This window comes from Callospermophilus lateralis, chromosome 1, assembly GCF_048772815.1.
Source record: "Callospermophilus lateralis isolate mCalLat2 chromosome 1, mCalLat2.hap1, whole genome shotgun sequence".
Taxonomy (NCBI): Eukaryota; Metazoa; Chordata; class Mammalia; order Rodentia; family Sciuridae; genus Callospermophilus; species Callospermophilus lateralis.
The window spans coordinates 38,772,589-38,844,677 of record NC_135305.1 but is presented as its reverse complement, the minus strand read 5'-3'; the positions used below and the strand labels follow the sequence as shown (position 1 = coordinate 38,844,677).

General features: G+C 34.0%; 2 non-coding genes across 2 annotated transcripts; both read right to left on the bottom strand.

The window, feature by feature from the left end:
- Positions 1–9,698: 9,698 nt before the first annotated feature.
- Positions 9,699–9,830, bottom strand: LOC143384227 (small nucleolar RNA SNORA18). Its single transcript, XR_013089279.1, has one exon. It is a non-coding gene; the product is annotated as a small nucleolar RNA SNORA18 (small nucleolar RNA).
- A 45,553-nt stretch (positions 9,831–55,383) lies between these two features.
- Positions 55,384–55,487, bottom strand: LOC143384373 (small nucleolar RNA U13). The gene has a single exon (XR_013089306.1). It is a non-coding gene; the product is annotated as a small nucleolar RNA U13 (small nucleolar RNA).
- Between the last annotated feature and the right edge of the window lie 16,602 nt (positions 55,488–72,089).

Below are 72,089 nucleotides of genomic sequence, written 5' to 3'. Positions count from 1 at the left end.
AATATGGGCAAGAATCCATCTTAAGTAAAGTATAGTTGAAGGATTTTTCAGAGTCACACTTACATCAAAATTATGTGAAACATTAACTCGTCTTGCTTTATAGACTTTAAGCTCTTTTGAATAGGGGCTACTAAAATGCCTGCATATCACTAACTTTTTTAATATATTTTTTGAGACAATAAAATAATTCTAAGCCCATGGATTAGTAATTAAGGTTTGAACTAATATTGCTTAGACAAAGAAAGGCTGTAACTTGCTTTTGGTAGGGACAGAGCCAGAGCTTGGACTAGAAGGTGGATTGCATGACTCCCCGGTTCCAGTACATTCCTGTCTTCTCCACAACAGTACTCCCTTAACCCCAGAGAATGTTAAACTAAAAAAGTAAAATAGTTAAGGGTGATATAGTGGTCTACAAATATTTGAATGGAAAACTAATTAGAGTTGTTGTATGTAATTAAGGGTGATAACCATAGGAACCAGAGTGGGACTCAGTGTAAACATGAGAGCATTACAACACTGTGAAATGCCCTACCACAGAACAGGAATCAACGCTCAGGCAGAGGCTGGGCAAGCATCTATCAGAGACTTTGCAGAGAGAATTTGTATATTGTTGTTTTTAAAGTCCTTCCTAACTGCAGGATGGTTTTCACACACACACACACACAAAATCACCAGTACCATCTTCCAATTATTCTGATGAAGAACTAGCTTTGCCTCAACTGCCTCTCTCACCAGCACTGGTGATGTGAAGAGGGTACAAAGAATTGGTCTTTAGTTCTTTCTGGATTCAACCTTGTGAGCAGAACATTTCTTTACCTATCAAAATGATTTGGACAATAAAGATGATTATGGAAGCAAACAACCTTTTCAGCTTTATCACTCTCACTCTGATTCTTATTATACATTGTCTAATTACTAAAACAACTTCTTGACTGGTTTCCCTCTGTTCTTTCAATGTGCTGCTTAAATGTTCGGCTATATTTCTCTTATTTTTTAATGTACTGATTCAGTGTATTATTTTGCCTTAAATTGCTGGGCATCTCCTTTCTTTATGATTCATATCAGGTTTTTATTGTTCAATTTTTAAGGCCTCCTAAGACTGACCACTTAATTAGTAAACAAATGTCTTCCCTTTCCACATCACGGATGATGCATCTCCTATAAGGAATGGCATATACTCCAAGGCAGACAGCTTTAGGCAGCATGTGTGATCTTAAATAATTCCCTTACCCTCTTTGAAACTTTTTATTGGTATCTCTAAAAATGAGAATAATAAAATTTAACTTACAGAATTATTAGTAATAAATAAAACACCTTACAAAATGGCATGAAGTAAAGTTTTTAACTAATGTAAATTCCATTCTCTCCCTTCATCCCCATAGTTTCTTCTATTCTACCCACAGTTATTTTAATTGAGCATGACATTCACTTTGTGCCTAAAATAAATTCTACATACAGTTTGATTTTCTTTTTTATAAATGTTCAATGGCAAAGCAAATGAATCAGGCTGAAACTAGTAATACTCTCTATTATATATATTGTGACTTGTAAAAACAAAAACCAAAAACCTGTGCTGAAAGTCTGGGAAAGTCAGAAAAACTGAATCCCTGCCTTCCCTTTAAAATGACTGAGTAGAAAAGAGAAATTTTTACATAAAGGAAGGTCATTGTTCTCCACATTGTACAGATCTTCCACATGACTATGATTAACCCAGCATTTGGACACTGCTCTTTGTCCGGACAGAGGTGAAACTGCTTTCCAGTGGCATCCTTAGTAATTTTCTCAAATTCAAATGCAAAAACCCACACTTCATTCTTTTCCCATAGCACCTGCTTCGGTGTTCCTGCCTCTGCTCCTGCTGTTCCTTGTTGCTTATGGTGTCACCCTTTAAGAGTAAACTGGGATTAAACAAGTCTCACACAAAAAGGAGCCATCACTAGGTGATATATGCCAGGTAGTGTTTCCTAGCAACAAACAGACTTTGTGGGCATTTAAAACAATCCAAAGTAGATAAAGTCATCTCTTCATCCTAGGTTTAAAAACTCTAGGAAATGAAGTTATCTGAGACCACAGCATGAGAACTTCAGTGTTGCTTCTTTGTTTGCCGCTGACTCTTCCCCATCATCTCGCAGTTCTTGTCCTTTAGTGTTTACTTGGGGAGATTGTATGCTTTCTGGTGGAGCAAAGTTAATTTCATTTCATTGTCATAGACAACCATTCATTTAGACCCCAAGCTGCTCAATGAGGTTTCATATAAATATTTGATTAAAATAATGTTTCTGGCTCTCAAGAGAAGGGTCATAAAAATCATAGCCCCAGTTATAAACCACACTGACTCAGTCTAATAAAACAGCAGTATCTGTCAGAGTCTGACAAGTTAAAAGCAAACTCAGTAACTTTGACTTTTACTGTAAATTCATGTTTAGTTCTTATTCATATTTAGTTCTTATCTCATAATTTAGATATAAACTTTCATGCATTTGCCTAATTTGTAGATGCCTATAGTATCATAACACTAGGCTAATTGCTTTAGAAAACAAAATTATTTTGTATTAGGTTGTGAACTAAAGAATTTGCAGTCAGGTTAGGGAAGAATAAATCAAACATAAATGTTAGATACTGAAATTAAAATGAGTCTATAACTAGCAATAAAACTTCTTCACCTTCTCCACTATCTCATTAAAGGATTTATGAAGACAAAAATAAAAAGGGAATGAAAATAGCTACTAATAGATTTTAGACAAAATTTCTACTAAGTGATTGGCTGCTGTAACTAGTTTGAGAACATAGTCTAAGACTTGTCATAGTGCACAGCTGTAAACAAACCTTATCACTTATTTTAAGGGAAGGTCAGATGGACTTTCCCTCTTCAGTTTAGAAGTACAAATTTTGACTGAAGAGAATGACAGAAAACCATTCCTCTGTTTCAGTGGTGCTGGTTTTGAAGATAGAGTGTTACTCCTGCTATTCTGCCCCTTCCCCCTTTCCATAATTTATAATCATCTGTAATTAAAGTTTCAGAGATTGCTAAGAGCTAATAAGCAGGAAATGAGATGGAACTTACATGACTACCACATTCTTAGGTATAGTAGAAATAGACTAAAAAAATAGCAGTTTATAGAAGGGCTATTTTTAAAAAATGTATTCAATATGGTCAAATAAATTTGTTTCAGTCCCATTTGAGGCTAACAAAGACATCTCCCAAGATCTCTGGAAACTTTTGTCTAGGAAAGTAGATCCTAATACTTGAAAGGAAAAAAATGTAGGACTACAGGCAAGCAGAATTCTGTATTAATTAATGACTAAGCATAGTTGGAGCTCTCTTCATTTGTTGAAGGAAAAAAAATAGAAAAATTCAGCTATAGATCACCTTTGAACAAGGAGCTTGAAATTTCAGTTTGAAAATTATTTTTGACAGAAATTCAGAGAAAAATTAGAACTTTTAGAAAGTTCTCTTAATAGCATGCAAGTAGAAAAAAGCCTCTTTGGGCTGTGAGATTAAAAGATGAAAGAAGCAGCCACTCCCTGACAATCACAATAATGGTGGAAAAGCCAGAGATATAAACAGAGTTGGAATCATCACAGAAATATTAAATCTCAACCTGTAGGGGGCGGGGGTGGGGGTAAGAATTTGCGGATTCCTGGTAGAGGAGAAAGAGTAGTCAAGACTAGATGACCAAGTGTTACCAGCAGTCTACTTACTAGGAGTGTGCTGGGGAGGAGAGTTAACTCTTATTCCCCACCCACACACATTAAACAGGAAAAATTACCACCCCTCCCTTACCACCACAAGAGGTGTGCATTGCTGGGGCCAGGAAATGGTAACTTTAGGATATAGCCTGAGCCACTATATTTTGGGGGGCATACAGCTATAGGAAAACAGATATAGCCTTCCCCCATAAAGTTTCCCTCTTTAAAAAGGTGTATATAATCTTGCTATTGAAGACATTTTTTCAGTCTCATTTCTTGCATAGTAGTTAGCAGTAGCATTGAGCCCATCAAACTGTACAGAGATCAACTGCCTGGACTTTTTTTCTTTGTCTATTTCTGTCTTCAACATTTTGATCCCTACGGGGAATTTTTCTCTTTCTTGTAAACCTTGCTAAGACCTGAAAGGAAAAGCTAACGATGCTGTCACTTCATGTAATATTCTTCAAGTTACCTCACATTGCTGTTTACTTGAAGTATTTTTTTTTCTGTATACTTTTCTTCCTCTTATCAGACTACAGTATTCTTTTCTACTCCTTATATGATCATTAAGATGTACTTTTTCTTGAGCGTAAAATTCTTTCTTTTTATTGAATTACATATCAGCTACTAAAATAAAGCCAAATTTTTGAATAAAACATGCAAAATCAGCTACATCAGAATTTTTAGTCCACACTTTCAGATCCGACTGAAAAAAATATCTAGTAATATCACCTATATTTTTCCACCCTCCTAATGTCAAGGTCTTTGAAGACTTTTCCTTCAACATAAACATTGCCCAAGCTCATCCTACTAAGAAACAGCTCTGAAGAAACCTGCAGCTGCCCTAGTCTTGCAACTGACTCCACTTGTTAATGGCAGCTGTTATTTGTGAAGCCACCCACATGTTTTTGCCAAGGTCTAAAGGGACCTATAGAAATAGAAGTCAGCTGTAGACAAAGCCATCTTTAGTTCCTGGCATTCACAAAGTTTAAAATGCTGTGTGGCCAGTTCCTATACATGGTTAATGCTGTCACAGAACATTAAAATCCTGCCCAGACAGCCTAAGCCTCTAGAAATCACCCAAAGAAAAGCACCTTGGCAACATGTTAAAGGTCCAGATAATCTGCTCCCACCCAAAGGCTCCCTTGTGTTGCTTCTGCCTGAAATTCCACATCCCGTTTCATTTGTCAATGTTCTCTGAGACTGTACCCAAAATTACTTGTTTTGAAAGAAACTCAATAAATAGCAAACTCTCCTTCAATCATGTTCTGAGAAAAAAGTCGGTGGATGGAGGCCAACAATGCTGAAGGCATCCATCTTCTTAATGTAGGGCCTGTTTCAGTGTGGAGGAGTGGATCCCCTGCTCTCTTTAGGCTTTCTCCTAAGGAAAAAGGGGAGGAACTATGTCAACACTACCCTTTGTTATTCCCCACCCCCAATAAGATAAAATCACCTTTTATCTTCTAGGGGATTAAGAAACTAAAAGGCCAGGAGCAGCACAAGAGAATTGCTGTTTCTACCCCATAAATGTCAGGAGAAAGAGCTGTGTTCTAATAAGAAAGGCAGGCTCATTTTCAAGTTGTTTTGCAAGCTAAATGCAGATCAAGGAAGTACTATCAAGTTTTATTGAAGAACCTGAGAAACTCATTCTAAAGTGTACATGAACATTCAGATTTTGATCAAAGATGAACATAGGGGTAATTGATTGAACCAGATATTAAGACATACTACAAAGCTATTTAGTATAAACCAAATGGTTGCTTGTGCAGATATAAAAATGTACAAGTTAATGGGAGAGAATAGGGAACACAAACATATCCAGATACAGATAGGGGTTCGATATGCAACACGGATGGCCAAATACATCCCCAGGGTACAGATGGGTAGTTCATTAGATGTAATTGAAAACATGGCTCACAATAAGAAAAAAAGTTTCAAGCATACTCTGCTTCACCCTAGATAAAGGTGATCTCCAGATGGATTTAAAAAAACTTTAAGTTTTGAAAATATAACTCAAAATGAAGTATAGATTGTATAAATGACTTTGGAGTGAGGAAGCTCTTCTTCAGAAAAAATGTGGAAGCACAAATTATTATATGAAAAAGTATTTGACCACCTCAAAATCATGGATTTTTTTCCTAGCACAAAATAGTTAACATTCAAACCAATAAATAAATGTCAAGAGAAAAATATCACCAATGAAAAATGACCCAACCCCCAATGAACAAAATATATAAACAGGCAATACACACACACAGTTAGGAAATAGCAAATATATAGATGAGTTAATGCAACAGCAGTGAAAGAATTGCAAGTTAAAATAACCAATAGATTTATACTGAATAGGTTTATACAGAACACATTTTTAAAAATTGAAAACATTAGATTATAAAGTCATTTAGGAAATAGGGAATACAGGAGTCCTTATAAGGAGACCAATTGGTATATAACTAGATTAGGCTCTCTGGAATGTAATCTGGCAGCATTTAGCGAAATTAAATGCTATTGCCCAGCAGTCTTAGTGTGTAGGGAGAAGGGAACTTCCCAACAGGCTCATGCAGGAGGCCCAAGTTCATTGTGCACTAAGCTTGTACACTATCTCACACTGTTTAGATGTAATAGGTATCTATCATTAAGAGAACAGATATGTAATAAAAGATAGAAATAAACTTGCAGAAGGAAGTTGTAAAGAACTTGATGTGCCCTGGTTATTTGGATTGATTTTTAAAACTCTTTCCTTTCCAGGGGCAAAAAGATCTTAAGAACCTAGAGCACAATAGCATTTTTAATAAATATAAAATACATGCATCAAATAATGTGTTTTTCAAAGTCACATGCTTGTCAAAATACACATAATAAAGCAAAGTGATTGTGTATGGTGAATGGGCAAAAGAATGGGATCTGGAATTATGAACTGAAGGGAAAAATGTGAGGGACTTTGTACCAACTAATGATATAGCAAAAAGCGAACTATTATTATTTATTCAACTATCTACTTCTGAAATTCAAAACATAAGTCACAAGAGATGGATAATGTGCATCGTGCTGGAATGCAAATAGCAAAAGGCTAAATTACCATTAAAGTCCAAGTAAGATAATCAGTACTGTTGATTATGAGTAACATTAAAATGCCTTTCCAGAATGACGAGTAAAATAACACAAGGAATATTATGCAAAGGACATAGAATTCCTAAAACACTCTAGAGTAATTGCAAATAGAAGCAATAATAAATGACTTGAGTGGTGAGGGGGATATAGAGTTCTAATTCTTCAGCTCAAAAGAGCCTACCATATTTCATCAAATTAATAGTCAATAAAGTCAAGCATTTTAAGACATATGTGGCCACAATCTGTGAAGGATATTTTTTTTAAAATCACAAAAATATGGGAGAATGGAGAGAATTTGTAATATTGTTGGGGAAACATATTTATAAAGAATATGCAGCAACCTAGCAAAATGCATAGTGATGAACAGTACCAAAAGTACAATACAACCTGCCAAACAAAAAAGGAAGCAGAAGCTAGAACTGAACATAAAAGAAAGTTTGATTCTGATCTCAACTATGTACAGTCGTTTGCTAATTAAGTAGCTTTACTTCATACTGTAGTCACTAATCATGATATCACATGCAAGAGTAATTTGTTAACCATAATATATGTGATCACAATTTGTTAACTTACAATTTTAAATAAGAAACTATAAAGGCTTTAAAAGAGTATGCTGAACTGTAGACAGTCAATTTCTCTAGTTATTTGAAATTTTCCTTTTTGTATATCTTTGTTTTCCCAAATTCCCACAGTATACACATATTTATTTGGAAACAAGGAAAATATATCTAATTTTAAATATTAATTACTAATCATAACAAGTAACAGCTTAAAGATGTGATTGCTCATCAGGTTAGATTAATATGGGTAGTAGAGAAAGATAACACATGCAAATGGACCCAGGCCCGGGACTGACATTTTGAGAAAGACTTTTCTAATTATACAGCCTAAGCTAACTATGGCATTAATAGCCCAAATGATAAGAATTTAGAATTTAGGACAGTGGTTTTCTCTTAGAGAACTAGCTTAACCAAGGATTTTTTCCCCTCTGTTCCAGCACATTTGGGAATTAGTAATTCTTATGCACAGATTGTTTGTTAGTCTATTAAAGCTTGTATTTCGATACAGCAAATCAATGGAATATCAAATTATGCATTAATTCTCAGCCCCAGATCCCTTAAAGGATTTTCTTGAGAGTTGTAATGTACTGTTATTAAAGTTTTTAATTTTGTTATATTTTGAAGATAATGGCACTATGCCTATTAATGTGAAATTTATAATTTGAACACTCAAGTATGCTTTACCACCTCCATATATTATATTTTCTATATAACACAAAGTGTACACTTTACATTTAAACTATAGCTAAAATGGAGATATTCTTCATTTGTGTTACTGCAGCTGGGACAGCTGGCATTAGTAGCAACCCCCAAGGATGGGGACTTTTCTGACTTCCCTGAAGGTGCCTTAGGGCTATGCGAAAGACTGAGGTGTCCCTGAGGAGACCTACTGTGGATGAATATATCTGCCCCAACAAACTGTTTATATCTCTGTTTAGAAACACCGTCCTTCTAAATGTCCTTCCTATGTTGTTCCCTTATAATTTGCATTTCTAACTTGAAGAAAATCAGAGGTATTTGAAGAAAACTATAATGATGTTGTTTATTAAGGAGAAAAATGAGCTTTGGAGCCCACGTGCAAGAAAATAAAAGGACCAAGTATAATGTAGTCAGGGCCAATGAGGATTATCAAATGACAAAGTTGTAGATTTTTAATATTAATCACATGGAGGCCTAATATTAAACAGGAAAAGAATGAACTGTGAAAAATAGGCAGCTGCTACTAATATCTCTCACCCAGTGATCTGGCATTCTTTTCCCTAAGTTCAATGGTTGGGGTTTTTATAATGGCTTCACCAGGTGCTTTTATTTTTTTTTCCTCCCACATTCTGCATTTATTTGGATCCTTTGCTATGTTTGGTCTATCTCCACCTGGTATGTGAAAATCTATCTAGTATAAGAGTTTTGCTTCATAGGTGCTGGACACAAGAAGGGTACATGAAGAAAGAGTAATGCACTGGCTGGTGATTGACAGTGAGTTGTTACCAGTTCACAGTGGGATAAAGACACAAATTGATAGTGTCTAGAAACTTATATAGCAATTTGACATTGTCAGGATGACTAGTCTGGTTGAAAAGGCTGTAAACTATTTCAGGTATTGGTGAGGTGAGCTGCAGAGAGCACAAATTATGTTCCAGTCAAATTACAATGAATATTTTAAGATTATTTTGATGACTGGACTTCTTCAATTGAAACATGTAAATTTAATTGTAAATTCAGGATAAATACTTGAAACTGGCTACATATGACATTTTAAAGATTAATTTTGAGAATATAGCATTTCTTCATTTTGGATACAAATTAAATATCTTAACTTGATGAAATTGTCCATCCTTTCCCATCAGCATTCTTGTGTGAGAATGGTTCTCTTTTGTGAGTTTTATATTAAATGTTGCTTAACAAAAAATTGTTTGAATATTGTTATCAATCAAATAAAAATTATGTTAACAGATAAAAACTAAGGTTATTTGTCACATAAAAATTTGAATGTTCTTAGCCAGTAGTGGTGGCTCATGCCTGTAACCCCATTGATTTGAAAGGTCAGCCCCAGCAACTAAGCAAGACCCTGTCTCAAAATTACAAAGGCCTTGGGTGTTGCTTAGTGATAAAATATGCCTGGGTTCAATCCCCAGTAACAAAAAATAAAATATTTTTATATATGGTGTTAGCTTGAATTGTATGTATAGGTATTTGATATGGGAAATTAGTATTTTGCTCCTAACATTTTATTATGATTGTCAAAAGGAAAATTTTAAGAGTCATTGTGATTGTCTCTATTAATCAAACATCCATGTTTTCTATGTTTTAACCTAACTGTTATAACTTCTTTTAAAAAAAATTAATTATCTTGTAGTTACTTCCCACAAGTCTAACAAATAGTCCTATGAGTAAAGCAAAACCACAGAGTTACTCTATGAGGGATTTCCAATGATGTGTGGCAACAGAAGAAGCCCCATTGGTATAGACCTAAATTATAAAAAAATCTTAACCTACATATTGTGATTATATTTGATGAAATATAATTTTGAATGTAATGAAAATCAGGGATTACATTTTTCATTTCTTTTTTAAAAACTGCTTTCTGTTTTTATAACATAGTAGTCTATACCTGTTTATAAATAAATTAAAACTAGGTTGTTGTATCAGATACCTTGACAAGCGATGCCCTGTGATCTAATATATAATAAGGTATTAGAAGAAATGGAAGAAGTCATCTAAAACTAGTGATATTTTTTGAGGATGTGGGGATAGGAAAGACAGAATGAAACAAACATTATTACTGTATGTATATATATGACTGCATGACCAATATGATTCTGCAACATGTACATCAGAAAAATGAGAAATTATATTCCATCTATTATATATTTGTATATATACATTATTATATTTGTATGATATATCAAAGTGCACAAGTGCATTCTACTATCTTATATAACTAATTAAAACAAATTGAATTTTTTTTTTTTTTAAAGGTGATGACACACATACAGTGTTCTGGGCTCTTTTCTTTTTTTTTCATTTTTCCTCTGCCTAGTAACTACTACTTCTTGGAATATCTTCCCCACCCCACAACACACCTAAGCAGATTCTATGGTTTCCATGTCTGCCTTTGTAGACATGTGATCTATATAGTTACATAGATCCCTTCTCTTTAGAAGGGCCCTAAGTCTGCTGCTCTAATACCCTGATGTAGCTCTTTTAAAATTCTTAATAGTTTTTGAACAAGGGAACCCACATTTTCAAATTGAACTGAACTTCACAAAATTAGATAACAATCCTGAGTAGCAGCTATGTTAGTATGATATAACCACACCTCCTAGCCACCTTGATTAATTCAGGCTGTATGCCATACTGAAGTCAATAATAAGGCTTTCCAGAGAATTTGAAACTTGGTCATGAGAGATTCAGGGACAGATTTATATTATGTCTCAGTAATGACTAAGATACAAACTTCTACCCAGCCAATCTTATTCTTATGATGCTTGGTGATTCAATAACTCCTGGGACCATGACAAAAGAACTATTATACTATATTCCCTTTTTTAAATTCTGGAATAAGGTTGTTCTTGCAACTAAAAAATGTAACTGAAATGTGTACCTATTTTATAGTTGAAGAAAGAATAAGAAGATTGAAAATTATATTGAAATTTTGTTTTCAGTCTTAAATATTAAGTTTCAATATTTTAATGCAATGGACATAGTTGCATGAAAATATGTTGGTGAATCATAATCTAGAGGTTGGAGATCATAATCTAGAGTTTGCATTATTATATTAATAATTATTTGCTTGTAATTACATTTTATATAATTGTATTACATATAATAACGATTTCAGTTTTTATATATGTTCCACATCTGGGATGATGGGACAAAATGGATTAAAGAGCCTGTCTCTCCTTTCCTTTACCCTTGGAGAAAATGGAAAACAATGGATATAGGAAAGTCAACAATTAGGAAGACTCTATGGCCACACCCTGAATTTGGGAAAAGCCATCTGGATGTTGGAGGTCTCTCCTGTGAAAATGGATAACCAGCCAAGTGTGCCCTGGTACAGTGTTTTTCATTAAAAATTTTTTGAATGGTAAACTAAATTCAAACATTACAATATTTGACGCTGAATTTGCAATTATCCTTTGTCCTCAGCCACCTCTTACTACTTACTCTCTCAAGCCACAGAAAAGGGGTAAGAAAAAACACATACCAAGTTCTCCAACCTGAAAACACACATTAGCAGGAAAGAATTCCTGTCTCAGATGTAACAGAAAGGAAGTCAGTTGGTTATCCTTCACTGTTGCTGAAAATGAAAGGTGGCGAAAAGAGCTGCCTTGACAGGGCAAAGGTAGAAAGAAAAACTAGAGTAATCATTCAAACACAAAAAAGCAAAATTCAAACTACATAAGGCAATAATCTGACCACGTGAATGACTGTGAATAACCAGAAACCCAAACCTCGGAAACAATAACACAATAGAGCAAAGCTTTCCAAAGTTACTTCTAGCTATAGGAAAGCATTGAACATGATTTAAATGATCTATGAGTTCAAATCTGAGATATTAAAATAATAGGGTGAGATGAGCATAAAATACTAATGGACACTAGTGACATCAGATGACAGTTGAGGATCGCAGTAGTTATATTATTTATATTGTTACAATAATAGTTACGGTGATATAAATCTGCCTCTTTTTTTTCCATCTACATAGATTTTATGGCAACATCACTCGTCTTTTCCATCATGGGAGAATGGCCAAATAATTTGTGGTAAATTATTTCTATGAATTTATCCCAAAATAGAGTGTGATTTTCAGTCTGGTGACTTGTGCATGGCATCATCTTAAATGAAAAAACTTTTCAATAATACATCTAGGAAAAAAAAAATACATCTAGGATAATTTTGCTTTTCTAATACAGAAAAAATTCCCTTTATATGTGAATGTTGGAATGAGCATGTAGATTTATGTAAGAAAAGAGAAAATTCCATTGTGTATATATACCACAGTTTCTTTATCTATTCATCTAGGGCATGAAGGGCATCTAGGTTAGTTCCACAACTTAGCTATTGTGAATTGTGCTCCTATAAACATTGATGTGGCTGCATCAGTGTAGTATGCTGTTTTTAAGTCCTTTGGGTATAAAACAAGGAGTGGGGGAAGCTGGGTCTAGATGAATGGATAAAGAAACTGTGGTATATATACACAATGGAATATTACTCAGCATTAAAAGAGAATAAAATCATGGCATTTGCAGGTAAATGGATGTAGTGTAGAATATCCTGCTTAGCAAAGTAAGCCAATCCCCCCAATCCAAAGGCTAAATATTTTCTCTGATATGTGAACGCTGACTTATAATGGGGTGGATGGGGAGGAATTTAGGAACTTTAGATAGGTTGGAGGGGGGGGAGGGAAAAGGAGGGGGCATGGGATAGGAAAGATGGTGGAATGAGATGGACATCATTACCCTAAGTTCATGTATGAAGATACAAATGGTGTGTCTCTACTTTGTGTACAACCAGAGACATGAAAAATTGTGCTCTACGTGTGTATTATGAATTGAAATGCATTCTGACATGTATAACAAATTAGAATAAATACATTATAAAAAATAGATAAAAGAAACCATAACTTTCCACACATTATTATACATGATTTAACTAATGACTTGAATCACATAGTGTCATTTTAACCCTAATCTTTTTTTTTTCCTGTAAAACCCTGTTTGTTACATATTACATTTCAAACTTGAAATTCATAAAGAAAATGTAACCCAAGGACTTCTTTTTAAGGTCACTTACTCTTATTCTAACAAAATTAACTGGTTCTTCTAATTACAACTGAAAGGACCTTGGTGACATGGAGGATTTGGTTCTTTATGGAAAGATGACAATAATCAGCAGATGGTATCTTAAATGAGCTGCCTTTCACAGGGAATGCACCCAGCTCTCTGCAGATTTTGGTGAGGTCTCAGTCCTGGAGCACACATTCTATGGGGCATAACTACATGGTCAGAGCACAACAGGGAGATGCAGGATGAGTCAACCCAAAGATGAACAAAGTAGATGTATTAGGGTTCTCCAGAGGAACAGAATCAACAGGAAGTATGATTATAAAGACAGGATTTATTAGATTAGCTTATACAACCAGAAGATGGCTAATCTAAAATGGCCATCTGCAAGCTGGAGAGCTGGAGGAACCAGTAGCTGTGCAGTCCAAAAAGCTAAAGCTGCAGAAAAGAGGGATCAACAGTGCTACCTTAGTCAGAAACCAAAGGCTTCTGGAAACTCCTTGGAGAATCTCTGGCAGAGCCCACATTGGAAGACTGAAGAAATAAGAATCCAATATCCTCAGGTGACTGCAGCAGGAATCAAGAGCCTGTTCAAGAAGAATGGGGCTTGCATCTGCTGAAGCCTCTTTGTTATTCCAACTTTTATTCCATCCAAGCCATCATCCTATTGGACAGTGCTGCCCATGCTTAGGGAGGGTCTCCACTTCAGTTAGCTATCCACAAGCCAATCATTCCTAGACATGTCCTCATGAATACACCAGAGCCTCTTAATCATTAGCATCTCTTAATCTAATCAAGTTGACAATTCAAATTAACCATTACAGTAGAGAACCATTATTATACAAAGAAGCCAGTGTTACAAGAAAATTAGTTTCATAAACTTAAGACTAAGCCAAGAACAAAAACATGAGTGACAGTAATCCAGAGCAGCATGATCATTTTGATATATAATGCAAGCCTCAAATGTAAGCCATAAAACATGATTTTAAATTTCCTAGTATCTAATTTAAAATATAAAATACAGATGAAATTAATAAACATTTTATTTAATCTTATATATCCCAAATATTAATGTCAACATGTAATCAATACAGAAAGCATGAGACATTTATTTTCTTCTAAGTCTTCAAAACCCAATGATAATTTCCTTATTTCAAAGTAGTAGCAACTAAGTGCCACACATGGTTACTGGTTATTGTCCCGGATGGTGCAGGCCTAGAATCATGGAAGTGACCAATGGGTTAAAGTGACAGACTCTAAGATTAATCCATCAAATCCAGCAAATGATGTCAGGTACTCTTTATCTTCAGTGCACATGTAAATTTTAAGTATTCTGAATCCTCAATTTTCTTCTGTCTTCCCTTCAAAACCCTCAGATTTGTTGGTTATGTCAATGAGAAAGATATTACATCGTATCCTCTCTTCATAGGCCTGAGATATCCTATGAACTAGCACTGTGGCTGATTTCAATGTTGCTGAAAATACAATGGAATCGTATTGCTTATTAAATTGAGAGAAAAAGAGGACATAAAAATTGACAGTACCCATATAGCTAACATCAACCATATTTGGATTTTGATTGTTTCCACTGTTTGTGCTAAATGGGGATACCTACATTCCGATACAACCTAGATTTTATGTTTTTCTTTCAATTAGCTTTTGAATTATATGAATCAAATAAATTAAACAAGTATATTTGGTTCTGATGTAATTTAAAGCAAAAACAAAAGGCTTAAAAATCCTAAAATATTATCCATAGTACTTATAATTAGGATTTATTACTTTAAACATAAAAGGAAGAACTACCATCCAAGGGAAAGTTCAATTAACAGAGCACTTTGTGGAATCATCCAAGGGCCCAAAAGACTCCTAAAGCACAGTGGAAAAGTTTGGTTCACAAACTAAATGTGAGAACACCTAGCCTCATTGAATCAGCTTTCATATTTGTATAAGCTCCTTAATTTCAATATGCTGTAGTTCAAGTTATCAATTTGTTACTTTACACTCAATGTTTCCTCTTTCCCCTATTTAACAAGTTTTCTCAGATCTGAAACAATGACAATATTATCAAAGTTTACTTTGGGGCTGGGGATGTGGCTCAAGCTGTAGCGTGCTCGCCTGGCATGCATGCGGCCTGGGTTTGATCCTCAGCTCCACATACAAACAAAGATGTTGTATCTGCGGAAAAACTAAAAAAATAAATGTTAAAAATTCTCTCTCTCTCTCTCTCTCTCTCTCTCTCTCTCTCTCTCTTTCTCTCAAAAAAAGTTTATTTGCTTTGTTTTCCATATTGAGATTTTATAATCCAAAAGTAAGATTGTTCTGTTCAGGAGTCAAGTTTTATATATATGTGTGTGTGTGTGTGTGTGTGTTTGTGTGTGTATTATTCAATTAATCCAGTAGTGATATTGCAGTCTGTTCTTTGCTTGCTGTTCTATAGTTCCATTAATCAAAAATGTTTCAATATGCTACCATGGAATACCTGAGATTGAATGATTTATAAAGATAAGGGGCTTATTTTAACTCATAGTTCTGGAAGTCAAAGAGCATGGCACCACCACGTATTATTCTCTTGTGATTAGAGATTAGATTGTATATTTCAGTACAGTGAAATCCACTGAGTCTTGTTCTATGTTCACCATATAGTGAATATGAATTTTCTATATGCCTTGAAGATGAGGTACACTTATTTTTTGTTACTATTCTGCCATTTCTGTGTATGTAGTGACCTCTCCCAACACACGCACACATAGTCAACTAGACCAAATTGCTAAAAGCCTAGCTCAATCTTCTGTACATTTATTACATTTTGTCTTCTAGTTTATCAGTATCTAAGAGACTTGTGGATTTGTTCTTTTCTTGTATTTCTGTCAATGTTTGTTTTACATTGTGGATATAACTTTGGGGAAATGCAAAATGGAGAATTGTTGTACATTTGTGTATTGATCCTTTTATCATTAGGAAACATGTTTTTATCTCTGAGTTTTCTTAAACAGCATATAATTGTTCTATCGTGTTTTTAAACAGTAATCTTTGGTAATCTGGTAATCTTTTTCTGTTAATGGAAATATTTAGTGCACTTAAATAATGATTTAATTTTATTTCATTTTTTAACTGTTCTATATGCTTTGTAAATAGTCTACTTATTCTATATTCCCTTTTCTTTCCTTTTTTCATATTATTTTCTTCCATATATCCACTTAGAAATTATGTACTTTAATCATTTAGTGGATTTCCTCAATATTCAAATACTCTTGATTTATCAAAATCAAATGTTGTCACCATTAAAATCTTTTGTACAAAGAATAATTTGTACTAAGAATAACGTATTTATTCCTTCCAATATAAAGACCATCATGTTCATTAGTATAATTTCTTTTTATATATTTTTCTTGGGTTTTTACAGGGATGGTTTAAACCTCTCTTGATGGCTGTAATATGTTTTATAAAGTACTATCATTGAAGCATAAAATTCTGCTTCATATCTTCCCTCTTTCTGATGGTCTCCAATGAAACCTAATTTAGTACTTATAATTATATCACCTATGTTTCTAACCCCCCTTTTTTTCCTTTTACCTCTGTTTATTCTAGTTATTTATCAAACCTGTCTTCTCTTTAATTCATTCTCTCTCAGCTTTGTCTAATTACAGTTGAACACATCCATTCAATTTTTCTGAAAACTTGTTTGATCTTCTCTTTTAGGAACTGCCAGCATTTATTTACTTTGCGTCATATCAATTTTTCTAGACATAAACCTCCACTGAGAAAAGATTTTCCCATTATAGGAAAACTGAACCTTTGTGAGTGGTAGTGGATTGATACAGATATACTGACAATAAATGAAAGACGGAGGATTGGCTCAGGCCAAGCCAACTCTATATCCACTGTACCCATGTAAGCCCATAAGCCAGAGATCATGAGGAGCCTCTCCATGCTTAAACAAATTAAGCAAATTAAGCCTATTCCTTCTTGCAAAAGTATACAAATCCACAGGAAATTATGGGATGTTTGAGAAAGAGAATTTTAGAACCTATTATAGGACTTGGGCTTTGCTTGGGTGATTTCCTAGAAGCTTGTAAAAAAAGGCTTTCCTCTAGACTGCTCTTAAATTCTGCTGGAATTGTCTGTTGAACATAGTCTATAGTTTCTCCAGGGTGTGTGTGTGTGTGTATGTGTGTGTGTGTGTCTGTGTGTTTTAGAATGAATTGTTGAATAATGTGAAACATTATGCTGGACAGGACATATTGGTCAATTATAATCAAAACAATTATCAGATCAGAAACAAATGACTATTGATTGGTCCTTTAAATAGGTCTGAAATTAAGCATCTAGTTTATGAGAACTGGGTCGTGGTAAACTGTACCAAAATCTAATTGGTTCTGCTTTAGACATTGAGGTCAATATTTTGTTCTGCTTTTAATGTAGACTTTCATTTACCTTATATGATAGTTGTAATAAGAAGTATTTGCTACAACACTTAACTTTCCTTTGGCAAACTAAGGAGAAATTAAGATTATACAATTGCTTATAACAACTTTAGTAAAAGAATTTAGGCTAGCATTTTGACTTTCAGAGAAGAAGTGATTTTTCTTATTAATTTGTTAAGAACAAGACAGAAGTTTCTAAGTATCTTCTCTAGTTTTATTCTCCTTAAGCAAATTGTAGTTTGAAGAATATTCATGAAAAGGCATTGATTTTCTCTTTTGGAAGTTATTTTAAGAAACATGTATTATACTTTGGAGGCTTCTGGGTGTTATATTTAAGGAAATATGACTTACTAATGAAATGGTAGTTTTTAATATTGGAAAATATCTTAATGATTACTCCAAATACCCAGAGTAAATGAGGTTATGTATAGAATATAGGAAAAGGTCCAATGTCCATGTAAGATGTAGTATCCTTGTTGAGCATATATTGTATTGGAAAGATAAGCATTTTTTATTGTAATAGAAGTTACTTTGTATGTTCTGAGTTGAACAAATGCCTTGAGTGAAATCTAATAGTTTATATAAAGTTAGCTGGAATATCTTTGAAGAAAACAACCAATTGTGGCTTAGTCCTAATGTAAATGCTTATTATTTGTTGACTGGGCTTTGTTGATAGGATTATAATGACACACGGGCAGAAGCATTTAGTTAATATGAAGTCAAGATCCAATTTTGCAAGATTGAAGGTGAAAGTGTTTGAAACATTCTGTTAAAGAGAATTTGTCTTTTGAAGCATTTCAGGGAAGAGCTATTAAATATTATCAGCAAGTCTAAGAAGAGAGTGACAAATCCAGGAATCCATTAAATTCAGAGCAATATCTATAGTCTGGGAAAAATGTGTAAGAGGTTTGCTTTTCTGTAAGTGGTGGAAGGTAACCATGGAGGTCAGGCAGGATAAAATTAATAGCATAGGGAGCAGAGTAGGGGGACAGGAAATGATGTTGATGAATCAGAAGTCAGAGGCTTTTAAATGCTTCCTAAAAATCCTCAGTTTAAGATTTCCAAATGAAATAGATGCCCAGAAGGGAAAAGAAAGCACTATGGAGTGAATCATGTCCGACCCAAAATACACCATGCTTGGAGCTTTAGGAGGTTATTAAGTTAAACGAAGTCTTAAGGGTAAGGATTTAACCTTATAGAACTGGTGGCCTTATCAGAATAAGGGGGAAAAAAAGAGATTTCTTTTTATATGTGCACAAGGAAAGGTTATATGGAGACACAGAGAAAAGGTGGCCATCTGCAAACCAGGAAGAGCACACTCTTACCAGAACTTAATTGTGCTGGCACCCTGATCTCTGGCTTCTTAGTTTTCAGACTGAGAGAAAATCAATTTCTGTTGTTAACACAACCCAGTCAATGGTATTTTTATGGCAACCCAAACAGATAAATATATGAAATAATGAGTATCTTTGGCGGGAGGAAATGTGAATATGAAAATCAATACTTCCAACTTTACTTTTGTGTCGGTCATTAACAGCATCCAATAGAATCCTGTTTATCAAGTTTTAAGGGAAGTTTTTCTGATGTGTTTGCCAGAAAAATAACTTGTCTGATCATCATGAAGAGATGGGTGTTTGAAAATATTGTTCAGATCCATTGAACTCAAGATGGAGATATCATAAGAGTCCTTGTAGTTATTAATTGTATCTGTCATATCTGTTTGTAATCAAGTAGAATCTAGAATTGGTGATGAGATTTCTAAATGGCTGTGATAATCTGTTATTAGTTCATAAGGAGATGACATAGAGGTCCCTGTGAATTTGAGCTTATAGACATTAAACCTAATGATTATACTTTAGTTATGGGGAATTGAGGGTTTCTGAAAGCTTTGATAATTTTAGTTTTATAATTCCATAGTTCTGTTTTTCTTCAGGACATTGATAGTGACAGTGAAGGAAGGCAAAACTTTCTTTTCAATATTTCTTGATGTGAGTGCAAGTAAAATAAGTGCCTATATCAATGGAATAGTAAGCAGAAATTCCTGAGATTGAAAAGCAAAACAAGAACTGTTTTTAGCCATAAGTTACAGCTAAATAACAGTCCACTGTAGGAATATACCCCACATTGTTTATTCACCAGTTGATGGACCTATGAGTTGTTTTGACTTTGAGGGTATTTTAAATAATACTGCTAGGAAAATTGTGTACAAGTTGCTTTTAAAAACATGTTTTTATATATGATAATATATCTTTGGGTGGGATAGTTAGATCATATAGTTAAATCTGTTTTTTGAAATTCTTTTCAGATACACATGACAGTTGGGTGTTTTTTTTAACATATATACATAGAGTATAACTTATTCTAATTAGGATTCCATTCTTGTGGTTCTACATGATGTAGAGTTTCACTGGTCGTGTATTCATATATGAACTTAAATGTGTTTTTAACATATTCATGAGCTGTAAATATGTTTTCCAAAGTGTCTATACTATTTTACAATCATATAATAACATAAAAATTCTAATTTTCCCATGTACTTTTTAATTCTTCTGTCTGCCTTTTGATTCATTTATTGTAGTAAATGTAAGGTGATATTTTATCTCTCTGTGATCTTGAGTTGTATTCCTCTAGAAAAATTATTTTTTCTATTTTTAATTGGGCTATTTGTCTTTTGGGTTTTTTTGTTTGGCCAGGTTTTTTTGTTTTGATCTTTATTCTGGCATAAATTTCTTATCAAATACATGATTTGGAATATCTTCTCCCATTGTTTTGAATTGCCTTTACTTTGTTGATGGTGTACTTTGAAGCTCAAAAGTGTTTTTAAAACTTGATAATATCCTAAGTAGTCAATTTTTTTTCTTTTGTTACTTGCAGTGTGTCATATCAAAGAAAACCCTACTGAATGAATGTTAAGATTTACTCCTTCATTTTTTTCTGAGAATCTTATTACAGTTTTAACTCTTACATTTGGGTCTCTGAACCACAAAGGAGTTCTTTTTGTGTGTTACCAAAAACTAGTCTAACTTCAGTCTTTTGTGTGAGGCTATTCAGTTGTGTTAGCACCATTTGTTACAAAGCCCAATCTTTCCCCAATCTTGGTACATTTTTGGAAAATTATTGGCCATGAGTATAATGATTTATATTTGTACTCTCAGTCCTGTTACATTGTGGGGTTTTTTTTGTTTGATTGTTTGTTTGTTTGTTTTATCTATTCCTGGACTAAATATCACAGTATTTTGGTTACTATAGCTTTGTAATAAATATTGAAACTGGAAAGTATGAGTTATCCAACCTCGTTTTTCAAGATTGTTTTGGCTATTCTTGGTTATCAATTGCTGCAAAAAAAAAAAAAAAAGTAGCAGAAGTTTTAATAAGAATTGTTCTGAATCTGTAGACCAATTCATACACTATTACCATCCTAATATTAAGTTTTTCATTGTATGGAAAAAAGATGACTTTCCTATTTAGCTCTCTAATTTCTTCCAAGAATATTTCATAGTTTTAAGTATAAAGTCCTGTACTTCTTTTGTTAAAAGTATTCCTATTTCTGCCAGGAATGGTGGTATACACCTGAAATCCCTGAAACTCAAGAGGCTGAGGCAGGAAGATTGCAAGTTCAAGATCAATCTTGACAACTTAGAGAGACACTGAAAATCAAATATAAAAAGGGTGTTAAAACACCTCTGGGTTTAATCTCCAGGTCCAGAAAAATATATATATATTCCTACTTTTTAGATTCTTTTTGATACTGTAGTATATGATATTTCTTTGTGAGATTTCATTGTTAGAGTACAGAAATACAATCAATTTTTGTATATTGATCTTGTATCTTGCCACCTCGATGAGTTAATTTATTACTTCCAATAGTCTTTTGACTATAGATTTCTTAGGATTTTCCATATTTCATATCATGTGTTCAGTGAATATGGATAGTTTTAATAAAATAATTTGAATCTTTTTTCTTCATCAGCTTTAAACAGTTACTTAATTTCATTAATCTTTTCAAAGAATCAACTTTTACTTATTTTCTATATTTTTTCAATTTTATATTTCAGTTATTTTTACTTTTATCATTTTTTTTTCTTCAGCTTGCAGTCAGTTTGCTCTTTTTTTTGTATTTTGCTAAGGTAAAAAGTTAGGCTATTAATTTTTAAATATACGGTTGTTTTAGTCAGCTTTGTTGCTGCTGTGACTAAAAAACATGATCAGAACAATTATAGAAGAGGAGGAGTTTATTTAGGGGCTCACATTTTCAGAGGTCTCAGTTCATAGAGAGCCAACTCCATTCCTTGTGGCTTGAGATGAAACAGAACATCATGGCAGAAGAGTGTGCCTGAGGGAAGAGATTCACTTGATGATCAGAAAACAGAGATACTCCACTGGACAGATACAAAATATATAACCCAATACCTTGCCCCCAATGATCCACCTCCTTCAGCCACACCCTGCCTGCTTCAGTTTCCACATGGTTGGGTTAAGGTTCTCATAACTCAATCATTTTTCCTCTAAACTTCTTGCATTGTCTCATACATGAAATTTTGGGGGACACCTCATATCCAAACCACAACAAGAATTTATACCTATGAATTTTCCTCTAAACCCTGCTGTAGCTGAATTTTCATTTTTATATGTTTAATCTTCATTTTCATTCATTTCCAAGTATTTTCTAGTTTCCATTTTGATTTATTCTTTAATTATATTATTTATGGATGTGTTGTCCAATTTCCTTGCATTTGTGAATTTCTCCCATTTTTTTTTCTTGATATTAATTTCTAAATTCAGAGAACACACTTTAAATGCTATTTCCTTAGGTCCACCATAACAAACTGTAGCAAACTTAGTGGCTTCAATAACACAAATTTTATTCCCCACAGTTTCAGAGATTACAAACCCAAGATCTAGGTGGTGGCTGGATTGGTTTCTTCCAAAGCTCTCTCTGGCTTGCTGATGGTTACCCTCTATGGCCTCTTCTATGGATGTCCTTCTGTGCATGTGTGCTTCTGGTGTCTCTCTGTCCTAATTATCCCTTCTTATGAGCAAACCTGTCATATTGGATTAGGGCCCACTGAAACTGCCTAATTTTAAATTAATTACCTTTTAAAGGTCCTATCTTCAAATACACTTTCTGAGATGCTGGGGGTTAATGCTTCAACATAGGAGTTTAAGGGGACAAAATTCAGTCTATAACATTTGACACTTAAATCTTTTATATAACTTAAATTTTTTAATGTCTTTAGGCTTTTTTTTTTTATTGGTGTGATGGATTCTATCTTTATTCTGTTCTTCTTATATGGAGTGTCCTATAGATGTCTTTTCTAATATTGTTCTAGTATTCTATATCTTTGTTGATCTTTTGCCTAGCTCTTCTATTTAGTGTTGAAAATGATATATTGAAATGTTCAATTACTCTTGAAATATCTATATCCTCTTTCAACTCTATCAGTTTTTTATTTCATGTCTTTCAGGGCTCTGTTATACAGTACTTTTACATTTATTATTATGATTTCCTGAAGGTTTGATTTTTATCATTATCAAATGTCCTTCTTTGCCTGTAGTGATCATTTTTTTCTCAAAATCTATTTCCCCTGATATTACTATACACAGTGAAGTGTGATTACTTTGCATGATATTTATATTTCCATCTTTTTACTTTCAACCTATCTGTGGTTTTCAATCAGAAGTATGTCTCTTATAGACAATATATAATTTAATATTTTTGTTGTCCATTTACTCTTTGATTTTAACTATTTAGTCAAGTTATGTTTAATGTAATTACTAGTGGAATTTTTCTGTCGTTTTTCAATTTTTTCCATGTGTCTTAGGTTGTTTTTGTTCTACAATAATGTTTTGCTGTATTGAACAGGTATTTTGTCATATATCATTTTAACTCTTTTATTTGTTTCTCCTACAATTTTGAGATATTGTCTTAGTCTCAAGGATTATAATTAACATCATAATTAAGAAAAAGCTAGTTTAGATTAATATCAAATTAAGTTGGGGCTGGGGTTATAGCTCAGCGGTAGAGCACTTGCCTTGCACATGTGAGGCACTGGGTTTGATCCTCAGCATCACATAAAAATAAATAAAATAAATAAAGTAAAGATATTGCGTCCATCTTTAAAAAATTTTAAAAATTAAATTAAAGTTATACATTCTTCTCTAACACAGTTTCATTTCTTCCCCTTTCTTCGCATTCTTCCCATACAAATTCTATTTTCTTTGGTATAAGCTACCAACAGAAAAATTATATCTGTCTTCATTGTCAGCTACTAACAGTTTTATTTACACATTACTTATACAGTTGTCTTTTAAATTGGATAGAGAAAACATTTATAAAAATATATTTATACTATTTTTTGTATTGATGTACTTACTTTTACCAATGCTCATTCACCTTGTGTTTTTTATTTTGATTAGAGAATTCCTGTTGTTAATGGAAGGAAGATTTGCCAGTAATGAATTCTTTCGCTTTTGTTTGTCCTAATTTCTCCTTTGCTTTAAAAGAGTATAGCTCTTTTGGTTGATAGCCTTTTTCTTTATGCATTTTTGAGTGTCCATCCCAAGGCCTTTTGGACACCATATTTTCTGTTGAGACATCAGTTGTGAATTTATTACAGACCTCTTATATGTGATAAGTTGTTTTTCAATCCATTCAAGTTTTGTTCTTTTAATAATTTGACAATAGTATTTCAAGGTGTGGATAACTGAATTTATCCTACTTGGATTTATGTTTATTAAATGCATAGATCAATGATTTTTCTCTTTATATATAAATATATGTGCATATATACATATGTGTATGTATGTATTCCATATATGCATATACATACATATCTATACATATAATTTTTTTTTCTCTTTTAAAGTTCCAGTCAAAACAGGGTTTTCACGTTAACATGGATCCTGATATGGGTACTGGACTCCAATTCCTTTCACCCAGATCAATAGGACTTTGAAAAGCACTTCTTAGTCCCTCAGTTAACCACTTTGAAATCCATAGGAAACTTGGCTCACCAAATGGCCTTCACCCACCTTTAGGTTCTAGCCTGATCATCCTTCAGTATTTTCTCTCTGATTCCTTCAAGCAGAAAATTTGTTTCCCAAATTTTCTTATTGTCCTGAATATGAGGTTTGTCCCAATTACTTAATCACTAACAGATATAGAAATCAAGTTTTTCTTTATCTTTATTCAAACTTACCGTGATAAAGTCTAGAATTGCATCAATTCTAGTAATTTAAATGGTGCATTCACTAGAAATTTAGCTTCTCTCAGATCTCTTTTTCCTTATTTGGTGAATGACAGTTTGGCTTTAGTTTATCTCCACAAATTCTACCTTGTTTAATACCTTGTCCTTTTGATCACATTCAGTATTTTTTGTTACCATTGAAAGTTAATACAGAATTAATTAAAAAACATTATATTAACATAATTGTAAGCTTCCCTCAAACACCCAGAGGCAGTCACTCCACACTCTATGTTCTCATACAATGTTGTTCTACTTCCATTTACCTCACACTGCTTTGGTATTTGCTTTTAAGGATATCTTCTTTAATTGTATTTGTCCTTTGTATTTAAGAAAAATGTAGCAGGGGACCTAAATACTTCAGAAATTATGTCTCATTTAAAATTGTTCTGCTTAGTTAACTATTAACAAGTGAAAAGGCAAATTAGAATTTAATGTATCTGACCAGTGTTTTGTTAATAAAGAGAAACTGTATGGATATTCTTATATTTTGTATGAGTGCACAAGTGATGTTGAATGATACATAGAAAATAGATTTTCTCAGCCAGGTGCAGTGGTACTTGCCTGTAATCCCAGTTACCAGTAGACTAGGTAAGAGAATAATAAATTCAAGTCCACCATGGGCAATTTAGCAAGACTGCTTCTCAAAATAAAAAGGTCTGGGTATGTACTTCAGTGATAGACCATTTTAATCTAGCATAGGCGAGGCCATAGGCTCACTCTCTAGCACAAGGTGGAGAAACTAAAAAAGAGGAGAAAAAAATGATTTCCAAAGAGCCAAGGTTTTCTATGTACCAGGATATGGTGAATATTTTTCTTTGTACATTTTTTAGTTATTTGCAGTAGTAATAACTAATATATTTGAGTATTTAAAGAGATCAAACACTTTTCTAAATTCTTATTTCATTTTCAAAATTTATTTATTTTCTTTTGTGTGTGGTGCTAGGGATCAAATCTCAGGTCTTGTGCATAGCTAGGCAAGTGCTATCCTGTGGAGTTATACCTGAAGCTCTCTAAATTTGTAGCATAGTGACAAAGAGTCTGCCTTGCATTCGCAAAGCCCTGGGTTTGACCCCCCAGTTCCAAAAAAGAGAAAAAGAAGAAGAACCCCACCCCCAAAAAATAAGATTAAAAAAAATAAATACTTTAAACCTCATAACAAGCATGAGGCAGGTTCTATCATTTATTTTATACATAAAAAAATTTTAGCACAAATGTTAGGGACTTTCTCAAGGGTGTGCAATACTTGATAGAAGTGAGATTCTAAATTATGTTTTCCTTGTCATTTTTTATAAAGACATTGAATAAAAATATTTTTGTAATGAACTCAACTTTCTTAGTCACTTTATTTATTTTGTAGTAGTAAATGTACAGTATGCCTTTATTAAATTTCTCTATTTTTATACAGTGCTAAGGATTGAAACCCAGTGCCTCTCACATGCTAGGCAAGTGCTCTGCCATTGCACTATAGCCCAGCCCCTCTTAGTCACTTAAATAATACATTTATAAAATGTCTTAATATCATTGTAGAGGAAAATAAATTTGTTCTTAGCCACTGAATAAGTTCAGAAGCTGCTGAATAAGTGAAAATCCTCTTTGACAATAGAAAGGGTGCCAAGGGAAGTCAAGACCATTAATTCTTTGTGACTTGATCTTGTTTTTTTTTTCTAATTTTTAATGTCATACATCATTTAATGTGATTCTTGACTTACTCTGTGGAACTGAAATACACTGAGGAGGAATTATTTCCTCCCCCACTTTTTTTTCTATAACATCCTTTAAGGTCCTTGAATAAAAGGTGTTTTACTAAGGTTGAAGACTTTGCATAAGAATTACCTGCAGTCAGAGGTTAAAGTTAAAGGTCTATGATAAGTTCTGCTATCTGTTATATGTGTTTAAAACAAGAAATTATCTTATATACAACAATGTTGGTAGACACGCATTTTTAGTGGGTCAGCCAGGTTATCCTCAAAGGTACTAAACAGGGAACAAAGTCATGAATTCAGCGCCTTCATTTTTCATCTTTTTACCTTCCCATTTTTCCATAATTGCTTGTCATTTGCATTCATCTCTATGCTAATTGCTTCATTAATGCTTTAGAAATTAGAAAGTTTGTCATGCTGTGCAGTTGTTAGGTCACTTAAGACAGGATAAAATTTTACTTTAAATAATCTCATCACCCATAAACTACAATTTATATTTTTTATGTGTATTTATGTTTCATAGATTCTATACTTTGGCAAGACTAAGTGATTTATGGTTTTATTCTTGGGATACTATGAAAACTCTTGTCCCAATTTAGAACTGTTCAGTTGTACATATTTTAATGATTATTTTAATATATCAATATGTTAGACCTTTTAGAGTCAATAATTCATTATAGATTTTCAAAAGCATATCTAAGAACAAATAAAAGGAAAAACACTTAAGGAAAATTGGGAGACATGAAGATGTTATTTTCCATTTGTATTCCCAGTTAATTCCAGAAAGTGAGATTGATCAGTTTGTGAAGTTATATTACTATCACATGATAAATGCATTGTAACTTTAATATAGCTTGATGGTGTTACTGGAGTCCTAGTCCTGACTCTAGGGTTCTTAACAGACCATATTTGTATACTTGCCATAATAATCCAATCAGCAGAGACAAAGGGGAGTGGTGCTGAAATAGGAAAGGAATTTATTTTGATGTGGCCATATTGGGAAGAATAGAGGTCTAGGGACCTAAGATCTGTCTTTGGGATACTGAAAGTTGCTCCAGGAATATATAGAAGAATTAAGGCAGGGGACAGGAAGTATATATAGCCTTTTGGTCAAACATGATCTGATTTTTTTTTTTTTATCTCAGGTCTGGTTTCATGGATCCTGGTGGTGACAGGAAAATGATTAATGCTTGGGGGTGGAGAAGGATGTAAATTATTCCCCATCCTCAGATGGTTGCTCCTGCTTGCAGGCAGCCATGGTTCCTGTCATTAAGAATTTGAGATAAACCATGGTGGAAAAATTACTTGGAGGGAGAGAGACAAAAAATAGGTTAGAGAGACAAAATGGAGTTAGATAAGGGTTGGTTCCTGCTCCAGGGAGATCCTGTTACAATGGTAATATCGTACTTTAAAATATTTTCCATAGGTTAGAATTTTTTAAGTAAAATTAAAAGCAGCAAGCAGCAATTTCAGACATACCTGCAGAATTCTAATTAAAATAGAACCTCAAATCTTGATAAAGATGGGAATAATGAAAGATATTATAGAATATTTCTTATCTGGATTTATTGATTTAAGTATGTGTTAAAGAAAATATGAATTGCCTTATCAACCTAGCAAGCATACGTGAATTTATAGATTCAGAGGACTTTAAAAATATGATTTTAAGTAGATTTGCTCATTTTTAAAAATTTAATATGGTACAATACTGTATTTTTAACCACAAAATTTTTCAATATATTAAAGAAAAACTTTGCTTTAATGTAGGTTTTTTTTGTGAATATTTTGTCCTTTTTCTTTTTAGGAAAGGAAAAAACTTTCTCTTTGTCCTAAATTCTCCACTGGGACCCCTAAACAAAAGATAGATTACAAGAGAAAAATAGAATTTTAAACATGTATATTTCATATATAAAGATGTTTCTTGGTGTACAGAGGGTTAAGTCGTGAAAATCCCACCATGAGTTGAAAATATATTTTTAAAATACATTTAATACAGCTGTAAACTGATGTTCTCTGACGAAACTGCATCTGTATTACAGATCCTGCAGTTTCCTTGACCTTGGCTTATTAGAACATTTTGGAATGTTGTAAGTGGAGTCAAAATTATTTTGGTCTATTGTAAGCTCTTTAATAGTCATTTACCTTAATTTTTGTATTCATTCTAACCTTGTGACTAATAAATTAACATTCTGGAGTGTACCACTAGATTTTGCAGACTTCTAGCATTTACCAACTCTCAAGGTAAGACTTCTATAACATGTAAAATCTATAGAGAAGATTTTTCTGCCTTGCTTTGACCCAGCTACCTGACCCTTTTGTCAAAGTAATTGGTAAATATAGTGATTTATGTCTTTATTTTGTTCTGTGACTATAAAAGTTCATGTAACTTCCTCCATGGTAGAATATGTCCATCAGGGTAGTATGATTCTGTGTTCCTGGGCCAAAGTGTTTCATAATGTGCTCAGTATAAACTATTTTCTTATTTCCTTTAAAGCAGACCCATCTTGTTTGACACAGCTAATGAAAACAACATAGCTCCATAGCACAGTACACTGTGGAGTATCATCTTTCTTCTTCTCTTGTGACTGCATGGCTTACTGGGAGCTATGGATCCTGGCTGCCCAGCATCAGAAAAGAGTATCCTGCTGCATAAATAACTCAGGAAAGACAAAAATTAGAACTAAGATTTCTACTGAATGTGTCCCACTTTCATATGATCTGTAAGTCAAAAAACATTAAGTTAAGCCATCATATGTTGGCCATGATCTATATGTGGGAAATATCCAGAGAAATGAGTGGTTGTCGAAGAGTTGGTTTATGCAGAATTAAATACCATGTTCAACTAAGAACAAAAAGTATGTGGGGAGTCCAGTAAGAGGAAGTTTACCAGGAAAAATATGGTAGCCAGAGAAAAATTTATTATGCATATTTAAGTTGGAGATTTCCTGAATATTAATGACCTTTGTATCATATCACTTATAAAGGATTGGTCAAAAAAATCATTATAAACTATTAGGTTAAGTAATCTGTCTACTGGGAATCCAACATGAGAATATAGAATTTGGCATGCACAAATATTTTTCCTAGTAGTAAAAGAATTGTTAGGATGCACAAGATGAAAGGGGCATGATATGTTGGGATTAAGATAATAGTTTTATAAATTAAAATAGCCATAAAAAGGAACTTCTAAATTACAGGCAAAATAATTTATGTTCTAATTAATATATAGTACTATCTGCTTGCACAAAGTGACTGATTCACATTTTTCTTTGATGTAAGGGATATTTATTTTTTAGTTGGGAACACTAGTGAATATCTTTCAGGAAGCCTTCAAAAAAACCATTTCTTTGATCATGCTTGATGAATACCAAACAATACCGATAATGGTGTTTCAATGTAACATAAATTTGCATTGTGAACAGTGTCATGGTAATCATTACAGCTGCTACCATTTAAAATAAAATGAAGTGAGTGATGTTAGTAAACGGAAGGAAAACTGCCACACCAAAAAAAAAAAAAAAAAAAAAAAAAAAAAAAACTTTCAAATAATCTAAGATGTGATAAGAAAGAGAAATTGGAAGAAGGTACTTTGTCAGTTCTAATTATCCTAATTTGAAAAAGCAAATAGGCCCACCAGATGTTACTACATGAGTTAATTGTGTCTTCAACATTAAAGGTAATTAACTGACATGCTTACACTTGTACAATTTTTTAGACTGGAGTTAAAGTCACATGCTATGATTATCCACAACCCTGTCCTCAAACAAAAGCCCCTAGTAGAATGATATAATATTTTCTATCTTTTGACAAGACTGCCAGGCCCATCTCAGCATTTGTGGCATGGAATGGGGCCTTAGACTTTGCCATTTGTGTCCTTCCATGGCCGCTTGGCCATCCTTAAAATTGGGCATTCCCTTGTCATATTTCCTTTGTTCCTCAGTTTGTCCAGAGCCTCACAGAGAAAGATAAAGCAAATGTTGATTTTGTGGCTATATTTTCCAACGTCCCTTAGTGACTGTAATAATAGCATCAAGAGTTTATTGAATATCAGCTACTTAATCCTTACTGCAGATCTGTAAGGTAAGCATTTTCAGGATCTGTTTTTATAAGTGAACAATCTGAGGTCCAAGATAGTGAAAGGGTCAGTAAACCCTGAGTGATCTAAGATTAGAACTCCAAATCAGAATTTGTGCACATACACAGCAAAAATATTGTCCAATTTAAATATTCCCATATTTGCTTTCCTCTCTGATCTTTTTAACCTTCCTTAACCTTGATGATTTTTTAATCCAAAGAAAAATTGATCTGTTTTGCTCTTATTGCAAGTTTGTCATTGGTAACATATTAGAGTATTTGGAAATATTTGGAAGATGTAAAACACTATATAAGTATGAAAAATGATCACTATCACTTGGCATTATTGAAAACTCCTTAATGCTTTTTCTTCCTGGCTCCATGACAATGATCTATCCTAGCTTTCAAACAGCATTTCTACATACTTTTTTGTTAGCTACACTTCTTTTATCTTTTGCCACAAAGCTAATTTTGCAGGGTTGTATTTGTGCACAGATTCTATCATCCAGCCTTAAGTCCTTCCACTACAAATGCTGGGTCATTGTTGTATCTTCTGCCTTATCAGAAAGTATCAGATCTGAAAGTTACTAGTGTTTGAAGCAAACATTGCAAGGAAAAAATGTTTTAAGACCGTTTCTGTAGAAGATTGCAAGTAGTAATACCAGTTAAAAGCAGAAGAAAATGGAAAAGATTAAACAGATTGATTCCCATATAAAAAGATATGTAGTATCAGGGCAGAGTTACAAAAACATCTGTTTTTACATCTTTTGAGGATTAAAAAAGCTAATTAGTTTGGGACTGATTCAGATAGATGTCATTTTAAATTACTTATTTTTCTTCTGCTTACCAAAATAATGCAATTAGATGGAGAAAGTAGAATGAATAAGATAGTTTTAAAACAGATGTCTGGTAATAGACATTTACACTATTAAAAACTACACAGAACTGCCTGCTGGGCAGATTTACACAGAATTAAGTGTTGGGCCATTCTCAAGAAAAATGAACCTTGATTGAAGTGCATTAATTTAGCCACAGGCTTTGTTTTCCATCAATAGAGAACATCACGAGGTCAAGGTAGGTAGAATGGTAAGATTTGGGGGTAAGGAGTTAGACAGTGAAGGTAATTGATTGGATTAATTAGTCTACTCAAAATGCAACTATACTTCTGTTATTAAAATTTTTTCCTTATTTGCTTTAAATTTGAGCTGTGAATGTACATCTGTGTATGTGTTTATATTCATATACCCAAATGTTTCCTAAGAGACTTAAATAATACTATATCTAATTTGAAAATTATCATTATACTCAACCATTCCTTTCCCTAGCTGTCTTTTGACAAAAAAGAGAAAATGGGTAGAAGGTTAATTTGAAATAGCAGCAACTGATTTTGACCAAAGCATAAAGAGATTTTTTTCTTTAATTATTAATATTTAAAATAAAGTGGAACTTAAGCTATATCAGCTATCTGAGAATCTCTGGACATTTTCTTAGTTACACACCACTTTTCCTTTGGAACCAAAAAGAATAAACGTTAGAGGAATTATAATCATCCTGTAAGTACTAGTTTTTCTTCCCGTAGAAACTATAAGTACCCCTTAAATAATTGTTCATTCATTCATTAAAAATATTTCCTTCATATCATCTACTCTGCAAGGGGCAAGTGTTAGATAGAATTAACAATTTTGTCTCTCAAAGAATTTGATTCTTAAGGTATATAGGTTTATGGTTTACAATTCAGGATTAGGGTTGTGGGATAGAAACATAACTGTGCCCTATGAACTCTTGTAGTGCCTCCTAATTCTGTCTGGTGTGGAGGATGGAGGAATGTAGAAGTGGGTAGATGGCTGCAGTCTGCCAAGTAGGAGAGATTGGTAGAATATGATGACACACTGCCTAATGAACCATGCTAAAATTTTTGAAATTCATTCCATGGACAATGAAAAACCATCACATCATTTGAAGGGAGAGAAGAAATGAGCTGATTTGCATTTTAGAATGATCATCACTGTTTAAATTCCTTTGCCAATTAGGATCTTTTTTCTGGCAGAATGTATTTCCTCTAATTTTTGGTGCACTCTGTCAATAAAGGCTTATTAGACACTACAAAAAAGAAACAGATTTGGTCTTGTTCATTTCTGCTTGACAGTTATCTATCGTACACCTATAAGGCAAATTTAACTTGTTATATTCTGTGCAAGTATAATAAGACCTCCTGTGACCACCAATTCTAGAAGTAATATAATCCTGAGATGAACCAATAATCTTTTTATTTTCTTGATTGGGAGGATTGTGCAGACACTTATTTACTTGTCCCATCCAGACACTTTTCAGCCAATTCTGAATCTCCTTACAGAATTACCTTGAGATCATCCACTTGGTCTCCCTCTCATTTCTTTCCTACTTCTTGTACCATGCTTTAACCTGGTAGAAATCCTGGGCTCTCTTTAAGAAAAGTTGTTTCATACAACTCTCTGTTGAACTCATGCCTGCAAACCCTAGTTGCTTTGGATCTTCATTCTTAATAGCATCTAGAAGACAAATCTACACTGCTTGCTTTTTTTCATTGTATCATTTTAATGTCTTATCAAAGCCAGTGCATGCTGGTGAATGTTTAACTGGCCCTCAGTGTATGGGGATATTGAGAGTTCTGAAATTTGTAGCCACTGTCAGTGGCATGAATAATTCTATCATTATCATTTTCACACTACCAACTTGACATCCCTTCAGTGGGCACCTTGCTTCAAGTTGCAAAAGTTGTCCTGAAGATAGGAAAGAGTTGTCTTTACCTTTAGACAAAGTCAATTAGAAAACACAGATGACTGAACATCCCCTACTTGAGCTCTTAAAATGCCCCAGTCAATTTTTTTTAGCATAGTTGAGCTGAGTCTAAACTTTGGCCCCTTTTCCTTATAGTAGGCTTGAGTAATGTCTTCCTGTCACATTTTTTTTTTTTATTTGACACTTGTGTGGATTGAATTTCCTCTCAAAATTTGTGTGTAGAGATCCTAAGTCTCAATGACTCAGATTGTGACTATATTTAGAGATAAGGGCATTTGGGAGGTAACTAAAGTAAAATGAGGTCATAAAAGTGGGTCTTATGCAATATGAGTAGTGTCTTTATAGAAGGGAGATTAGCGCATACTCAGTAGGGGAGACCTTACAAAGACAAGGGGAAAAATCTGCCATCTACAAGCCAAGATCATAAGCACTAGAAAAACTCACCCTGCCATTGCTGCAGTCTGGCTGGGCACAAATCAGGAGCCACTGAAGCAGGAACAAACTTTATTTTTGAACTGCAAGAAAAAACCTCACACACGCTCCCGGGGAATTCTCCCAAATCACACGGGGCTCGTCCAGGAACCCGCAGCCGGAAATATTTCTCCCGGAAACCCCTCCTCCTGCATTACCCCAACCAATGGGAACCCTCAGGGAATCCCTGGAAATCCCCATGAGAACTCCAAAGAGAACTCCAAAGTAGTGCGAGAACTCAAAAGTAGTGGCAGAGGCAGATAGTAATGCCTCGCCTGTCAATCAATACTGTTGGCAAAATGCCAGGGGCCATACAGACTCGGCCATGGATCAGCATGCCAGTGCCGCAGTCTGGCTGGGCACAATTCAGGAGCCACTTGTCAAAAGAAACTAACTTTATTTTTAGAACCACACACGCCAAACAAAACAGCTCCTCAGGAAAAAACCCTCAGAGCCCAACTGCCACCACCGGCTTCCCACAAGCCACTCCCTCAACCACCAGCCTCTCTACCTCCCACAATCCTCCTGCTCTTGAGGCCGATTGGCTGGGTCGCATGGGCGGAGCCAAAAAAGTCCCCCAATGACCAGCTCCATGGCCTGAAAGGGCAGGGAAACAACCCAATAAGCATCACCACACAGGAGCCAATCAGCTAGATGTTGCTGGGGCCACTGTGAGCCAATCATCAGCTGGCAGTCTGAAAGTTTGCTGGGGCCCCTTCGGCTGTGACTCTCAACATCTCCCTCCCTATGGAAACACATAAACAGACCCCTGACTCCAGGCAATCACTGGGTCAGGACCTTTCCATTGTCCTGTTAGAATATCCTTCCAAAGTACCTTGGGCTTATGTACATTTTTTGGACACATATGCCTTTCCGCAGCACTAAGCCCTGATGAATCCAAATTTAAAAAGTTTAGAGTAAAAAGGGTTATTTTAAGTTTATCTTTGGGGAATATATACCCCTTCCCAATTCCTTCTTCTTACTTTAGTAAGTACATTTTAATAGTTTGATGAGCTCTTTCAACTATGCCTTGTCCCTGGGGATTGTATGGGATTCCTGTTATATGAGTAATGCCAGATGATGAGCAAAATTGTTTAAAAGAGGTAGAAGTATAACCAGGGGCATTATCTGTTTTTAACTGTTTTGGAACGCCCACAGTGGCAAAATTTTGTAAGCAATGAGCTATAACATCTTTAGTTTTTTTCTCCGGCATGAAGGGAGCCCATCAAAAATCCAGAAGAAGTATCAACTGTAACATGCAAATATTTCAATTTTCCAAGTGTGTGACGTTCATCTGCCAAATATGGTTAGGTATCAATCCTCTAGGATTGATTCCAAGATTAACTTGTGGTAAAAAGGTCACACAATTTTGACATTGTTTTATTATTTGTCTAGCTTGTTCCTTAGTTATTTTAAAACGCTTTTGTAAAGTATTAGCATTGACATGGAACTTTTTATGAAAATTTATAGCTTCTTCTAGTGTAGAGAAAATATGTATGTCATGTGTAGTTTTATCTGCTAAATCATTGCCCAAACTAAGGGCTCCAGGCAATCCTGTATGTGCCCTGATATGTCCTATAAAGAATGGATCTTTTCTGTCCCAGATTAGACTTTGTATAGAGGAAAGCAAAGAGAAAACAGTAGAGGAAGGGGAAAATCCTACCAGCATCTTCAAGGGATACTATAGCATTAACTATATACTGACTATCGGAAAATAAACTAAATACAGAATCTTTAAACATCACAAAAGCCTGTAATACTGCCTTAAGCTCTACATTTTGAGCTGATTGTTTGGGTACTAAAAATGTAAAAGTTTGATCAGGGTTAACTATTTTTGCTGTACCATTATTTGATCCATCAGTGAATATATTTGGAGCATTCCCGATAGGTGTTTTTCTTGTCATTTTTGGAAAAATTACAGGATGCGATGACCAAAAAGACAATAAAGAATTAGATGGTAAGTGGTTATCAAATGAAACATTAGATTTGCACATGATTATTGCCCAAGTATTTAACTCATTAGCTAACTCATCAATTTGATTCATAGTATATGGAGTAATAATTTTATTGGGAGAAATTCCAAACACTCCCTTTGCTGCTTTTATTCCTTTGAGTATTAATTGTCCTACAGCCTCAGGATACCTAGTAAGAATAGTGTTAGGAGAATAAGATAAATGTATCCATAATAATGGACCTTCTTGCCAAAATACTCCTGTAGGAATATTTTTTGTTGGTAGTACAATAAATAATAAAGGCAAACTTATATCAATTCTATCCAAATGCATATTTTCCATATATGTTTCAATGATTTTTAATGCCTTTCTTGCTTCAGGCGTTAACATGTGGGGTGAATTTGGATCTGATGGACCTTTTAGGATATCAAATAAAGGTCCCAACTCTCCTGTTGGTATACCTAGATAAGGCCTTATCCAATTTATGTCTCCTAATAACTTTTGAAAGTCATTAAGTGATTTGAGTTGATCTACTCGTATTTGAATTTTTGGTGGATGGACCATGGTTGAGGATAATAGAATTCCTAAATAATTAATTGGAAAATTTAATTGTGCTTTATCTATTGCTATCTCTAGATTATAATTTTTTAATAAGTTTGTAAGTGTGGCAAAACATTCTAGCAATGTGTTTTTAGCTTTATGTGCTAATAATACATCATCCATATAGTGAAATATTTGTAGTTCAGGATTTTGATTTCTAAGTGGTTGGATTGCTTTGTTAACATAAATTTGACACATAGTTGGGCTGTTAGCCATCCCTTGAGGGAGTACTTTCCATTCATATCTCTGATCAGGACCTTCATGATTCAAGTGCAGGGATAGTAAATGCAAAATGTGGACTATCCTTAGGATGAATTGGAATTGAAAAAAAAAAACAATTTTTAATATCTATAACTAAAACATACCAAGTTTTTGGCAAAGCAGACAATTGAGGAATCCCCGATTGAGGAGGTCCCATAATAACCATCTCATTATTAATGGCTCTTAAATCTTGCAATAATCTCCATTTACCAGATTTCATTTTGATGACAAAAATGGGAGTATTATGGGGAGATACAGAAGGTTGTATATGTCCTTCCGCTAATTGTTGTTTGACCAGATCATGGGCTGCTTGTATCTTTTCTTTAGTCAGGGGCCACTGAGGAACCCATACTGGTCTTTCTGATTTCCAAGTAATTTTTATTGTCTCAGTGGCCCTTTCTGAAAATCCAACCCACGTCTGTCTGTTCCTTGATCTATTTGTATTGATGCTGCTATACCTTGTTCTTGTTTTTCTAATCTTTTTCTTTTCCTAAAACCTTGTCTAGTCATAATAGTGGGTGCATTTTGGTTGATGTTATTTGTTAATGTCAAACCTAATTGATCTAGGACATCTCGTCCCCATAAATTTATAGGAAGATGATCCAATACATAGGGCTGTATAGTTCCTTCACATTCTTCAGGATCCTTCTAATCTAATACCATTGCACTTCTATGGGGATTAGTCGCCACTCCTAGGCCTCGAAGTGTTTGAGTGGCTTGTTGTAATGGCCAATGTTTTGGACATTCTTGATGAGAGATGATGCTAAGGTCTGCACCTGTATCCAGTAGCCCATTAAATTCATGTCCTTGAATATTTAGTTTTAGCATGGGGCGAGAATCTAAATTTAAAGATAGCATAGCCCAATCTACACCTGTGGAGCCTAATCCCTTGGAACCTCTTTCTACAGCACGACTGGAAAATTTATCATGTAGGCTTGGTATTATTAGTAACTGTGCTATTCTATCTCCTGGTGAAATTACTGATATACCCTTTGGAGAACTGGCTATAATTTTTATTTCACCTTCATAATCGGGATCAATTACCCCAGGACTTATCATAAGTCCTTTTAGAGTAGAAAAGCTGCGTCCCAATAATAAGCCTACTGTTCCTTTGGGAAGAGGTCCTTTCACCCCTGTGGGAATGATTTGAACTCCCATCTCTGGAATTAGTACTGATCTGGCGGAGGCGCAGATGTCCAACCCTGCGCTCCCTCTGGTTTGTCTGATGAGGGATCTGATGGACAATGTGTCCTGGGTACTACCCTGATGGGGTTGCTGGGTTCCTCCAGTGCTCTGTATATTTGTGGTTTGGGGGCCCGGAGCATTGGGCCCCCCATCCATTTTTTGGCAATGAAGCCCAATGCCTTTCTCCACGATATCGTGGATAAACACTTGGTCCTTGTTCGGTTTTTGATAATGGAGTACCCTCTATGGTGGTTTGAGAACGGCATTCATTAGCCCAATGTCTCCCTCTACGGCATCGTGGGCAAATACCTGGTATTCTACTCCTTTGATACCTAGTTTTGTTAAACCCTCCACCTATGGGGCAATTCCTTTTAAAATGTCCTGTTTGTTCACAATTGTAGCATGTTCTTGGCCTGGCATCTAAAGCCTGTTTTACTGCAGCTGCCATAATTTGCCCTTGTTCATTAATGTCTCTGGCATCTAAAGCCTGTTTTACTGCAGCTGCCACAACTTGCTCTTGTTCATTAATGTCTCTACATAATTTAATATATGTGTTTAAATCTTCATGTTTCCATAGTCTAATGATATCTCTGCACCAATAATTCGCTTGGTCATAAGCCAGTTGTTTTATTAATGGCATTGCTTGTTCTGTATTCCCAAAAACTCTGGTAGCTGTTTGAATAAGCCTATCTACAAATTCAGTGTAAGATTCATTAGTTCCTTGTATTATCTTAGATAATTGACCTTGTAAACCTCCATGTCCTTCTAAAGTCTTCCATGCCTTAACTGCATCTGCAGCAATTTGTAAATATACACCAGGATCATATGCAATTTGTTGCTGCTGATCCTCATAAGATCCCTTTCCTAACAACATATCTAGATTTTTCTGCGGATAACCAGCTGCTGCATTTCGCCTAGCCGTCTCCTTGCAAAATTCCTCATTGGCAACCTTCCATAACAGGTATTGTCCTCCATTTAGCACAGCTTTACCCATATTAGCTCAATCTGCTGGCGTCATGTTCAAGTTGGTAATGGATTCGACCAAGCTTACAGTGAAGGGTGCTTGAGGACCATAGGTTGTTACAGCCTCTTTTAGCTGCTTCACTGTTTTGAAATTTAAAGCATGGTAAATTCGCTGCCCTCCTACCTCAAATACAGGGCATGTTAATACTTGAGATCCTGTCTCAGGATCCCAACTATCAACTGTGAGGGTTGGGAGCCTCCCAGCATATGAAGGTGGTGCTGTTGATTGGACACTTATGCCCTCTGGTGATAGAAAGGTGTTAGTAGCAGTCTCCTGTTGTAACTTTTCCCCTGATGGCTTTTTCTGCTCTAAACTTCCTTCCTCTGTCTGAATTGAAGGCTTTGGACTAAGCAAACCAGATATGAACATCCACAATGGCAATGTGCCAACTGGCAGAGTTCCTGGGCTGTTCTTTTCTATTCTTTTTAAATCTTCACCATGATGTTTTCATTGTGATATACTTAACAACTCCTCCTTAAAAAGCCATGGGCTACATTTTTGTATTGTATCAACGTATGCCCTGACTGCTCTTGATTTTACTGGGATGCCTCCTTCCTCTACCAATTTACTTAACAATCTTTCGGTTTGTTTTTTACTAATTTCTGATCCCGTATTTCTGCTATAATACAACCCAACAAGATGACGCCAAACAAAACCGAGACAGAATGAAATAAAAATGGAACCACACAAAATCATTATAGCCTTTCTATCCTCCTGACATGTGCATCCGTCTTTTCTCCCTATCTGTTCCTCAGACGTAAATAGTTTTTCCTCAGTTGTGAGCGGTTTTTCTTCCATCTCACTCATCTCCAGGGACAGGCAACTTAAAACAAAAATGAAGCAAAACAAAAGAGGAATCTTAAAACAGCTACCCATCCTCTCGCCCTGCCCTCAGGGGCGAGCAGTTTACTTACCCTCAGTCGCAAGTCACCAAATGCCACAGTCTGGCTGGGCACAATTCAGGAGCCACTTGTCAAAAGAAACTAAACTTTATTTTTAGAACCACGCACGCCAAACAAAACAGCTCCTCAAGAAAAAACCCTCAGAGCCCAACTGCCACCACCGGCTTCCCACAAGCCACTCCCCCAACCACCAGCCTCTCTACCTCCCACAATCCTCCTGCTCTTGAGGCTGATTGGCTGAGTCGCATGGGTGGAGCCAAAAAAGTCCTCCAATGAGCAGCTCCGGGCCTGAAAGGGCAGGGAAACAGCCCAATGAGCATCACCGCAGAGGAGTCAATCAGCTAGATGTTGCTGGGGCTGCTGTGAGCCAATCATCAGCTGGCAGTCTGAAAGTTTGCTGGGGCCCCTTCGGCTGTGGCTCTCAACATGCCAGCACCTTGATCTTGGACTTCCAGCCTCCAGAACTGTGAAAAAAATAAAATGTCTGTGGTTTAACCCACATATTATATAGTATTTTGTTACAACAGACCTAACAAATACAAAACCTTACTGGTAGAAAATGAAAAAAACTGTCTTATTACAGTGTCGGTGGGATTCAATATTTTAAAATAATAAAGTATTTGCTAATTTAGTAAATGAAAAGCTGTTTCTGATTTTTTTTATTTGTATTGATTAGTAGTGAATTTTATATATATGTCCATTGTATTTTATTATTTTATAATTGGTCATTATCTGGTCCATTTTCTTCTATTGTGATCTTAATGTTGTCTTTTAAAAATCTAATTGATTGGCCTTTCATATTTGTCTTCAGTCTAGTGTTCTCCCAGCTGTGTCATTTTTGCCAACTCTCAACTTGCCTTCTTTTTCTTGAATCTTCTATTTTTATATTTTCTTAACATATATTTTTAGTTTATTAACTTTTTTGTTTAGAAATCTATCTGCTAATATTTTTCTTCTAGGATTTTTATGATTTTTCAACATCATTCAGCACTTTACCTAGAATTTATTCTATTTACTACAAGAGTTAAAGACATATATTGATTCTTTAACAACTTTTTACTTTCCTATTAGCAATTACTAAACAAAGCATGTTCTTTATTGTCTTAGAGGCTCAGTTATCACATGTGAAATGTCTGTTATATTTGTGAATGTTCTAAGTTACATCTTTCCACTTGTTTTCATGCTAGTGAACTATAATGATGATATGGTTTTTATTATTCAAATATGTGTTAATATATATCCTTTCTCTTTTTTAGACTAAATTCTTGGCTATTTCTATTAATTTTCCAGATGAACATTATTAAATTTATTTTTAATACCTTGTGCCACTTGTGTATTGTTTCAGGGAGAATAGAAGTTATTATTAATAATGCTTTCAGTAATACAGCATTTATTTATATATTCTACATATGTTTCTTTAAAAATGTTCAGTTTCTTTGAAAAGCATATTCTAAGCTTGTCTTTATTTTTTTTTTCCTTTTCTTTGGCTGCTGTTGTTAATGATGTCTTTCTCTCTTCAATAATCCATTTTTTTGGTACCTGACAACAGCAGTCATTTGGTACATGTGTTGAATATATAACTATTTTTCAATTGTTTCTCTTCTATTGTTACTTTTTAAGTAAATGATTTTGAAACTTGACAAATAGCTGATAAGCTTGCTTTATCACTTTTATATTTTAGGACTTTTAGAATGAAAGATAATTGATACTATGGAGTGTTATATTCCTAGTGATATAGGAAATTTCTAATAATGAGTGTAAGATCAATTTGGGACAGTTATTCTCTTTGAGAATTTTATCTTTAAAGAAAGAATGGGAATTGAATTTTATTAAAAGCATTTTGGGTTAGGTCATGCTGTTTTTCTTTATTTTCTTGTTTATATAATTCCACTTATAACATGATAGTGATACCTAATGCTAAAATATGAGTGTTTTATTTGAATAATCTGACATGAATGTGATATGTATTTACTATAAATTTTAATCCCATTATTTATTAGTATTCTATTTAACATGAAATTTAGTGTCATCAATCAGTGATTTAAGCAGATATTTTACAGTTTTATGCTTTTATGCTTTTTTCAAAATCTTATTGCCTTAGTAATATTGGATGAAGAAAATATTCCTAACATCATGTTTCTTACATAGTAAGTACTAAATAAATATCTTAAGAATGAATGAATTTTATTGAAATATTTACATAGCATTAGAATTGCACATTTATTTTCAGCATAGTCAATTCTGCTATACTATGATATATGTTACAAAAAAAAAACATTTTTATGCAAAATCATGTAATAAAAACCTGAAAGCTTTGGGGAAAATAGTTGTGAACATGAACTTCAAAAACATTAATTAACATTAAAAAATTAGAATCTAATATAAAACAGTAGCATAGTTTTGCACATGTTAAATGGTTAAAAGTATATAGACTTATTGTATATCTATATATACTTATATTTAAATACTACTATATAGTATATGCCTATAAATATGGTAGTTAAGATTTTAAAAGGCCTAATGTATGTTGTGAAGTTGGAAGGGTTGCAACTATGAGTAATTTTAAATTGATGGTAGGAGGGGGTTTATGAAGTAGAAAGTTGTAACACTATATGTGGGTAGAGGTGCTCAAAACAAACTGTGAATTGAGATGTCTGATAGGAGTGTGTGTGTGTGTGTGTGTGTGTGTGTGTGTGTGTGTGATTTTACTGAACAGCTACATTTTCTCAGTAACCAATATTTTTCACCAATGAAACCACATATAAGCAAAACAAAAGTCTGTGTTATGTTAAAGTTGTTTCTTAATATACCAATTGTGTTGGGACAAATTCATTAAACAGTTTTATAGCAGAACTGACACTATTTGTGAGAGCTTGAACAAATTCTTTTGGAACTAATTCTTTCATAACTTTTTTGCTTATTTCTTTTTCCATTCTTTATCTGTTCAAGTTATCTTGTTCTGGAATTATTTTTGGCCATCCCATTGATTTTTATCTGCATTCAGAGTATACTTCTGCTTCCCAGGTCTGATATTAGTCTTTGCCTTGGTCCAATGCCCAGCTCAAACCTTTATATATGAGCCAAGAGAGGGATAAATATGAGGGATCCAATAGTTCCCAGAGGATATTTTCAAGTACCTTCTCCCTCATTTCTTTGTTGTACTTGAAGCCATTTCTCCTTTGGAACATTTTTTTTTAACTAAAATAGTGCAGTATACAGTTTGTGCAAGTAGTGTTATTTTCTGTGAAGCATGACCATGACATCCTATAAAATAATGATTCTTGTGCTCCTATAAGAGTGATATATGATATGACATAACTTTTTAGAAAAAGCTCCGACTAAATGGGAGAACAATTTTCTCACCCATCTCTAGGTTCATGATTGAGACACCTATCAGATTAACAAGAGTAAATTATAGAAATTTATTTAATGTAAGTTTTAACAACACAGTAGTCTCCAAAAAATGAAGGCTCAAAGAAATAGGGAAACTTGTGTATTTTTAGCTTAGGTTTGATTAAGAGTGGACAGTTGTGCAGAACTATGATTGTACTCAGGTAGGATCAAATGTTAATAAACTGCAGAAAACTTAGAAAAGCCTATCTGTTCGGATTCTTCTTTGTATCTTTGAGACAGGATCCTCTTTTCCTGACTATAAAGGTTTTATAATCAGCTTAAGGGGAGAAGGGCTAGATAAAGGTGAAGGTGAAATTTCTGCCTCTGCTCTTTTCTCAAGTGCCAAGGTATTTATATTTTTCAGAGTATGTTAAAAATGAAGCAAACAATTTAGCATTATTATTTTACCAAATGTCTCAATGTAAATATAGGGAATTATTTTATAATCTAAAGAAACTAATTCAGTGCCACAGTTTTATTCAAAATTGTCCTAAAATTGAATTATATTGCTTGAAAATCCAAAAATAATACCATTTTAAAATATATTACAATTCTAGGTCTGAGTAAACAGTGATAATTATAAACTAAATGGAGATACTTTTACCAAGTTGGAATTACAAAAAGATATTTTAAAAATACATTGATCACACCACACACCTACATAGTGTTGCTGGTGTACTGCTTATTCTTACTTCAACTTGGAATACAGAAGTTGGTTGCTTAATCCTCATGGGCATATGTGGGATAATTATAAGAATCACTGGTAATGCTATCAATACTTACTGCATTATTATTAGTACTGATGATAACAATTCAATAACTAGTATATTAAACTATACAAAATGTTTTCATTTATATAGTCTGCATATTGGTTTGAGGAAACAGGCTTACTTACTAATGACAGACTCTTCACTAAACCTATCCAATAGCTCTTTAGAATCAGTGTCTGGACTGTCAATTTACTTACCTGTGGCAATTGACAGAGATTATACAATGCCTCTGCTATAAGATATTTCTTTAGGAAAATAGGTTCCTCTTTATTGTTACACAATTTAGGGCTGTCCAGAAAGTTTTTAAAAGCAGAGAAGCGTAAAGTTTCAAGAAAAAGAAATATTACTAATAATATATGCTAGTTGAATATTCACTTTAAAAACCCATGGTACCTAGTTTAAGATTTCTAAAAGAATATAAACAAAAGTCATGAGCCACAGGTATCTCTTGAATTTAGGAAAAGGGATGTACAAGATCAATGAAACACCAATACAATATACATTAGTATATTTTTATCTTGGGATTTTTAGACGGTAATATGATTTTTATACCATGTTTTCTCTCCCATGGCTGACTGGTAAAGGTAGCAATACCTTTTCAGCAATTTTTCATTTGGGGAAAAAAAGAAATTTAGAAAAATAATACAATCACCAAAATAGCTAATTTTTCTTATGTATGAGTCATTGAATCTGTGATGTTTGTTTTCAGCTTTTATAAAAAACAAAATCCCAACACAATTTTATAAGACTTTAGACTTAACACACCTATCGATTAATGGCAGAGTCTCTTATAATGTTCCAGAGAAAGGAAATTTTAATTTTTTCAATGAAACACAAAGACTCCTTGCACAAGAGAATTCTGATGTCCTTATATAAAAACTAAAGAGGGCCAGGGAGCTTGAGCCAAAAGAAGTGTGCTTGTTCCTATAAGCCATAGTGTACTTATTATTCAGATAAAGAATTGAACTTGTTCTAAAGGTATCTATATGATACGTATATATAATTACTTCAAAGTCACTCTAACTTATGGAAATGAATAGGCTTAAATACCTTTCTGAATTTGTTTTCCCATATTTTCTAAACATAATTGGTCTATGACATGATTTTAGCATATGTGTGTGTTGGAATTTTGGAACTAGATGGGTTTGGAAGTCATATAATAAGGTTTTGCTAATATTTCAATGGTTTCCAGGAATGGTAAAATAATGAAGCAAGGAGGAATTAAGTATCTTTGTTTTCTTTTCAAAGTTTAGCAATCATTATTATTCTAAGTTAGCTTTTAGGACTACTGGGTTTTCATTTAAAAAGTATCAGTAAAGCATCACCTTAGCACCTGACAAACCCAAGGGATTTAGACCTTACCATGAGAAAAAGCCCATAGAGGGTTAAATATATACCCACAACTCTGAAGAAACTGACTTTAGATAAGAGGAAGTCTGTTTGTTCCCAGTGGACAGAGAAGAAGGGATTGTGGAGGAGAATATTAACTGCAAAAAAATAAACAAAACCCATAATAGGAGTTGGGGCTGTGGCTCAGTGGCAGAGCGCTTGCCTAGCATGCATGAGACACTGGGTTCGTTTCTCAGCACCACATAAAAACTAAAAAATAAAAATTAAAAAAGTCATTTTGTCCATCTACAGCTACAAAAAAAAATTTAAAAACCTAAAATAAGTTGTACTTATTTTACATATATCACGTTCCAGTATGTATATTTTGGTGTTTTTTTAACCTATAATTAATTTTTTATGATTTTTTTAAACTATAGTTATTAAATATTCATTTGTGTGTTGATTCACAAGTCAAGACCTCTGTTATTAGTATTGCAGTTCTGGACAGTTCATTTTAATTTCTTATGCCCTCATTGTTGGGTACATGAAATGAGGATTTAAGGACCTTTTCTGTATATCTTAAAAGAGTGTGAATGTGAAATGAAATAATGTAATAAGTATATTTTATAACCTGAAAGACAGTATATATATCATGCTATAGGATTATGTGCCCATGTATAATCAAAGTATACTACAGGTTTAATCAAGTAACACAGGTATAATCAAATAATACCACAGGTATAATACTACAGGCATAATCAAAGCATACCACAGGTTTAAAATTCTGTACTCAAGGGTGATTTATAGAATTCAAGCATTCTCCATTTGAAACCTATTTCAACTTCTAGTTGGCCTAGAAAATAGTCTCCTGTTATATGTCATTCTACAAAATAGTCACAGCATGTGGATAAAATCCAGATTTCACACCATCATCCACAATCCTTGTGCTCATCTCTGCACATTCACTTCCTGTCAGTCTCATCAGTCATTCCATGGAAGGCACACTGGCCTTGTTCACAAGAGGTTCATTCCTCCTGCAGAAAAGGCTTGTGGTTGTGATTTCCTTATTCTGGAATTCTCTTCTGCCACTGTTACATGACCTACCCTTCACTTTAATTTGTGTCATAGTAGAACCAATTCTGTACATAAAGACATTAAAACATTCTTGAGATCCTAGATTAGAGTCTAAATTTAATATTCCCTATTCCTTGGAAATACTTTTGCAGTAAGCCTATAGAATTAATTCTGTAGTACTAAAATATGGGTGATGTACAGAGGTAAGTTTTTTACATAAAATTTTATGTAAATTTTTACTAAACTGTCATGTCTTTGGAGAAGTTTTCTTTGGATCATCAAATAAAATTTTCCTCCCCCAATTTGGTCACATTCTTCTCATCCTTTCACTCCTGTTTCTCATGGAAACATCATTACCTGCATCCTATTTCTCTGCTTTTACTTTCATTTTGATTTAAACCGTTTTTTTTTTCCCCTTTAATCTCCCACCTGGAGGAGAATTGTTAGGAGGTAGTGAATTCAATCAGAACTTTTAGTGTATCTTACCAACCTGAATAGTGTATGGCAAAAAGTAAGCAAGAATTGGACAAAAACAATGGGGGAAAAAAGATGAAAAGATGGGAGAGAAGATGAGAAAGGAGGTTGCAAGATAGGAGACAGGGAAGAAATGAGGGACGAAGAAACAAGGGGAAAAAAAGAATGAATAGATTATAGATTCTGGCTATTTATCTTGGTCACTGGCTACCATTGTTTTCTATCAAACAAAAATATTGTTCCAATATTTGGAGCTGATTTACAGAATAGTTAAAACTTAAAAATGCACTGTGATTTCTGGGACTGCCTTGCATCTACACTTATTTATTCATACATCTAAATACTCATACTTAATGTAATTATATTTTTCTACTCTTGCCTTTGTGAGGTTGATACAGTGCAGTTCACTATGTTAAAGCTAGTGAGGCATACAGCTATTGTATATTTTTAATGCAGGTCAACAATGAATAAAAAGCTGTACTATTCTGGGCATTGTTTTTTTTCAGTAGCTATAAATAATGTTTGATTTTTATTGTTGGCATTGCTGCCTTTACTTATTCTTTGGTAAGACTAGCAGACAGCATTATTATAACTGAAAACAAAAACTGATTATAATATTGATGATATTGTATAGTTTAATAAAACTATTATTAATGGGTCCTATCTCTATTAAATTTAATGGCTATTTGCCATTGCAAGCACATTTTCACAGTGAATTAATAATAACTAGACAACTAGTAGATTATAAACCTTATTATGTAGGTTTGGACTAATGCATCAGAAGACCCCATCATTCAATACTCTCATACAGTTTTGTTCCCATAACTCTGTGCTTCTCTTGAGATACAGATTTCCCTTCTGAGAAACAATCACTAGACTCATTTACTGTGGTCTAGCACAACCAGTGTTGTCATTTTAACATATCCCCATTCACTTAGCCTGGGTGCTGGCTTAGAGTTGAATTTACCCCCTATTCTGGAATGAGCCACTGGTCTCCATTTAGGAGATTTAGGAGTTAACTTAATTCTGATCATTTTCCCTGTTTTTTTTTTTAAATATTTATTTATTTATTTTTTAGTTTTTGGCAGACACAACATCTTTGTTTGTATGTGGTGCTGAGGATCGAACCTGGGCTGCACGCATGCCAGGCAAGCGCGCTACCTCTTGAGCCACATCCCCAGCCCTTCCCTGTTTTTTTGTTTTTTTTTTTTAAAATATTTTCTTCAATATGCTATCCATCTTTTGGGGGGGGTGGGGCTCTGCCTTTTTTCCCTTAATATTTCTTTAAATACTTCATTAGAGAAATAAGCATTTTATTTTGAAAAAAACTGAGTGATACCAAAAAAGGCTTTAATCATCTTAAAAGTGTTAAAACAAATAAAATATGTCTCAAAAATTTAACTTTTTTCTGTTTATATTTGTTTTTCCAGTTTTCTGAAAGACCCAGAGTGAAGTAACTTTGATAAGTTCAGTGACAGTTTTTCCTAATTGTATTGGTTCAAAGTCAAAATAATACCCAGCATTATATAAGCTTTCTATATTCTATACACTTATAAACAAATTGCCTATTTCTTTAGATGGTCACCTTTTACTTAATGTTATAATGATTCTATTGTGATTTTTCTAGGGGAATTTTTTTTATTTCACAAGTTTTAATTATAGTAATTAACATATACCAATTGCACAAATAAATGGGCTTCAGTGTGTCATTTCCGTACATACGTTGATCATATCCACCCTCCCTACTACTCCCCTGCCTCCCACCATGGGCCCTTTCTCAATCTCTAACAGTGTAGGAGGAATGTTTTCTATATACTTTCTTTATACTAGAATGCTTTTTGTTTTTGAACTTTTAAACTTACTTAAAAGCACTTGAGATACCAAATATTTCCCACTGGAGTTAATTTTGTGGCATAGCAGAAATGATTCTGTACATGAAGACATTAAATTGTTCTTAAAATATAGATTAGAGAGTAAATTTAATATTCCCTATTCCATGGAAATATTCCTAAAGTAAACTATAGAACTAATTCTACAATACTAAAATATGGTTTATTCAAGTAATATTTTTATGTGAAATTTCATTCTGATCTATGAGAATGCACCATCATAATATTCTTTCTATTCCTGTTCAAACATGGTGTGTTCTTTGTTTAATCCCTGTATTTTATTATCCAGATGTTTTCTGTAGTGAACAAAGGCAACAAAGTCCATCTACACTAGACAAATTTATATGTCTGTGGATTTCATCAACTTCTCAAAAGGTGAAAGCCACTACTTTAAATGGTATATAGAAATTTATGTATGATTTAGGGGTTTACTTACTTACCAGAGTCCATTTATATTTAGGTGTATTTTTATTTTGTCACATGAAATTTTCCAGTGTTCAGTCATTCATATAAAAACTCAAGATTATAACATCATTTTTCTTGCATACCAGAAAGGGGACTGCATTTAGCTTTCCTTTTGGAATTTTACTTTCTATTGATTATTAACAGTTTGTCACTTCACCAAAAATAGCAGTTTCGCCTCTATGCAAAGAAGTAGTTCATATTTTTTTTAGACCTAAGTTGTGAGTCTTTTTTTTCCAATGCCTGAAAATAATGTAGTAAAATGTGAATTATCAACAGGATGACAATATTAGAACTTTATCTTAAGACATTTTAGTATGAAAGTGTAAAAATGCAGATTACCAGGACACCAGACTTTAATTCCATGGGCCATGGGGATGAGAGGGAGCAGGGAGTTGGACTGGGATGTTAAACTTGATTGACTAGTGTATATTCTATTTTGCTTACCTGTGCTAGAATTCTTCCTAATTCTAGGCACCTGATCACCCTCTTAGAGACTTTTCCTTAAAAAAAACGTGTAATTGTCAATTATTTTTCTGCCTGTTTGAAATAGAAACCTTTTAAAAAGCTTCTTGACAGCTGAACAATCCAGGAATATCTTTTGAAAGAACCTGGAGCCCTCATTTAGAAATGTAAGCATGAAAGAAGTTAGGGTTCTGTCTCCTAGCTTCATGGAAGGGTAGGAACTAACAGCAGTTGTCCCTTGCTTCAAATTTTAAAATTGCTTCTCCCATACCAAAGATAGGGGAAAATTTACTTTTTCTTTGCATAAAGCCAATTAGTAAACATAAATGGCCTATGAACTCACCTTCCCATCCTATCTTTTAAAAACTCTTAAGCTCTTTGTTCCTATGTAGTTGAGCTAAGACTGAGCGTGGCCTCTCTCTTTCCTATTGCAATAACTTTGAATACAGTCTCCCTTGCTCATTTAATTTAAACTAGTGCAATTTTTACATTATACAGTTGTAATGTTTTGTTTCCAAACACTATTCTTTATCTTCTTCCAATAAGATCACAAATTATCTCCTAAAAGACCCTCACTTTTAGCTATTATTAATTAACCTCTTTAAGAATATTTACAAGAATAAATAAATGGGACTTACTTAAATTAAAAAGTTTTTTCTCATCAAGAGAAACAATAAGAGAGGTAAATAGAGAGCCTACATCCTGGGAACAAATTTTTACCCCTCACACTTCAGATAGAGCCCTAATATCTAGAATATACAAAAACTCAAAAAAATTAAACAATAAGATAACAAATAACCCAATCAACAAATGGGCCAAGGATCTGAACAGGCAATTCACAGAGGAGGACATACAATCAATCAACAAGTACATGAAAAAATGCTCACCATCTCTAGCAGTCAGAGAAATGCAAATTAAAACCACCCTAAGATACCATCTCACTCCAGTAAGAGTGGCAGCCATTATGAAGTCAAACAACAATAAGTGTTGGCGAGGATGTAGGGAAAAGGGTACACTTGTACACTGCTGGTGGGACTGTAAATTGGTAAGGCCAATATGGAAAGCAGTATGGAGATTCCTGGGAAAGCTGTGAATGGATCCACCATTTGACCCAGCTATCGCCCTCCTTGGACTATTCCCTGAGGATCTTAAAAGAGCGTACTATAGGGATACTGCCACATCAATGATTGTAGCGGCACAATTCACAATAGCTAGACTGTGGAACCAGCCTAGATGCCCTTCAATAGACGAATGAATAAAAAAAATGTGGCATCTATACACAATGGAGTACTACGCAGCACTAAAAAATGATAAAATCATAGAATTTGCAGGGAAATGGATGGCATTAGAGCAGATTATGCTAAGCGAAGCTAGCCAATTCTTAAAAAACAAATGACAAATGTCTTCTTTGATATAAAGAGAGCAACTAAGAACAGAACAGGGAGGAAGACCATGAGGAAAAGATTAACATTAAACAAAGATGATTGGGGGGAGAGAGAGGGAGAGAGAAGGGAAAACATATGGAAATGGTAGGAGACCCTCAATGTTACACAAAATACATAGAAGAGGTTGTGAGGGGAAACGGGGGGAAACAAGGGAGAGAATTGAACAACAGCACAAGAGGTAGAGAGGGAAGATGGGAGGGGAGGGGAGGGGGGATAGTAGGGGATAGGAAAGGTAGCAGAATACAACAGTCACTAATATGCCATTATCTAAAAAGGTGAGTGTGTAACCGATGTGATTCTGCAATATGTATTTGGGGTAAAAATGGGAGTTCATAACCCAATTGAGTCAAATGTATGAAAGATGATTTATCATGAGCTTTGTAATGTTTCGAACAACCAATAAAAAAAAGACCAAAAAAAAAAGAATATTTACTGATAAACATACATTCCTTAAAATTAGATCATAGTCCTTTCATCATTCCTAATATTGTTTCTGATTTGGTGATTCTTTAGTCATCTTGTAACTCTTGGTAATTTCTTCTTCATTCTCTATCTACACATCTTTCTTTGGTTAATGTCAAATATGCTTCAACTTTCAATTATGGGTTGACTATTCATTATACAAAATGCTTGGAACCTGAAATGTTTTAAATTTAGAATTTTTTTCAGATTTTGGAATATTTGCATACACAGAATGAGACACATGTTTGGCATGGGACTCAAGTCTAATATATTTGTTTTATATGCACTTTATATGCATGTATACAGTACTTTTATTGCACCCATTTGTTTTCTTACTGTAATTTATTATGAGATCAGGTGTGGAATTTTCACCTTATAGCATCTATTGATACTCAAAATGTTTTGTATTTTGGAACTTTTCAGATACTTGGATTATAGATGCTAAATTGCATGTGCTTACACCTCTGAAATATTATTTCTCAGGTCATAATCCTCTTGAGTTGATAGAATGTCTTTTCAGTTGCTTTCTTGAATTGGCAGCTTGATACCTCTAGGGCATCTTGGACACCACCTTGTAACTTTTTGGATATTCCTTTAATGGACAAGTGCACAACTTTTCACAGAGATGGCCAAGCTAATAACCTGGGTATCAATTCACATCATTCATTTACTTATTAAGTACAAAGGTCCCTAGTAAGTTTTATCGTGTCAAAGAACATGAATAGTGTTTACATAATCTCATAGGGTTTTAATAGACCTTGTATCTTCTTTCTAATGATGGTCAGGGAGTGAGATGGAGTCATATGAGTACGGCTTGAAAAACCTAACCCACAGAGGGTAAAGAAAATAACTTTCATACTGGAATTTAAGGTTCCTACCACCTGCTTCTCAACTAAGTACTCGGGAATAAGAATATGATGGAAGGAAACAGGTTTATTCAAAGCAGGCCCTGCCTGAAGAAGATAGAGGAGCCTTTCCACCTCAAATCTCTATTTTAGGGTGGGCTCAGGATACAAAGGGTATATAGTGTGGGTGTACAAATATATGATTGAAAAGGGGTTATGGTGATACAATGGGCAGGGGTTCTGGTCAAGTAGGGGTCTTCCTCTCCAAAGCTTCTGTTCTCCTGTCCTTCCTCACACAGAGAAGCTGGGCAAACTATCTTCTTGAACCAGCATCTGCATTTTCTTTTAGAGAGACACTATTGCTTTTCTGAGGCTTCTTTAGTAAACCATGTGTCCTTAAAAGATTAGGGAAGGGAGGTGAAAACAATTCTGTTAAAGACGTCTTTCCAGGGAGTTGCTCTGTTATGACTTGGTTTTTCTGGTTTTATTCTGGTTATTGTTGTAGTTCTTTACATTGCTGTGGATAAAACTCAGGGCCTTGCGCATGCTAAGCAAGTGCTCTACCACTGGGCTACATCCCCTGCCCAATGACTTCGTATTAATTAGTTGTTTTTTGATTTATTAAAAGGCAAGCTCAAAATATGATGATTAGTCTATAACAATATCATTTTATTAATGGGTATATGCTCTATGGCAGGGCCAATTTTTGGAGGAAGAGCTAGATATTTTTTATGTTTTATGGGCCAAAATGCAAGACAGGATATTATGTAATCCCTTATATAATCATTTAAAATGTGATCACTTAAAAAAGTAAAAAAAAAAAAAAAATCAATCTCCACTGTTATATAAATGAGGCACGAGCCACATTTGGTTTGCAAGATATAGTTTGCAAATTCATATTACAAATCAGAGCATTAAATTCATAGTGTAATGAGACTAAATTTTTTTTTAATAATTCTCAACTCATATGTCATGTAATGCCAATCATAGTGTATATATATATATATATATATATATATATATATATATATATGCTTTATATATATATGTGCTTTCTGTGTTTAGATTTTTTCTTTTGACACATTAATTTTAATTTCTGGATTTTAATTTTTATTCTTAGTGTTTTAATTTCTTGGTAGATGAAGTTGCTAAAGGATTATGTAATTATGTAATTGCATTTTTACTGTGTTGCATGTGAGCAACTGATCATCAGATGGAAAATGAGATGAATTATATTTATTTCTTGTCATGAAGAGAGAAGGTTGTGTTAATTGGTAAATGCTCCAAAAAATGGCCATATTTGAACTTATCACTTGATCGCCTTATTTATGACATAAAAGTCTTTCAGGGGATAAAAGGGAATTAAAGCAACTTTTACTAAAAGCACTGACTCTGCATTTGGGCCTGCAGATTCTCACTGTGTAACTAAGAGCAGGATAAAACCTGGCATCTCTGCCTTCATTTTGTATGTCTCCTTTATTACCTTACAGTTTATGCTGGCCTGATACTCAGAGCTGCACATAGGAATGTTAATTATTTAAAGAATGTGATACAAAGCTTATTAGCTCTAAATTAACCTAATCTGCTTTGTCCCCCTTCAAGATTGAGGACAACAATTTAAGAGTAACTCAGGTATTTTCAAGAATTGTAGGGACATTAAACTACCAGCTTTTAAAAATGAATGTTCCAGACTCCTGGAGAGGTGCCTGTATTTTTCTGAGCATTGCCCTAAACCTATAGTAATCTTGAATTGCAGGAACAGCAAAGCCTGGCAGACAAATCACCCCATAATGAGATCACCCTCTTACATGGGATCAGTTCCCCCATAACTAGAACTGAGGCTGCTCTGAAAGCAGGAGCAATCATCTCATGGGATCCAGATTGCCCTCATACACAATAAGGACTTCTCTGGAGCCACCTCTCAGAACCAGATGAGATATGAGCAATAGGACCATAGTCTGACCAAGATGACCTACCTGCATGGCTAGCTGTGTAAAACCATGAAAGTCCCCAACTCTTGCCTTCGTTCCCCTTTTCTACAAAATCTCAAAGTTTAGTCCCTTAAGAACAGATCTTTGCTCACTGTACCCTTATATCTGTTCTTCCCAGCATGCTATGATGATTAAAGTTCTTTTCCTGCCCTTCATCACTGCTCATCTCTATGATTGGCTTATTGGGATGAGTGACTGACTGTACCTGGTCTTTTGGAATCCCACACAAATGGGGATCTCTCCCAAGGAACAAGGAGAGGTACTTAAAACTTCTCTGTTGCTGTCTCCCCAGTTATAAGACATGTAGACTTCATTTTCTTGAGTTAATGAAGCTTCATAATAAGGATACTTTGACAGTGCAGGAGAAATATTCTCAGCAGTAGTGCAATCAAAATTTAGGAAGACCTGGAACTTTGTTCATGCTTGTTGAATCAGTAATTCATATTGTCTATCAAAAGCTCTGTTGGAACTGGGTGTGGTGGCACACACCTATAATCTCCGTGGCTTAGGAGACTGAGACAAGAGATTCATAAATTCAAACCCAGCTTCAGCAAAAGGGAGGTGCTAAGCAACTCAGTGAGACACTGTCTCTAAATAAAATTCAGAAAAGGGCTGGGGATATAGCTCAGTGGTTGAATGCCCTTCAGTTCAATCCCTGGTACCCCATCAAATAAACCAAAAAATTTCTGCCCTGTTGGCTCTGCCCTGATTCAGCTCCTCCCTGCCTCCTTCCCACTTGTCCTGCCTGCTTTCTTCTCACCTTGCTCCCTGTCTCTATTCTCTGATCAGTGTTGTGACTTTCATTTCTCAGATTTACTTACTGTATTCTTACAGGATGTGTGCTTGGTGGGATTATTTTGTTTTAATTGCTAATCTTGGTAGCTCATATAGAGTATACTAATAAAGAAGGTAGCCCTCCTTCCTAGCTGGTAAGGAATTGTGATCTGGTTTTAGTATTTGACCTGTTCTCTTCTACAGACCTTTGTGTTGGATTGACTCCTCTGCCCCCTGCCTCAAGTTCATATCAGAGGGATAATGTGTCAATTTTGTAAAAAGTTTTGAGGGAGGCACATTTTACACACTATCATGCAAACCCAAGTACCACACTTAGGAATCACAAAAGGGTCAACTTTTGTCTTTTAAAGACAGTCAAACATCCATTTTTATAAGCTAAAATGCTTATTTATACAAAAGGATAGTCATTAAACTAAAAGGACATGTTATGATTTGAATATTGTTCCCACCAATGGTGAATTAGGTCTGAATCACAATTATAGATTCCTCTAAATTTCTTCTATTTTAATTTCATGGTTTTTTTTTTTTAACTATTGGGTTGTTTCATGACTGGCATTTATTCAAAAAGGAAACAGAGACTAGGTTCATGATTCCTGACTCTATGAATTCAACAAGTTTATTTAGATCCATTTCACTATTTTGGATGGCCAATAAGAAGGACTTTTTGCCACTTTGTAGGTCAACCCAATTATATTGCAGAACTAGTTCAATAATCATTTGTAGATAAGAGGAAAATGACTGGAATCAAGCAACAGTGACAGATCAGACTGACCCGCCCTTACTATAACACTGTTGATCCTATTGGAACAGGAAATTGAATTCTCTTACATTATTTAAATAACTGAAGAACCTCAATTGTTGCATATTCATAAACTTATAGGTGACAAGCAGAAAAAAAGGAATTATAAGGTTAAGTCGATTTAAGATTAAGTTAAATTTTAAATTTACAGCTAAAAATTTACAATTTAGAGTTATCAGTTATATTCTACCCTGGCTCTCCATTCGTATACTGCTGTCCTCATCCCTAATACCTCAGAATGTGTGACCTTATTTGAAGATAGGAACTTTATAGATGAAATAAAGTTTAAATAAGTTCTTTAGGATAGGCTCTAATCCAATATGACTGGTGTTCTTACATAAAAAGAAGAAATTTGAACACAGAGACATGCATAAAGGGAAAACTCTGTGAAGAGTCATAGGGAAAAGACCCAGGTAGGGAGGCCTGGAGCTCCTCATCCCACACTATCCTAAGACGGAACCAACTCTGTGAACATTTTCATTTTGGCATTCTAGCTTCAGCTCTGTGATATAATACATTTCGTTTATTTAGGTGACCCAGTTTGTGGTACTTTGTTACAGCAGCCCTAGCAAACTAATGCACAAAATATCCCTGATTTTACAATTATTGGCATCTACTAAATTGTTTTAAAAGTTGAAATTATAATATATCTCTATGCTTCCCCCTTTGGAATTAGAATTGCAGTCTATTTCTTTTGAAGCAAGTTTAGTGTCAAATACAAAGGGCCAGGTTCAGTTCTCACTCTAGGCATTCAAAATTATAACTGAACTTTGGGGATATCATGTTGTTTAGGATTTTTTTTCAACCACCTTTGCTTAACTATAAACCTTACTAATGGTGCTAACCTTTCCTGCATGTCTCAAATTCAATTTATCCAAAAGGACAAGTAAGTGGTTGAAAAAATCAGCAGAGTAGAGGAAATTTGTACTTGTTAAAATTTAATACCTATTATTCTTTACCAAACCATCTAAATTTCCTGATGCCAGTCTCACTCATCGAGTATTTGGTCAGAAGAGCATATCATGACCAATCACTCTGTGTAATTACTTACCACTGATTATGAATATAGCAGGTAATCAGACTTTCATAAACCACTTCTCAGTAGAATTCAATTCACTATAAAGATAGCTAAGATTTGGTCAAATGAGTCTTTCCCACAAATTTATAATCTTTATAACTGAGTTATTAAAGAGATAAATGAAACTCAAAAATTTTTGATTATTCAAGTCTTCTGACAATTTTATTCAACATCAAAAATTTGAGTCTTGAATGATGAAATAATCAGGATTGTTATAGACATAACAATATGCTTTAAAAATGTGATATATCATTTATAGTATCATTCTATGCTCTATTTAAGTTCCAAATTGTTTAACAACAAAGTCTTGATTCTGTTAGTAAAATACAAATTGAAACTAACTGATCCATTCTGCTAGCACTTTTAAATACTTTCTATTCACAAATGAGTCTTTTGGTTAAAACTACTGTTCTTTCTTGATATTTCAGACTGTAAAATGGATCTTAAATCAAAGTATGCTATAACACTAAAACTTAGAAAACACATGTGTATGCATTTTGTATGCTAAGTAATTTTCTCACTGCCAAAACTATTTTGATGACATATGGCTGTCTTAGTCTATTTCCTGTTACTATAATAAACTACCTGAGGTTAGTAACTCATGAAGATGTTTATTTAACTCACTGTTTTGGAGGCTAGAAAAATAGAATGTATTAGTTAGTTGAGGGCCCCCAGTGCTGTATCACTTCAAGTGTATGGCATTACACTTGTGAGAGAATGTGGCAGGGGACAATATGAAGAAGGCAGGAAGCTAGCACATGGGGAATGACCACTCTTGAGACCTCTCACTGTATCCTGCCACCTCAACACTGTCATATTGAGGACCAAGCCTAAACACATGAACTTTTAGTAGACAAACCACATCCAAACCATATAATGACCAAATAAATTCGATAAAACATTACTTCAACTGTATGCCTCCTTTTCCCAATCTGTAAAATTAATAAATTTGGTTATATGAATTGTAAGGATAATTCTATCTCTGAGGACTAGAAAGGAAGGGAAGAGGAAAAGGAAGGAAAAACAGAAAAAGGCAAAAAAAGCAGAAGGAGATAACATTTTCCCCCTCATTGTCTAAACTAGGTTTTATTTGATTTTAGAAACTATTATGTAAAACAAGAAAATGACATTCATGTGAATAACAATGGTTTTTGTTTCTTATGGTCATTTTGCTAATGGAAAAATTGCCTGGGGTACACATTCAAATAAGATACAACCTGCATCATTCCCCTATTTTAAATTAGCATTAATAAAAGGTTTTGGTTTGGGTTTTATAGAGAAACTGCCCACAGATTTCATCATACACCTCAGTCAACCCTGGCATCAGGAAAAAGCCCTGCCTGCTTACAAACAAAACCTGACTATAACCACTATTTCTGTGAACAACAGGGGGACATCATGAAATACATGTAACGAAACTCATGGCTCAGGCATTGGAAAGTGCTATGAGAATGTGAAGGAATAACGTAGAATTTACTCTGCTTTGAAGATGCTTTGTAACTCAGGAAACCCAAGAAGAAAATGTAACTCTGGGGACAAAAACATATACATTGTCATTCTAATTATCTACACAGGAAAAACTGATTTTTAATGCATGATGCCCCTCAGTTTCTCTAGAGTGTCTCTGGAAATGGCTTCCACATCCATGGCATCCCCAGAGAGAGTTTATGTTTTTCTGAGTAAAAATCCCTGGTGAAAGATTCATGGCTTTTCTTAATGGCACCTGCCAATCACTCTAAATAATATAGAACCCTAAATTCCAAGCTGTATTATTTGCCAGTAAGTCTACAGGACAAACATAGAGCAAGAAGAAAAAGCAGAGTTTAGACAGCACAATTCATTTGAGTTACATGACTCTGTTGTTATTGATGTACAGAGGTTGACTTTCAATACAAAATATAATTTAGACCTTAGAGATCTATTAACCAAAAACCCCATGGTTTGCATTAAATATAGTCATGACATTCAAGAAAGTAAAGTCATATTTATTGGATAAAGCACTAATGACAGATATGATGATGTAAACATCTGAACAATGTATAATAATTGAGGTTTTTTGCCTAATTTTTAAAATCTGCTGTAATGCACACTGCCATCGTGCTGTTCTTCTTCAAATGATAAAATAGTTCAAGATACAAATGACTTTTGTTGTGTCATTATTTCCTTTACTAAATTTTCCTTAACAACTAGATTTTATAAAATCCAAGCTGTTCACACAACAGGCAGATTAAAGCCATGGGAAACACAATAACATCCAATAGTTGTGACCATCAAGGGTATTGAGTGCTAACCATGAGAATTAATTTTTCAAAGTGTAACGTTGACAGCTTAACACTTTCCACATGACAGTTAAGTGATGAGTGAGTTTTATTGTAATGTAGTCTTATGTTCACACTCAAACTAATTTTAGCATATTAATATTTGTAAATATATTTTCTTTCATTTGTTACTGAATAGTTGATGTTACCTAGTTTCTATTTTAAATATATAGAGATAATAAAGTCAATATAAAATTCCATAAAAGGTAATTAATTACACTGCTTTTTACTTTATACGCTATTGCCAAATGCTCATTTTACTTTAATAATCTGTTTCTAGAACTCAGACAAAGGATGGTGGAGAGGGATATTTTCTGGGGTAAGTGTTTATAAGTAAAGGGCAAAATCTCTAATATGTTCTGCATGAGAATCATCTTACAAAAATAGATTTGGAAATCTTGTCTGCAGATGTTATGTACTTCAGTGAGTCAGCTGAAGTGCAGCCCAAGAAGCTGAACATTTCTTCCCCAGCGTGATTCTGATGAAAACATTCTAGGAGAGCAGTCAGTAGGCTAGGAAGGACCATGTAAAACACTAGCAGCAGTAACACTTGATCAGATGACTCAATCACTAACTTGTTCTCTAGTCATTAATAGAAATGCATCAAATGCCTCTGAACACTGGCTCAGCATAGTTTCTCTATTTCTATTATATTCCTGTTATAAGAAATCAAAGTGTACAAACTTTTTAGATTGAAACCCAGGACAAGGTAGATTTACCTTCCAATGCTAGTTATCTCCCAAATGCCCAAATGCTACTTGATTGTTACTTCCGTGCATATTTCTGATTTTTTTTCCAGAATTCTTAGATGTAAAATTCTCCTCCTGCATCTTCCCTCTCCCTCCCCTCCTCCCACCAATAAATCAAGCAAGTATTAGCCTCAATAGGTCCTGAGTATACCTTGTTTGGCTTTTGTCTTTGAGATATTTACCTTATTAAAAACATTAAAAATCTCCCTTACCCAGGAGAATAAAAGGAAGATCGGAGATTAGCTCATTATAGGATCTTTTCTGTTTTTCTGTGTTTTCACTAAAGAAAAATAAAACCCCAAATTCCTTTATCTTCTTTGTTTTGTTTTCTCTTTTTTAAGTTGAAAGAAATTAGGGATAATGGTTCTATAGGCTACAATACTTAATATTATTTTCTTTACAAATGTAACATAATATCTGATGAACAGAAGGGCTTGCTCTATATTTTAAAGGAAGCTCGCAAACAGAAAATATATAGGAACCAAAACCTACTAAATTTTGCATACTTTTCAGCTGCATATAGTAAAGAAGAAAAGAAAATTATGTTACTATTTTATTTAATAAAATCCTACTTAATTCCAGTCACAAAGTGTATGTGAATAGCCAACTATTTTAAGTACATTTTCCTTTTATAACTTCTTAATAATATTCAGAAAGCTGTTTTTCCACTTCTAACAAGGGGATATCTTTGTTTAAAAATTTGTGTTTTTTTCTTGTGCTAAGCATTTTTTGGTTTTTGGCTGGCTGATCTTTTTTAATAGTAAGTTTAACACATTTTTTCCTTTTCTGAGCATTAGAAACACAATATGTATATGCAGAGTCATGGAATCATCCCACCTAATATGTGTACTCTGAGTGGAAAAGCACTGGTGGGAACCAATTGAGTCCATGCTGAGTAATTATCAATGGAAATGAGTTTGGTGATTCTCTTTTGCACTGGGAAGTTTACACAGTATTGTTGAGTAAATATTGATACTGTATTTGTGCATTCATTAGAGTGCAAAAGCTTCTCATTTTAATTCTTAGGGCATGGATTAGAAGATGGAAAGGATTAGATTGAAAAATCCTGCAGCATGAATGCATTTATGGCTTGGATAAATTCTCTTTAAGTAGAATTAGATTTGCATAGGAATCTCCATATGCTTATAGTTGTTCTTAAAAGGATTTGACCATTTGGGGATGAAAGAACCTATTCTTTTTGAATATGATTAATAATAGCATCAGTTAGTAACTTTTTAATAAATTTTCATAGCATAATTTATAGATTATAACTTACCAATTGATTATTTGTCTTTTGGATAGATAACTGCAATGATGACTCAACTTTAGTTTTAATAGCCATTGTGAATCTTCCTGTAGTTCTTAAAAATAACAATTGTTCTTTAAATCTAAAGCCATAGAATTAAAGTTACTTTTCAAAATGTCACTGTCTGTGAGCACTACATTTTCCAATACTTTCTTGATACATAGGCATACTGCATTTATTTTAAAAGCTATTTGCTATAAAATGCATGCTATAATGTTCCCCTTAGAGGAAAATGAAGACACTACCTAAAATATGGTTAGACAAATAGCACTTTTTTTCAAAAAATGCCTTGGACTATGTGAAAAAATTATAATAAAGAAAATTATGTTTAATGCAATATATTTTCAGCCCACCTGTGACTTCAAAGTGAGTGGTACTACAGAGCTGGCATTATCTTCATTTGTGAATATTTCCCAAAGAGGAAATATTTTAATACTTTTTTACAGAAGTATTTCTGTAAAAAATTTCGGTAAAGTATTTCTGTAAAGTATTTGCTTTAAATCTTAAAATATTTATAAAAAAAATGTTTTAAGATTCAAAGCAAGGGTGTGAGACCTAAAGATAATGGTGGAGTGGCTGCAGCTAAAATGCTTGCCTTTCCTTCATCCAGCAGCCTGGATTCTGGCACCAGAGAGGCTTCTCATGTTATGTTTTACCTCTGCTTCTGTTACATGTTCAGTCCATTATCTGGCTGGTTAAAGAGCCACGGTGAAGTATCTCTCCATAAGAAGTTGCAAATCCTTAAACATCTCCTACACCATCATCTATCAGTGTGAAATTGGGAATCAGAAAATGGGCTCAGGAATGGTTCTGTGTCATTGAGTTGACACTACTTTCTCTCCAAATCTTACTTAACTTGGATGCATGGTGACATTGTGAGGAAATATACTGATGCTCTTGACAAATAGACTTAAATTATCTTACGGTTTGAGGACAAGTGTAAACAGATATGTGTTTAGTTGTGCAAATGAGAAAAGGAGGCAAAGGAAAGAGACTTGATATCTGAAACAATTTTTAAGATAATTTCAGTTTCTCAGCATTTCATAAAGTTAAGATAAACTTTTATTTTTGTGAATATATTCTTCAGTATGCATGTTCTAGTCATATACGTGGGCAAACAGTCCAGATGGAAGAAGCAGTATCATTCCTTTTTCTCTCTTAAAATTTCTTGTACAAATTGTCAGAGTCTTACCCTATATTGCAGCTAAATAAATTGTCATTCTCAGTTTTAATTTAGCTATCATGTATCACTTGCCTGCTAATTTGCCAAAGTCTGTGCTAGACCCAAGCATCAAATTTTAATTTTCAAGCCTTTTTATAGTGCAAAATAATGCCATGAGACCTAAGTAACTATAGTGAATGAAAGTACAGTCAGCCATTCCTCAAGCATATCAGAAATACAAAAGTATAAAAGAAATGGTCCCTGCTTTAGGGCCAGGGAGAATATATACTCAAAAACCAAAGGTCTGAATTGAATAGTCTTTAGACCAAGATATTCTTACAGCTGAGGGTTTAATACAACCTTAGACATAGCTCGATTTTATCCCAAAATTGCATTCTACATTTTTCATGTTAAAATTTGCGTCTGTGGCCAGGAGCGGTGGCCCATGCTTATAATCCCAGCAGCTTGGAAACTAAGGCAGGAGGATCGTGAGTTCAAAGACATCCTCAGCAAAAACAAGGCGCTAAGCAATTCAGACCCTGTCTCTAATAAAACACTAAATAGGGCTGGGGATGTGTGGCTCAATGTTTAAGTGCCCTTGAGTTCAATCCCTGGTTTAAAAAAAAAAAATCGCATATGTGTGGGCAATGATGATAAAAAGATATTTTTCTTGCTTTTATTTACTATTAATGTTCTTACCAAGAATAATAATACTGGAAAACCCAATAACTCGTACTTAAAAAAAAAAAAAATGAGTGGAACCACAGAGCTGGCCCAAACAAAACACAAACATCCATATAATATGAAAGACGTGTCAATATTTGAATAGGATGTTGAAGGAGGACTAGAACATGGACAAGGAGAGATACCATAAAATGGGAGAAATATATTCCTAAAGAAGTAAAGCACATGGACAAAGATTTAGAATTGGAAAAGAGCAAGGTATTGATATACCATGAACTAATTTGGCTGGATATATGGCAGGTTGAGAAAGGCTATATTTAATAGGTCATAGGTGATATCTAGAAATTATTATTTGTACCATGCAAGGAAATATGTTAACCTCTTCTATATTTACTAGATGATTTAATCTTCACAATGTTATCTGTTAATTATTGTTATGGATAATATACAGTTGAAGAAGTTGAGGCTCAGAACTTAATTTTGAACAATGCTCTTCACTTTGATTGCAATTGAATAGTGAGGTGAAAGAGGTTAGATTTTGGAAAACTTTAAAGTCATGTTAAGGACCTGCCCCTTGTTGTTTTAGACAGTATGAATTTATTGAAAGCATTATAGTTTTCTTTTGTTCTTTAAAAAAAATATGATGGGAGGGGAGGGAAAGGGAAGGGGGGAATGGAAGGACATCAGAATAAAATAGACATTATTATTGCTGTGAGTATATATGTGACTGCATGGCCAATGTAATTCTGTAACCTGTACACTCCGAAAAATGAGAAATTATATCCCATCTGATTCAAATATATGATATGTCAAGATCATTGTACTGTCATCTGTAACTAATTAAAACAAATTTTAAAAATTTGGTTAATCTTCAACTTCAGATACAACAATAAAGCCATATCACATTAGGCCATCTACCAGTTCATAATATAAATGTGATTATTAATGATTCATAGTAGATCTTGACTTGTAAAAGAATATTGAGAAATAGGATTTTGGTCAATTTTCTTCCTCCAGCCCATTTTCAAAGAGCAGACAGTGTTCTCTCTTCCAGCTTCAATATTTCCTTTGTGGCATCATTCAGTGCTTTTAAATAAAAGTCTTACTGCATACTGCTCTCAAATTTACGTTTCTAATTTAATACCTCTGAACTCCATTATGTTCAACTGCCTACATGGTATGCCCACTCGAGTATCTAGAAAGCATTTTGTACCTGAGATAATCCATATTTTTCAAATTATACTGCCTATTATACCAACCACAGACATCAAGTAAGCCACTCTTTCCACCATTTATTTGAAATACTGTTTTTATACATTAGTTTCCTTTACATTCTTCCGTTTCTTGACCTTTTTCTTTCTCATGATTTTCCTATGTTAGTATCATCCTGTTATGATTTACAGTTTCTGGTTGTGATAAGGACCATTCTGAGATGTGTCTCATGCCCTTGTAACATACTCCTTTCCCTCTGAGTGAGATAAAATATGTGTACCATCCACAAGTATGGAACCTTCCATAATACAGTTGACTTTAAGTGAAAGATTATTCAGATGAGCACAAACTGAGTCCATTAAAAGCAAGGGTTTTCTCTGGATGGTGGAAAAAAAAGATTTGAGGCATTGAAACATTTGGACACCACAGCTCTTTTTGCTGAGGTGAAAGGGGCCATGCAATAAGAACATGAGTTGTCCCTAGGAACTGAGACTGCTCCCTTGCTAACAGCAGACTGCAGGCAGACAACTGTGGGGGCTGAGGGAGGGATTGTGCAGTAATAGGAATAAGCTTAGGAAAAAATCCAGCTCCAGATAAGAAACTAGTCATCCTTTCATTTGATGCTAGCTAGCCTTGTGAACCCTGAGCAAAGAATCCAAATATGCAGTATTGGACTAGTAACCTAGGGAACTATGAGGTAATAGTGATGTTTTTAAAATTTTTTTGTAGTTGCATATGGACAGCAGGCCTTTATTTTATTTGTTTATTTTTATGTGGTGCTGAGGAGCGAACCTAGTGCCTTATACATGCTAGCCAAGTGCTCTGCCACTGAATTACAAACCCAGCCCCAATAGTGATGTTTTAAGAAGGTAAATTTGCATTAATTCAAAACATAGCAATAGTACAATAGTACACTGATGCATTAGTAAATCAAGTTTCCTTTACATTATTCATTTTTTTTCAAATATTTCTTAGCTCGTTTTAGAAACGTTTTTCTGTTTTCATTTTGAAATTATCGTATGGTTCCCAAATTAAAAGCAATAAAAATGGGAAACATTAAAATTGTGATATTAATTTTCAGTTGGATGACATTCTTATAATATTAATGCATTAAAAATAAATTAATCTGTCTGGGGTTATAGCTCAGTGGTAGAGTGCTTGCCTAGCACATGTGAGGCACTATGTTCGATCTTCAGTACTGCATAAAAATAAATAAATAAAGGTGTTATATCCATCTACAACTAAAAAAGTTATTTAAAAAATAAATGAATATTACTACTTATTTAAACTTTTTTATTCTCCTAATTTTTATTTTCCAAAATTATTATATAATTTTAAATAGTTCATTTTTATTGTTTATTTTCAGTATAAGTTGTCTAATTGAAATTTTCAGGTATTTTGTAATTTTGAGAATTTTTACTATTAAGAATGATATTTTCTTTCAATAATATAATCCCCAAAGAAAGTATATTTTCTTCTTTCTCAACATATATTTTCAAATAGTTAAGTTTCTTAGCTGGTTATATTAGCTAAATACTTCAAACTCATGTTTAATGTCATTGAAATTTTATTTCACCATTTTAATGGTATGGCTAATATTGTAGTTAAGGAAATTTGTTTATTTTAGAATATAGAATAAATAGGAATGAGAGTCTCACAATATAGTCAAGGAAAAATCAGGTGACAATTTAATCTTCAGTTCTGCCTTTAACTTTGCCATAAACTAGTTGATCTTGAAAAAAAAAATGGGTGAACTTTCCCAAACTTCAGTTTCTTCTTGTACTGAGGGAAGAGTCTCAAATTGAGCAAACATCTACTGATGCTTAACCATGTGGAAGACACTGTTTTAGTTGGCAATAAAACCAAAATGATCTGAAAGGCATCAAAAATGAATATGATTAATTTTGCTGGATACTGATGAGTGAATGAATTTAGGAAACACATAGATGAGGAAGACCAGAACTTATGACCCAGTGAAATGGCCCAGTGGGAACGGAGGAATTTTACCTGTGTAATGTATGCAACCATGTTCCTCTACCACTCCAAAAAAAATTTTTTTTAACTGGAATCCTATTTGTTAAGGGGTAAAATCTAAACTACTTAGTATAGTGTACAAGGTTATTTATGACCTCCTTTGTTTTCATCTCTCAATGCCTGCTTCCACTTTCCTATCTTGGATTTCCTTCATTACCATCTGGCTACTATGCACTTGAGGCACTCCTCACCTTTATATATCACTTCTTTTGCCTAAAATACTTACCCTCCTATGATACTACCTGGAGAGTGGCTACGGACTTCAAGCCAATTTCAATCATTCCCTCCTCTGTGAGAAATTCTCTGATCTTGCCCATGATGGTGATGCTCATTTGTGCTGTGTGCACTCTTATTTGTCTCATATTTGACCTTCACTTATAGGAGTTAAAGTATCATTTGTTCAAATTTCTTTTCTCCATTAGGTAGACATTCTTGAGGACCGGGTTTATGTCATATTTTAAATATTCAGTTTGAACTTTTTCATCTGAGGATTTACTTCACCAGCAGGTCTAGGCTCTAACCAGGTCCTCATCAAATCCCTATTCGATAAATGTCACTGTTAGTATTTTTGACACCTGTGTTAATTTTTCGAAATTTTCCTTCTTGTACGTTCTAAACATGTTTCTAAAATGACACAAGTACTTTCTGTTCCAAACATAGAAGAGAAAGATCTTATGTACATTTTTAAAAAATCACTGGAAAAATCAATTTATTATTTTGGAAGTTATAGGATATTTTCATCTCTTAACTGAAAAGCATTTTACTGATAATCTATAGACATTTAGAAAAAAGCATATCCAATGATTTCTATATGATTTGGTAAAATCACATGATCACTTGTAAGCTGGCATCACAATTTGTTCCAATTTCAATTTAGGACCTTCCTCTACTAACACATTTATAGAACTGGGACATCTGCTACTATTGGACACTCAGACCCATGTAAGAGACAGCTGCAGCATACATTATTTATTTGAACAGCTGGCTGATTTGTAAGTCTAAAAATTCTCTAAATTAACAATGTGTGATTTTTTTTCTTTTTTATTTTCCTTTTTTGGTCATTGATTTCCTAGGTATATGCATTTCTGTGAACAGGATGTGGATAATTGAAATATTTATAGTAGGATATCTCAGAAACAGTGTCATCCACCCTACAGGCATCCATAAATTGAATAAAAGGATACAATTATTTTCTGTTCTGAAAGACACTGTTTAAAATACCCATCTTAAGAATGAAAAAAATGATTTTATTAACACAAGTACTTATTAGTAGTCCCTCTGGTAAAATTGATACCTATAGATTATGAATAGTCAAGTAAGCTTTGAAGAATTGTTACTTTATAATTGGTTCCCACAAATGTTATCAGAAAAGTAGAGTTATTTTCAAATTGTTGATATTTTATATCCTAAAATACTAAAAGTTAAAATTAGAGCCCAAAATATTTTTAAGCAATATAATCTTTTATAATGTCATAATATTTTTCTTAATGAAGTACAATAAAAGCAAAATATTTGAAGTGGGTTATATGCACACTTATCCCTCATTATATTTCAGAATGTTCACTGACATACATGTGATGAATAAAAGACCTCTGGAACTTTCATCTAAAAATCCACACACATGAAATAAAGAGCACTAGACACATCTGACACAGTCCCTTTTATTAATTAGCTAAAGTTTATATCCTGAAACAGTCACGTGGGTGGTTGATGCCTATGGTTGGTACACAGCACATTGCCAGTTGTTTTATTAGAATGAGTACCATGTTTTTTACATCATGGATTTCTGGTTGCATATAATATTTATTTACTAGTATTAACACTAGATAATTATTTTTTAGTAAAATTAAGAATTATTTTTATTGCATTACAAAAGCAACATGTGATTGCTATTGAACATTTGGAATACAGAATGGAGAAAGGAAGAGAACTATCATCTTTTCCCGTTTAGTGTATCAATCAGCTTTATGCAAGTTTCACAAGTAAAATTATATGTATACATGCAATATATGTCTACATCTCCACAATTTTTTTTTCTCCCAGGGATTGCACCCAGGAGGCACTTAACCACTGAGCCATGTCCCAAGTTCTTTTTATATTTTATTATGGGGCAGAGCCATTCTAAGTTTCTGAGGGTCTTGCCAAGTTGCTGAAGCTGCAATTCTGAACTTGCAATCCTCTTGCCTCAGCCTCTAAAGCTACTGGGATTACAGCCATGTACCACTGCTCCTGGTTTCATTCTTAAACTTTTTATGGTGAGAAAATTTAAGATATTTGCTCGTAGCAAATTTCAAGTATGTAATATATTATTATTAACTATGATCACCATGCTCTACAATAGATCTCCAGTATGTATTTATCACTAGCTATATAATACATTCCTCCTAGCTGAATGGAACTTTATACCTTTGCAGCAATTTTTTCGTATTCTCTGTTCTCTACCCTCAGCCCTTGGTAACCACAATTCCACTGTCTCTGAGTTTGATTTTCTTAGATTTCACATAAAAGTGAGATCATATGTTTGTTTTTTTCTGTGCCTGAAATATTTTATCTATCATAATCTATGAAGTAGTTTCATATATATTAACACAATTGAAAGGATTTATTTATTTTTAAGGGCTTAATAGTATTCCATTATATATTCAGGTACTTCTTTTCTCTTGATGAACACTAATTGATTCCATATTGATATTGTGAATAGTGCTTCATTGAATGTGAATATTTCTTTGACATATTGATTTTTTTTTAACTTTGGATATGCCCCTAGAAAAAAAGACTGCTTTACCGTATGATAGTTCTTAAGTTTAGAAGGAATCTCTAGACTATTTTCCATAATAGCTGTATTAATTTACATTTCCACCAACAGCACACAAATGTTGTCTTTTCTCCATATTGTTGCCAATACTTTGCAAACTTGTGTCTTTCTGATAATAGAAATTCTAATAGAGTGAGGTGATATCATATGATTTTTATTTACATAAAAGTATTTATTCATGTACATGTCAGATTTGTTTTATTTTGTTTTTGCTATATAGTTGTTTGAGTTAACTATATCTTTTGAATAATAACCACGTTTTAGATGTATGGTTTTCAAATATATTCTCCCATTCCATAAATTATCTCTTTACTCTGTTGATTGCTTTTTTCATCATGCAGAAGGTTTTTAGTTTGCAATCCCTTTTGTCTGTTTTGCTTTTGTTGCCTATGGAGTCATATTTATTTATTTATTTTTAAGAGAGAGAGAGAGAGAGAATTTTAATTTTTTTTTTTTTCCAGTTATCGGCGGACACAACATCTTTGTTTGTATGTGGTGCTGAGGATCGAACCGGGGCCGCACGCATGTCAGGCGAGCGCGCTACCGCTTGAGCCACATCCCCAGCCCTGGAGTCATATTTAAAAGACCTTTTTCTAGACCAACATCAAGAATTTTTGCCTCTAGGTCTTCAAGTCCTTGTAGAGTTTCAAATCCTCAAATCCTCACTTTAGTCTTTCATTCATTTTGATTTGACTTTTGTGATGGGTCCAGTTTCATTTTTCCATAAAAATTCCCAAAAGAATTTACTGAAGAAAAATCTCCTTTCTCCATTGTGTATTGTTTGTACCTGTGTCAAAGATCAGTTAACAATAATACATAGATTAATTCCTTGGCTCTACAGTTTGTTTCACTGGTCTTTGAGTGTGTGTGATGGTACTATACTGTTTTAATTTTTTTTAAAATATATTGTCTTGCTATATTGTCTGGGCTGGTTTTAAACTTGTCATACTCCTCGCTCAGCCTCCAAAGTAGCTGGGATTACAACAACACACCATCACTTTCAGCCTACTTTTTTTTCAAATGATTTATAATAATTATACATATTTCTTTTGGAAAAACCCAGTCCTGATGAATAAGAACAGCCACAAAATATGGAAAGTGCCCTGAGACCAAAGGAGGGGGCAGACAGATCAAGGATGCCACAAAGTCCCTGTTCTATTAGGTCCAACTAATCTACACCATGGTTTAACATTGCTGTATCCTCATTGATTTTCTGTCTGAATCATCTATCTGTTATTCAAAGTACGAAATTGAGAGTGAGTCTTGTTGGCTGCATATGGTTGCATCTTATTTTTTTAAATCTATTCACCTATTATATGTGTTTTGATTAAAGAATTTAATTCACCTACCTTCAAGTTAATTATTGATAGCTCAGGACTTACTATTGTCATTTTGTTAATTGTCTTCTTGATTTGTAGATTCTTTGTTCCTTGCTATTTTCCTTTGTGTTTTAATGATTTTTTATAGTGATATGCTTTCTTTCCTCTTCATATTTTTTATATCAAATATAATACTTTGCTTTGTAATTACCACAAAGTTTAAGTTAAACAAGTTGTAGTTAACTGTTTTAAGCTGATAACAATTCAAGAGTGTACATAAAAATTTTGTGCTTTAACTCACACATTTTGTTATTGATGTCATAATTTTCATGTTTTAATTTTGTTTATATAAACAAATAACTTGTAATTTGTTATTTTAAATATTTTTTTAACCTTTATGCTGGAGATCTGAGTGATTTACATGTCACCCGTACAATATTAGAGTAGTCTGGATTTGTCAATATACTTCTACCAGTGAGACTTACGTGCTCATGTGTTTTCATGTTACTAATTAGACCTTTTTTTTCAGCTTGGAGAACTTCCTTAAGCTTTTCTTATAAGGAATTTTTACTTTTATTTTTCTAGTATGATAATTAATTTTGGTTATCAACTTGACTGGATTTAACAGAATTAGTAAACTGTATTTCTGGGTGTGTCTATGAGGTCGTTTCCAGAGAAGATTGTCATGTGAGTCAACAAATTGAGTGGGTAATGCTTTTCTGAATGTGGGTGACAACATCCAATAGACTGAGAATCTGGGTGGAATGATAAAACTGATAAAGTGGGAAGCTACGTTTTGATTCTACTTTCTGAGCAGCTGTGTTTTTCTGTTGCCATTGACCATGGAAATCAGACTATAGTTTCTTTAGCCTTTGAAAGCAGAGTGGGATATACAGGGGTGTGGTGGTTAATCTAGGTTGTCAATTTAATCGGATTGAGATGCCTAAGACTAAGAGAATTCTGGGTATGTGGATGAGGGATTTCCAGAAATAATTGGTATATGGAACAGAAACTGAGGAGAGAGACCCACCCTAAATATGTGTGTGGGAGTCCATAGGTTAGGGGATCTAGATAGAAAAAATGGTGGAAGGAGGAGGAAGTTGATGTAGATCTAAACTCCATTCTTGGGCACTTTGATTACTGCTGCAATCACCAGAGGACACTGGACTCCAGCTCCTTCACTACTACAAAGCAGACACAGACCAGTGGTTCTCTAGGAAGGTAAAGGCCTTCAGTCCTAAGCTGCATCATTCGTCTTCCATCTTCTGAGACACCAGCTTCTTGGACTGAGCAGCTACTGGTTCTTCTCTTTCTCCAGCCTGTGGACAGCCATTTTAGAACCACCTTCTAATAGTTTCATGCAATCTAATAAGTCCCCCTTTAATAATCATGTGTGTATGTTGGGGGTGTATCCTGTTGGTTATGATCCTCTAGAGTACCCCCAATACAAGGAGATG